The sequence below is a fragment of the Opisthocomus hoazin genome, unplaced genomic scaffold (genome assembly GCF_030867145.1).
Source record: "Opisthocomus hoazin isolate bOpiHoa1 unplaced genomic scaffold, bOpiHoa1.hap1 HAP1_SCAFFOLD_162, whole genome shotgun sequence".
Classification (NCBI taxonomy): Eukaryota; Metazoa; Chordata; class Aves; order Opisthocomiformes; family Opisthocomidae; genus Opisthocomus; species Opisthocomus hoazin.
The window spans coordinates 34,719-105,951 of record NW_027448724.1 but is presented as its reverse complement, the minus strand read 5'-3'; the positions used below and the strand labels follow the sequence as shown (position 1 = coordinate 105,951).

The following is a 71,233-nucleotide window of genomic DNA, read 5'->3' as shown; positions in this document are numbered from 1 at the left end:
TACCCTGCATTGCAAATATCAGTATTTTCCCAAAATCCACTGATTTTCCCCAAATCCTTGCCCCAAGCACCAGCATCCTTACCCTGCATGCCCAAATTTCCAGCATTTTCCCCAAATCCCAGCATCTTCCCCAAATCCCATTTTCTTCCCTCAAAATCCTTGCCCCAAGAATCAACTTCCCTGCCCTGCATCCCCATTTCCCACCATTTTCCCAAAATTTCCATTATCTTCCCTAAAATCTTTGCTTTCAGCCCAGACATCCCTACCCTGCATCCCAAAATTGAAGCATTTTCCCAAATCCACTGATTTTGCCCAAATCTTCCCCAAGTACCGGTATTTTGGGGTGCAAGGTGAAGATGCTGGTGCTTGGGGCAAGGTTTTTGGGATCACACCGGGTTCTGGGAAGCTGCTGGGATTTTGGGGTGCGCGGTGAGGGCTCTGGTGCTGGGGGCGAGGATCTGGGGAAGGGGAGGGGATCTGGGAGGAGGCTCCTGGCTGAGCGCCGGGGTCTGTGGGGAGATGGTGGGATGTGGGGACACAGAGCAGGGACCCTGGGGACATGGGGAGGGGGTCGGGGCCACCACCATAACCACCAGCATGTCGGGCGCAGCAGTGGGTGGCCGTGTGGTGGGCGCTGAGGCCGTTCATCTGCAGCGTCACTGTGCCCTGGGAGGCGTCCCTGGAGATGGTGGAGAGGCCTTTGACCGCCGACCCGTAGCCTGTCCAGCCACCACTGCTGCTGATACCCGCGACGAACTCGAGCCCCTTCCCGGGCGCCTGTCGCACCCACTCCATGCCGTAGCTGCTGAAGGTGAAGCCGGAGGTCCTGCAGACGAGGGTCATGGAGCCACCAGGCGTCTGGAGGCCACCTCCGGACTCGACCAGCTGCACGGCCGCCCGCAGCCCTGGGGACACAGAAAGTCCACGGTGGAGTCGCCCGGTGGCGGCGTCGCCCCCCGGATCTGCGCCCGGGGCGGGGGTCGGCCGGGCCGGGGGTCGGCCGGGCCGGGTCCTACCTGGCAGGGCGGCGAGGAGGAGGAGGAGGATGGAGGCCAAGCGGGCGCCCATGGTGGAGGAGAAGGTTGGGAGGGGAAGAGCGGGGATGTGGCACCATGGAGCGGCCGGCAGGGTTGGGTTGCGTTGGGTTGGGATGGGTTGGGTTGGGTGGGTTGGGTTGGGTTGGAGTTGGGTGGCCAGGGTCAGGTACAGAGGGGCTTCCAGACGCCTGGTGGGTCCATGACCTCCTCTGCACGGTCTCCACCTTGACCGCCAGCAGCTACGCCATGGTCTGGGTGCGTTTGCCTTAGGCCTCAATCATTTTCACCAAATCTTTACCATTTTTGCCCCAAATCTTGACCATTTTTGCCCCATATTTCCCCCATATCTGGACTGTTTGCCCTCACCCTCAGTCGTTATTACCCCAAAAATTGACAGTTTTTGCCCCAAACCTCAGCTGTGTTTGCCCCGAGCCGTGACCGTTTGCCTTCAGGCCCCAAATCTGGACCGTTTGCCCTCGGCCTCAGTTGGTTTTGCACCAAATCTTGACTGTCTTTGCCCCAAACCACAACCTTTTTTTTCCCCAGACCTTGACTGTTGGCCCTAGGCCTCAACCATTTTTACCCCAAATCTTGACCTTTTTGCCCCAAATCTTGACTGTTGGCCCTAGGCCTCAACCATTTTTACCCCAAATCTTGACTGGTTTTGCCCCAAATCTTGGCTGTTTGCCCTAGGCCTCAACCATTTTTACCCCAAATCTTGACCTTTTTTGCCCTGAGTCTTCACTCTTTGCCCTTGGCCTCAACCATTTTTGACCCAGATCTTGACCATTTTGACCCAAATCTTCACTCTTTGCCTTAGGCCTCAATTTTTCTTGCCCCAAATCCAGCACCACCACCACCAGCCGACGTGAAGTACGTCCAGCCCTCGGTCCTGATACCCGCGACGAACTCGAGCCCCTTCCCGGGCGCCTGTCGCACCCAGCTCATGGCGTAGCTGCTGGGGGTGAAGGTGGAGACCCTGCAGAGGAGGTCATGGACCCACCAGGCATCCGGAGGCCCCTCTGTACCTGACCCTGGACACCCAACCCAACCCAACCCAACCCAACCCAACCCAACCCAACCCCGCCCACCCAACACAACTCCACCCCCCAGCACGCAACTCAACCCACCGGGCGACTCCACCGTGGACTTTCTGTGTCCCCAGGGCTGCGGGCGGCCGTGCAGCTGGTCGAGTCCGGAGGTGGCCTCCAGACGCCTGGTGGCTCCATGACCCTCATCTGCAGGACCTCCGGCTTCACCCTCAGCAGCTACAGCATGCACTGGGTGCGACAGGCGCCCGGGAAGGGGCTTGAGTTCGTCGCACTTATTAGCAGTGGTGGTTACACAGAGTATGGGTCGGCGGTCAAAGGCCGCTCCACCATCTCCAGGGACACCTCCCAGGGCACGGTGACGCTGCAGATGAACGGCCTGAGCGCTGATGACACGGCCACCCACTGCTGCGCCAAAAGTGCTTATGGTGGTGGTGGCCCCAACCCCGTCCCCGTGTCCCCACATCCCAGCATCTTCCCAAAGTCCTTGCCCCAAGCATCACCACCCCTGCTCTGCATCCCAAATCCCAGCATCATCCAAAAACCCCACTATAATCCCAAAATCCTTGCCCCAAGCACCAGCATCCTCACCGTGCACCCCAACATCCCAGCTTCTTCCCAAATCCCATTTTCTTCCCTCAAAAGCCTTGCCCCAAACATCAGCTTCCCTACCCTGCAACCTAAAATCCCAGCATTTTCCCAAAAATTCTGTTATCTTCCCCAAATCCTTGCCCAAAGCAGCAGCATCCTCACCCCGCATCCCCCAAATCCCACTATTTTCCCAAATTCCCACCATCTTTCACAATTTCCTTGCCCCAAGCACCGGCATCCCTGCCCAACATCCCCATTTCCTATCATTTTCCCCAAATTTCCATTATCTTCCCAAAAATCTGTGCTCTGAGCACAGACATCCCTACCCTGCATTGCAAATATCAGTATTTTCCCAAAATCCACCGATTTTCCCCAAATCCTTGCCCCAAGCACCAGCATCCTTACCCTGCATGCCCAAATTTCCACCATTTTCCCCAAATCCCAGCATCTTCCCCAAATCCCATTTTCTTCCCTCAAAATCCTTGCCCCAAGAATCAACTTCCCTGCCCTGCATCCCCATTTCCCACCATTTTCCCAAAATTTCCATTATCTTCCCTAAAATCTTTGCTCTCAGCCCAGACATCCCTACCCTGCATCCCAAAATTGAAGCATTTTCCCAAATCCACTGATTTTGCCCAAATCTCCCCAAAATACCGGTATTTTGGGGTGCAAGGTGAAGATGCTGGTGCTTGGGGCAAGGATTTTGGGATCACACCGGGTTCTGGGAAGCTGCTGGGATTTTGGGGTGCGCGGTGAGGGCTCTGGTGCTGGGGGCGAGGATCTGGGGAAGGGGAGGGGATCTGGGAGGAGGCTCCTGGCTGAGCGCCGGGGTCTGTGGGGAGATGGTGGGATGTGGGGACACAGAGCAGGGACCTTGGGGACACGGGGACGGGGTCGGGGCCACCACCATAACCACCAGCAGCTCGGGCGCAGAAGTAGGTGGCCGTGTGGTGGGCGCTGAGGCCGTTCATCTGCAGCGTCACCGTGCCCTGGGAGTCGTCCCTGGAGATGGTGGAGAAACCTTCCACCACCGACCCATAGTACGTCCAACCCTCGGTCCTGATACTCCCGACCCACTCGAGCCCCTTCCCGGGCGCCTGTCGCACCCAGAACATGGCGTAGCTGCTGGGGGTGAAGCTGGAGGTCCTGCAGATGAGGGTCATGGACCCACCAGGCATCCGGAGGCCCCTCTGTACCTGACCCTGGACACCCAACCCAACCCAACCCAACCCAACCCAACTCAACCCAACTCAAACCAACTCAAACCAACTCAAACCAACTCAAACCAACCCACCTGAACCCAATCCACTTCCACCCAACCCAACCCAACCCAACCCAACCCAACCCAACCCAATCCCGCCCACCCAACACAACTCCACCCCCCAGCACCCAACTCAACCCACTGGGCAACTCCACCGTGGACTTTCTGTGTCCCCAGGGCTGCGGGCGGCCGTGCAGCTGGGCGAGTCCGGAGGTGGCCTCCAGACGCCTGGTGGCTCCATGACCCTCGTCTGCAGGACCTCCGGCTTCACCTTCAGCAGCTACGGCATGTTCTGGGTGCGACAGGCGCCCGGGAAGGGGCTCGAATACGTCGCGGGTATTGACTACGATGATGACACCTACTACGGGTCGGCGGTGGAAGGCCGCTCCACCATCTCCAGGGACACCTCCCAGGGCACGGTGACGCTGCAGATGAACGGCCTCAGCGCCCACCACACGGCCACCTACTGCTGTGCCAAAAGTGCTGGTGGTGCTGGTGGTGGCCCCGACCCCGTCCCCGTGTCCACACATCCCAGCGTCTCCCCACAATCCCAGAATCTTCTCAAAATCCTTGCTCCGATCCCAGACCCCCCTGCCCTGCAGCCCCGAATCCCCGGGATTTTGGGACGATGCTGGGACGTGGGGTGCAGGGCGGGGTCGTTGGGGCTCAGGGCAAAGATTTTGGGAGAAATGGTGGGATTTTGGGGTGTGGGGTGAGGGCTCTGGTGCTGGGGGCGAGGATCTGGGGAAGGGGAGGGGATCTGGGAGGAGGCTCCTGGCTGAGTGCCGGGGTGTTTGGGGAGATGGTGGGATGTGGGGACACAGAGCAGGGACCCTGGGGACACGGGGACGGGGTCGGGGCCACCACCATAACCACCAGCAGCTCGGGCGCAGAAGTAGGTGGCCGTGTGGTGGGCGCTGAGGCCGTTCATCTGCAGCGTCACCGTGCCCTGGGACGTGTCCCTGGAGATGGTGGAGAAACCTTCCACCACCGACCCATAGTACGTCCAACCCTCGGTCCTGATACTCCCGACCCACTCGAGCCCCTTCCCGGGCGCCTGTCGCACCCAGAACATGGCGTAGCTGCTGGGGGTGAAGCTGGAGGTCCTGCAGATGAGGGTCATGGACCCACCAGGCATCCGGAGGTCCCTCTGTACCTGACCCTGGACACCCAACCCAACCCAACCCAACCCAACTCAACCCAACTCAACCCAACTCAACCCAACTCAAACCAACCCACCTCAACCCAACCAAATCCACCCAACCCAACCCAACTCAACCCAACTCAACCCAACTCAAACCAACTCAAACCAACTCAAACCAACCCACCTGAACCCAATCCACTTCCACCCAACCCAATCCAACCCAACCCAACCCAACCCAATCCCGCCCACCCAACACAACTCCACCCCCCAGCACCCAACTCAACCCACCGGGCGACTCCACCGTGGACTTTCTGTGTCCCCAGGGCTGCGGGCGGCCGTGCAGCTGCTCGAGTCCAGAGGTGGCCTCCAGACGCCTGGTGGCTCCATGACCCTCGTCTGCAGGACCTCCGGCTTCACCCTCAGCAGCCACGCCATGAACTGGGTGCGACAGGCGCCCGGGAAGGGGCTCGAGTTCGTCGCACTTATTAGCAGTGGTGGTAGCACATGGTACGGGTCGGCGGTGGAAGGTCGCTCCACCATCTCCAGGGACACCTCCCAGGGCACGGTGACGCTGCAGATGAACGGCCTGAGCGCTGATGACACGGCCACCTACTGCTGCGCCAAAAGTGCTTATGGTGGTGGTGCCCCCAACCCCGTCCCCGTGTCCCCACATCCCAGCATCTTCCCAAAGTCCTTGCCCCAAGCATCACCACCCCTGCTCTGCATCCCAAATCCCAGCATCATCCAAAAACCCCACTATAATCCCAAAATCCTCGCCCCAAGCACCAGCATCCTCACCGTGCACCCCAACATCCCAGCTTCTTCCCCAAATCCCATTTTCTTCCCTCAAAAGCCTTGCCCCAAACATCAGCTTCCCTACCCTGCAACCTAAAATCCCAGCATTTTCCCAAAAATTCTGTTATCTTCCCCAAATCCTTGCCCAAAGCAGCAGCATCCTCACCCCGCATCCCCCAAATCCCACTATTTTCCCAAATTCCCACCATCTTTCACAATTTCCTTGCCCCAAGCACCGGCATCCCTGCCCAACATCCCCATTTCCTATCATTTTCCCCGAATTTCCATTGTCTTCCCAAAAATCCGTGCTCTGAGCCCAGACATCCCTACCCTGCATTGCAAATATCAGTATTTTCCCAAAATCCACTGGTTTTCCCCAAATCTTTGCCCCAAGCACCAGCATCCTTACCTTGCATGCCCAAATTTCCAGCATTTTCCCCAAATCCCAGCATCTTCCCCAAATCCCATTTTCTTCCCTCAAAATCCATGCCTCAAGAATCAACTTCCCTGCCCTGCATCCCCATTTCCCACCATTTTCCCAAAATTTCCATTATCTTCCCTAAAATCTGGGCTCTGCGCCCAGACATCCCTACCCTGCATCCCAAAATTGAAGCATTTTCCCAAATCCACTGATTTTGCCCAAATCTTCCCCAAGTACCGGTATTTTGGGGTGCAAGGTGAAGATGCTGGTGCTTGGGGCAAGGTTTTTGGGATCACACCGGGTTCTGGGAAGCTGCTGGGATTTTGGGGTGCGGGGTGAGGGCTCTGGTGCTGGGGGCGAGGATCTGGGGAAGGGGAGGGGATCTGGGAGGAGGCTCCTGGCTGAGCGCCGGGGTCTGTGGGGAGATGGTGGGATGTGGGGACACAGAGCAGGGACCTTGGGGACACGGGGACGGGGTCGGGGCCACCACCATAACCACCAGCAGCTCGGGCGCAGAAGTAGGTGGCCGTGTGGTGGGCGCTGAGGCCGTTCATCTGCAGCGTCACCGTGCCCTGGGAGTCGTCCCTGGAGATGGTGGAGAAACCTTCCACCACCGACCCATAGTACGTCCAACCCTCGGTCCTGATACTCCCGACCCACTCGAGCCCCTTCCCGGGCGCCTGTCGCACCCAGAACATGGCGTAGCTGCTGGGGGTGAAGCTGGAGGTCCTGCAGATGAGGGTCATGGACCCACCAGGCATCCGGAGGCCCCTCTGTACCTGACCCTGGACACCCAACCCAAACCAACCCAACTCAACCCGACTCAACCCAACTCAACCCAACTCAACCCAACTCAACCCAACTCAAACCAACTCAAACCAACTCAAACCAACCCACCTGAACCCAATCCACTTCCACCCAACCCAACCCAACCCAACCCAACCCAACCCAACCCAACCCAACCCCGCCCACCCAACACAACTCCACCCCCCAGCACCCAACTCAACCCACCGGGCGACTCCACCGTGGACTTTCTGTGTCCCCAGGGCTGCGGGCGGCCGTGCAGCTGGTCGAGTCCGGAGGTGGCCTCCAGACGCCTGGTGGCTCCATGACCCTCATCTGCAGGACCTCCGGCTTCACCCTCAGCAGCTACAGCATGGAGTGGGTGCGACAGGCGCCCGGGAAGGGGCTCGAGTTCGTCGCACTTATTAGCAGTGGTGGTTACACAGAGTATGGGTCGGCGGTCAAAGGCCGCTCCACCATCTCCAGGGACACCTCCCAGGGCACGGTGACGCTGCAGATGAACGGCCTCAGCGCCGACGACACGGCCACCTACTTCTGCGCCCGAGCTGCTGGTGGTGGTGGTGCTGGTGGCCCCGACCCCGTCCCCGTGTCCCCACATCCCGGCGTCTTCCCAAAGTCCTCACCCCAAGCACCACCACCCCTGCCCTGCATCCCAAAATCCCAGCATCAACCCAAATCCCCCAGTATAATCCCAAAATCCTCGCCCCAGGTACTGGCATCCTCACCTTGCACCCCAAAATCCCGGGGTCTGTCCCCAAATCCCACCATCTTCCCCAATTTCCTTGCCCCAAGCACTACCATCCCTGCCCGACATCCCCAATCCCCACCATTTCCCCAAAATTTCCATCATTTTCCCTAAAATCTGTGCTCTGAGCCCACACATCCCTACCCTGCACCCCCAAAATCCCAGCATTTTCCCAAAATCCCATTATTTTCCCTCAAACCCTTCCCCCAAACATCCCCATCCCAACCCGACGAGCCCCCAGATCCTGGCATTTTCCCAAAATCCCAGTATTTTCCCCAAAATCCTTCCCCCAAGCATCAGTTTTCCTGCCCTGTATCCCAAAATCCCAGCATTTTCCCAAAATCCCACTATTTTTCCCCAAATCCTTGCCCCAAACATCCCCATCCCAACCCAACCAGCCCCCAGATCCCAGCATTTTCCGAAAATCCCAGCATTTTCCCCTAAATCTCTGCCCCAAGCATCAGTTTCCCTGCCCTGCATGCCAAAATTTCAACATTTTCTCAAAATCCCAACATTTTCCCCCAAATCCTTGTCCCAAACATCCCCATCCTGACCCAAGCAGCCTCCAAATCCCGGCATTTTCCCAAAATCCCATTATTTTCCCCCAAAACCTCGCCCCCAGCTTCAGTTTCCCTGCCTTGCATCCCAAAATCCCAGCATTTTCCCAAAATCCCAACATTTTCCCCCGAATTCTGGCTCCAAACACCCCCATCCCGACCCAACCAGCCTCCATATCCCGGCATTTTCCCAAAATCTCGATATTTTCCCCCAAAATCCCGGCATTTTCCCAAAATCTCGGCATTTTCCCCAAAATCCCGCGAGAAAAAGGGGCTCCAGCAGTGGGGGAGTGACCCCGCCCACTAAACAAAACCGATGACGTCAGAGACGAGGGTGGGGAGATCGCAATTAAAGACCTCGACCCTAACGAGCCAGGGGAGCCGGGCGATTAAGTAATTAAGCTAATTAGTAAGTAATTAAGCTAATTAGTGCTGGGAAGCACCTGCAATTAATCCATAGGAAGGAATTAGAAGAGCCCTGCAAGGCTTGCAATTAATTAATTAACCCTGTCTAATTAAATCACAAGGGCTCCCAATTAAACAAGTGCCTCTGATTAAGCCTTAAGGGCCCTGCAATTAATTAATCCTGTGTAATTAAATCACACGGGCTTGCAATTAATTTATTTCCTGTAATTAAACATTAAGGAATCTGCAAGGCTTGCAATTAATTAATTAATCCTGTGTAATTAAATCACAGGGGCTTGCAATTAATTAATTTCCTGTAATTAAACATTCAGGGATCTGCAAGGCTGGCAAATAATTAATTAATCCTGTGTAATTAAATCACACGGGCTTGCAATTAATTTATTTCCTGTAATTAAACATTAAGGAATCTGCAAGGCTTGCAATTAATTAATTAACCCTGTCTAATTAAATCACAAGGGCTGGCAATTAAACAACTTACTGTAATTAAGCCTTAAGGGCCCTGCAATTAATTAACCCTGTGTAATTAAATCACAAGGGCTTGTAATTAAATACTTCCCTGTAATTAAACTTTAGGGACCCTGCAAGGCTTGCAATTAATTAATTAACCCTGTGTAATTAAATCACAAGGGCTCCCAATTCAACAACTCCCTCTAATTAAGCCTTAAGGGACCTGCAATTAATTAATCCTGAGTAATTAAATCACAAGGGCTTGCAATTAATTTTTTTCCTGTAATTAAACATTAAGGAATCTGCAAGGTTTGCAATTAATTAATTAATCCTGTGTAATTAAATCACAAGGGCTTGCAATTAATTTATTTCTGTAATTAAATATTCAGGGGTCTGCAAGACTTGCAAATAATTAATTAATCCTGTGTAATTAAATCACAAGGGCTTCACAATTAATTAATTCCCTGTAATTAAACATTAAGGTATCTGCTAGGCTTGCTATCAATTAATTAACCCTGTGTAATTAAATCACAAGGGCTCCCAATTAAACAATTCCCTGTAATTAAACATTAAGGAATCTGCAAGATTTGCGATTAATTAATCCTGTGTAATTAAATCACAAGGGCTTGCAATTAATTAATTCCCTGTAATTAAACATTAAGGAATCTGCAAGACTTGCGATTAATTAATCCTGTGTAATTAAATCACAAGGGCTCGCAATTCATTAATTCCCTGTAATTAAACCTGAAGGGCTCCGTGGATATTGCAATTAATTAATCCCTGTTAATTAAACCTTAACGGCTCCGATTGCAATTAAAGAATTCAACCCAAGGGCGCGCTGCAGGGCCTGCAATTAATTAATTAAGCCTAAAGAAGATATAAAAGCTCACTGCCGGGCTTCTAATTAATTAATTAAGGATTAAAAAATAGATCATGGTGAACTGCAGGGCCTGCAATTAATTAATTAAGTATTAAAAATAGGTAAGGGTGCACTGCAGGGCTTGTAATTAAATAATTAAGTATAATAAAAGATATAAAAGTTCACTGCTGGGCTTGTAATTAATTAATTAAGGATTAAAAAACAGATAAGGGCTCAGGGCAGGGCTTGTAATTAATTAATTCCCCATTAATTCAACAAAAAGGCTTGCAATTAATTAATTCTGCATAAATTCGATGTAAGGGTGCACTGCATGGCTTGTAATTAATTAACTGAACGCCAAGAGTGCTGTTAATTAACTTGACCTGCGTCTGTGATTAATTACCCAGAGGCTTCCCAATTAATTAATTTGTGTCTACATCTGCAATTAATTACCCAGAGGCTTCCCAATTAATGAATTCGGGTGCAGATCTGCAATTAATTAACTACCCAGAGGCTTCGCAATTAATTAATTCTTGTTTACATCTGCAATTAATTACCCGGAGGCTTCCCAATTAATTAATTCGGGTGTACATCTGCAATTAATTACCCAGAGGCTTCCCAATTAATGAATTCGGGTGCAGATCTGCAATTAATTAACTACCCAGAGGCTTCGCAATTAATTAATTCTTGTTTACATCTGCAATTAATTACCCGGAGGCTTCCCAATTAATTAATTCGGGTGTACATCTGCAATTAATTAATTCCTCAGAGACTTCCCAATTAATTAATTTGTGTCTACATCTGCAATTAATTCCCCGGAGTCTTCCCAATTAATTATTTCGGGTGTACATCTGCAATTAATTAATGACCCAGAGGCTTCCCAATTAATTAATTTGTGTCTACATCTGCAATTAATTCCACGAAGGCTTCCCAATTAAGTAATTAAGGTCTACATCTGCAATTAATTACCCGGAGGCTTCCCAATTAATTAATTCGGGTGTACATCTGCAATTAATTAATTCCTCAGAGACTTCCCAATTAATTAATTTGTGTCTACATCTGCAATTAATTCCCCGGAGTCTTCCCAATTAATTATTTCGGGTGTACATCTGCAATTAATTAATGACCCAGAGACTTCGCAATTAATTAATTCTTGTTTACATCTGCAATTAATTCCACGAAGGCTTCCCAATTAAGTAATTAAGGTCTACATCTGCAATTAATTACCCGGAGGCTTCCCAATTAATTATTTCGGGTGTACATCTGCAATTAATTAATTCCTCAGAGACTTCCCAATTAATTAATTTGTGTCTACATCTGCAATTAATTCCCCGGAGTCTTCCCAATTAATTAATTCGGGTGTACATCTGCAATTAATTAATTCCTCAGAGACTTCCCAATTAATTAATTTGTGTCTACATCTGCAATTAATTCCACGAAGGCTTCCCAATTAAGTAATTAAGGTCTACATCTGCAATTAATTACCCGGAGGCTTCCCAATTAATTAATTCGGGTGTACATCTGCAATTAATTAATTCCTCAGAGACTTCCCAATTAATTAATTTGTGTCTACATCTGCAATTAATTCCCCGGAGTCTTCCCAATTAATTATTTCGGGTGTACATCTGCAATTAATTAATGACCCAGAGACTTCGCAATTAATTAATTCTTGTTTACATCTGCAATTAATTCCACGAAGGCTTCCCAATTAAGTAATTAAGGTCTACATCTGCAATTAATTACCCGGAGGCTTCCCAATTAATTATTTCGGGTGTACATCTGCAATTAATTAATTCCTCAGAAACTTCCCAATTAATTAATTTGTGTCTACATCTGCAATTAATTAATTACCCAGAGGGTTCGCAATTAAAGAAATCGTGTTTACATCTGCAATTAATTCCCTGGAGTCTTCCCAATTAATTAATTCGGGTGTACATCTGCAATTAATTAATTACCCAGCGGCATCACAATTAATTAATTCGTGTTTACGTCTGCTATTAATTAAGTAATTAAGGTCTACCTCTGCAATTAATCACCCAGAGGCTTCCCAATTAATGAATTCGGGTGCACATCTGCAATTAATTAATTCCCCAGAGGCTTCCCAATTAATGAATTCGTGTTTATGTCTGCAATTAATTCCCCAGAGGCTTCTTAATTAAAGAATTCGTGTTTACATCGGCAATTAATTCCCCAGGGGCTTCCTAATTAAGTAATTGGGGCCTACACCTGCAATTAATTCCCCCGAGGCTTCTTAATTAAAGAACTCGGCGCAAACAAGCCACCCTAATTAAGGCCACCAAGCCATTAAAGCCGCTAACGAGCGCCCGGGCCTTGATTTGCATTGGAAACACCGGGCGGGGTGAGGAGGGCGGGGCCTTCCCATGCAAATCAGACCCCGCCCCCCAACGCAACTCAGCCCCGCCCACCCCAACCCACCCAACTCAACACAACCCCCGACCAAACCACGCCCCCCAGCACCCAACCCCGCCCCCCGGCGCACAACCCCGCCCACCAGCACCAAACCACGCCCCTGGCACCAAACCCCGCCCCCCGGCGCCCAACCCCGCCCACCCAGCTCAACCCCGCCCACCCCAACCCAACTCAACCCAGCCCAACTCAACTCCACCCCCAACCCAACTCAACCCCGCCCACCGGCGCCCAACCCCGCCCCCCGGCACCCAATCCCATCCGCCCAGCTCAACCCCGCCCCCTAGCACCCAACCACGCCCCCCGGCACCAAACCACGCCCACCCAACTCAACCCCGCCCACCCCAACCCAACTCAACCCAACTCAACTCCACCTCCGATCCAACCCCCGCCCACCCAACCCAACCCCGCCCACCCAACCCAACCCCACCCACCCAACCCAACCCCGCCCCCCGGCACCCAACCAAGCCCCCCGGCACCAAACCACGCCCACCCAACTCAACCCCACCCACCCCAACTCAACCCCGCCCACCCCAACTCAACCCAACCCAACTCAACTCCACCTCCGATCCAACCCCCGGCACCCAATCCAACCCCTCCCACCCAACTCAGCCCCGCCCACCCAACCCGACCCCACCCCCTCAACTCAACCCCGCCCACCCAGCTCAACCCCGCCCCCCAGCACCCCCCCAGGCCCCGCCCCCCGGCACCCATCGCCTTTATAACCCCGCCGGCCGCTCCATGGTGCCACATCCCCGCTCTTCCCCTCCCAACCTTCTCCTCCACCATGGGCGCCCGCTTGGCCTCCATCTTCCTCCTCCTCCTCGCCGCCCTGCCAGGTAGGACCCGGCCCGGCCGACCCCCACCCCGGGCGCGGACCCGGGGGGCGACGCCGCCACCGGGCGACTCCACCGTGGACTTTCTGTGTCCCCAGGGCTGCGGGCGGCCGTGCAGCTGGTCGAGTCCGGAGGTGGCCTCCAGACGCCTGGTGGCTCCATGACCCTCATCTGCAGGACCTCCGGCTTCATCCTCACCAGCTACGCCATGGAGTGGGTGCGACAGGCGCCCGGGACGGCACCCGAGTGGGTCGCGGGTATCACCAGCGGTGGTGGCACCTACTACGGGTCGGCGGTCAAAGGCCGCTCCACCATCTCCAGGGACAACTCGCAGGGCACGGTGACGCTGCAGATGAACGGCCTCAGCGCCGACGACACGGCCACCTACTTCTGCGCCCGAGGTGCTCACGGTGGCGCCCACCCGGTGGGTGGCTGGTGGAAAAACCTTCTCCTCGCCCTCACGTGGACGGGTTGTCCCATGGGAGGTGGAGGGCGGTGGTGCTTGATGCTTCGGCGCGCTTGGGTGGTGGTGCGACCGGGCGCGTCGTGGAGAACGGGGCGTTGCGAGGCGCCCAAGAGCCTTCGGAGGGTGCCCAGAGAGCCTTGGGTGGAGAAGGAGAACCTTGGGGTGGAGCTCAAACCCTTTGAAGACCACCTAAGCACACTTTGATGGAGGAGGAGACACTTGGGATGGAGCCCAGACCCCTTGAAGGGCACCCAAAGACCCATGTATGGAGGAGGAGACCCTTCAAAGGGCACCCAAAGACCCTTAGATGGAGGAGGAGACACCTGGGATGGAGCCCAGACCCCTTGAAGGGCACCCAAAGACCCATGTATGGAGGAGGAGACCCTTCAAAGGGCACCCAAAGACCCTTAGATGGAGGAGGAGACACTTGGGATGGAGCCCAGACCCTTCGGAGGGCACCCAAAGACCCTTCTATGGAGGAGGAGAACCTTTGGGTGAAGCCCAGACCCCTTGAAGGGCACCTAAAGAGCCTTTTATGAAGGAGGAGACCCTCTGGAGGCCACCTAAGCACCCTTAGATGGAGGAGGAGACCCTTTGAAGGCCATCTCAGCACCCTTGCAAGGAGGTTGAGACCCTTTGGGTGGAGCTCAAACACTTTGAAGGCCACCTAAGCACTCTTACATGGAGGAGGAGACTCTTCAAAGGGCACCCAAAGACCCTTAGATGGAGGAGGAGACACTTGGGATGGAGCTCAGACCCTTCGGAGGGCACCCAAAGACCCTTCTATGGAGGAGGAGAACCTTTGGGTGGAGCCCACTCCCCTTGAAGGGCACCTAAAGAGCCTTTTATGAAGGAGGAGACCCTCTGGAGGCCACCTAAGCACCCTTAGATGGAGGAGGAGACCCTTTGAAGGCCATCTCAGCACCCTTGCAGGGAGGTTGAGACCCTTTGGGTGGAGCTCAAACACTTTGAAGGCCACCTAAGCACTCTTGCATGGAGGAGGAGACTCTTCAAAGGGCACCCAAAGACCCTTAGATGGAGGAGGAGACACTTGGGATGGAGCTCAGACCGTTCGGAGGGCACCCAAAGACCCTTCTATGGAGGAGGAGAACCTTTGGGTGGAGCCCAGACCCCTTGAAGGGCACCCAAAGAGCCTTGTATGAAGGAGGAGACCCTCTAGAGGCCACCTAAGCACCCTTAGATGAAGGAGCAGACCCTTCGAAGGCCATCTCAGCACCCTTGCAGGGAGGTTGAGACCCTTTGGGTGGAGCTCAAACACTTTGAAGGCCACCTAAGCACTCTTGCATGGAGGAGGAGACCCTTCGAAGGGCACCCAAAGCCCCTTAGATGGAGGAGGAGACACTTGGGATGGAGCTCAGACCGTTCGGAGGGCACTCAAAGACCCTTCTATGGAGGAGGAGAACCTTTGGGTGGAGCCCACTCCCCTTGAAGGGCACCCAAAGACCTTTAGATGGAGGAGGAGACCCTCTGGAGGCCACCTAAGCACCCTTAGATGGAGGAGGAGACCCTTTGAAGGCCATCTCAGCACCCTTGCAGGGAGGTTGAGACCCTTTGGGTGGAGCTCAAAGACTTTGAAGGCCACCTAAGCACTCTTGCATGGAGGAGGAGACCCTTTGAAGGGCACCCAAAGCCCCTTAGATGGAGGAGGAGACACCTGGGATGGAGCCCAGACCCCTTGAAGGGCACCCAAAGACCCATGTATGGAGGAGGAGAACCTTTGGGTGAAGCCCAGACCCTTCGAAGGGCACCCAAAGACCCTTAGATGGAGGAGGAGACCCTATGGATGGAGCTCAGACCCTTTGAAGGGCACCCAAAGACCCTTACATGGAGGAGGAGACCCTTTGGGTGAAGACCAGACACTTTGATTGACACCTAAGCACCCTTGTATGATGCCCAAGAACCTTTGGAGACCACCCAAGCCCACCTATATGGAGGAAGAGACCCTTGTATGGTGCCCAAGACCCTTTGGAGGCCACCTAAGCACCCTTGTAAAGAGGAGAAGACCCTCTGAAGGCCACCCAAGCCCCTTGTGAGGAGGTTGAGACCTTTAGGACGGAGGCCGGACCCTCACGGGGCACCCAAGTGTCCTTGGTGGAGACCAGAACCTGGAGATCCACCAGTGGACGCAGATCTGGCCACGCTTGGCCTCCTGGACCACGGTTGACCCCAACCTGGAGATGCTTTGGGTCTTTGGGCGACTCTTGACCCACATCTGGGCGTGGCTGGGGTCTTCTGGCCAAGTTTTGACCCATCCCAAGGGACACTTTGGGTCTTGGGGATGTTTTGGCCCCAAAATCAGGATATTTTGCCCCAAAATTGGGACATTTTGCCCCCAGAATTGGAGAATTTTTGCCCCAAAATTGGGATGTTTTGCCCCCCAAATTGGGTTATTTTGCCCTCAAAATTGGGACATTTTACCCCCAAAATTGGGATATTTTGCCCCCAGAATTGGGATATTTGACTCTCAAAATTGGGGATATTTTGCCCTCAGAATTAGGATATTTCAACCCCAAAATTTGGATATTTTGCCCCAAAATTTGGATATTTTGCCCCAAAATTTATATATTTTATCCCCAAAATTGTGGTTGTTTTGCCTCCAGAATTATGGATATTTTGCCCCAGAACTGGGATATTTTGCCACCAAAATTGGGATATTTTGTCCCCAAAATTTGGATAATTTGCCCCCAAAATTGTGATATTGCAGCCCCAAAATTGGGATATTTTGCCACAAAATTTGGGTTATTTTGCCGCCAAAAGTGGGATATTTCGCTCCCAAAATTTGGATAATTTGGCCCCCCAAATTTGCATAATTTGCCCCCCCAAATTTGGATATTTTACCCCATGTTTGGATATTTTCCCCCCCATATGTGGATATTTTTCCCCCAAATGTGGATATTTTCCCCCTAAAACTGGGATATTTTCCCCCTAAAATTGGGATATTTTACCCCCAAAATTTGGATAATTCACCCCCCAAATTAGGATAGTTTGCCACAAAATTTGGGTTATTTTGCCCCAAAATTGGGATATTTTGCCCTCAAAATTTGGATAATTTGCCCCCAAAATTTGGGATATTTTGCTCCCAGATATGGGATATTTGGTCCTCAAAATTGGAGATATTTTGACTCCAAAATTGGGATATTCTGCCCCCAGAAGTGGGGATAATTTGCCCTGAAAATTGGGGATATTTTGCTCCCAAATTTGGGGATATTTTGCCCAGAAAGTTGGGGACAATTTACCCCAAAATTGGGATATTATGCCCCCAAAGTTAAGATATTTTGACCCCAAAATTGGGATATTCTGCTTCCAAAACTGGGGATATTTTGCCCCTCAAAATCTGGATAATTTGCCCCCAAAATTTGGGATATTTTGCCCCCCAAAATTGGGATATTTTGCCCCCAGAACTGAGATATTTTGCCCCCAAAATTGGGATATTTTGCCCTCAAAAATGGGAATATTCTGCCTCAAAACTGGGATAATTTGCCTCCAAAACTGGGATAATTTGCTGTCAAAATTGGGATATTTTGCCCCCCAAATTGGAATATTTTGTCCCCAAAATTGGATATTTTGCCCCAGAATTGGGGAGATTTTGTCCCAAAATTGGGATATTTTCCCTAAAATTGGGATAATTTTCCCCCAGAATTGGGATATTTTGCCCTCAAAATTTTGACAGTTTGCCCCCAGATTTGGGATATTTTGCCTCCAAAATTGGGATATTTTTCCCCCAAAATTGGGATATTTTCCCTAAAATTGGGATAATTTGCCCCCAGAATTGGGATATTTTGCCCTCAAAATTTTGACAATTTGCCCCCAGATTTGGGATATTTTGCCTCCAAAATTGGGATATTTTTCCCCCAAAATTGGGATATTTTCCCTAAAATTGGGATAATTTGCCACCAGAATTGGGATATTTTGCCCTCAAAATTTTGACAATTTGCCCCCAGATTTGGGATTTTTTGCCTCCAAAATTGGGATATTTTTCCCCCAAAATTGGGATATTTTCCCTAAAATTGGGATAATTTGCCACCAGAATTGGGATATTTTGCCCTCAAAATTTTGACAATTTGCCCCCAGATTTGGGATATTTTTCCCCCAAATTTGGGATATTTTTCCCCCCAAATGGGGATATTTTTCCCTCAAATTTGGCATATTTTGCCCCCAAATTTGGGATACTTTGCCGTCAAAATTTGAAATATTTTGCCCCCATTTCTCCGCCTTTCCCGGTCGCTTTTCCGCCTCTCCGGGGGTCTCCGGGGTCATTTTTCCGGCGGGGGGCGGGGTTTCCTCCCCGGGGGCTTCCTGGGGCACGGGCGGGCGGAGCCGAGGCCGCGGGCGCTGGGGCGCGCGTCCCCGTGGGGGAGGGGCTGCGCGGGGGGTTTTTGTGCCGCCCCGCGTCACCGTGGGTACTGGTTATACTGGTTGGGGTTATTATTATCATCACAGTGACGCGGGCGGTGACAAAAACGCCGGCGGGGGCTCCGCCCCCTCCCGGGGGACCAACCCCCAGCTGCGCCCTCTGCCCCTCCCCGCCCCCTCCCGCACCAAATCACAATTTTCCGAATTAGTGCCATTTTTTCCCCTTTCTTCTCAATTTTTTCCCCTTTCTTATCGATTTTTTCCTCCTTCTCAATTTTTTACCCCTTTCTCGCCAATTTTTTCAACCGTCTGGCCAATTTTTTCCCCTTTCTCCTCAATCTTTTACCCTTTCTTGTCAATTTCTTCCCCTTTCTCCTCAAATTTTTACCTTTTATCGTCAATTTTTCCCCTTTTGTCATCAATTGTTCCCCCCTTTCTCCTCAATTTTTCCCCCTTCTCCTCAATTTTTTACCCCTTCTCATCAATTTTTTCCACCTTTTCCACAATTTTTTACCCCTTCTCGTCAATTTTTTACACCTTTTCCTCAATTTTTTACCCTCTCACCAATTTTTTACCCCTTTACATCAATTTTTTCCCCTTTCTCATCAATTTTTCCCCCTTCTCCTCATTTTTTCCCTCTTCTATTTGATTTTTCCCCTTCTTGTCCATTTTTCCCCCTTCTCCTCAATTTTTTCCCCTTTCTTATCAATTTTCCCCCTTCTTCTCAATTTTTTACCCTTTCTCATTGATTTTTTCCCCTTCTCCTCAATTTTTTACCCTTTCTCCTCAATTTTTTCCCCTTTCTCCTAAATTTTCCCCCTTCTCCTCAATTTTTCCCCCTTCTCATCAATTTTTTACCCCTTCTCAGCCAATTTTTCCACCTTTTCCTCAATTTTTTACCCTTTCTCATCAATTTTTTACCCCTTTCTCACCAATTTTTTCCCTTTTCTCGTCAATTTTTCCCCCTCGTAATTTTTTCCCTCTTCTATTCGATTTTTCCCCTTTCTCCTCAATTATTTCCCCTTCTCATCAATTTTTCCCCCTTCTCCTCAATTTTTTTCCCTTTCTTGTAAATTTTTTGCCCTTTCTCATCATTTTTTCCCTTTTTCACTGAATTTTTCCCCTTCTCGTCAATTTTTCCCTTCTCCTGAATTTTTTTCTTCTTCCTCATCAATTTTGTACCCTTTCTCCTCAATTTTTTCCTCCTTCTTGTCCATTTTTTCCTTCTTCTCGTCGATTTTTTCCCCTTGCTCCTCAATTTTCCCCTTTCTCGTTGACGTTTCTCCCTTCTCCTCACTTTTTCCCACATTCTCCTCAATTTTTTACCCCTTCTCCTCAATTTTTTCCTCCTTCTTGTCAATTTTTTCATTCTTCTTATCGATTTTTTCCCCTTTCTCATCAATTTTTTCCCCTTTCTCCTCAATTTTCCCCCTTCTTGTCAATTTTTTCTCATTTCTCAAGTTTTTCCCCCTTCTTGTCAATTTTTTCTTCCTTCTCGACAATTTTTTACCCCTTCTCCTCAATTTTTTCCTCCTCCTCGTCAATTTTTTCATTCTTCTTATCGATTTTTTCCCCCTTCTCATCAATTTTTTCCCCTTTCTCCTCAATTTTTCCCCCTTCTCACCGATTTTTCCCCCTTCTCGTGAATATTTTTCCCATTTCTCTTCAATTTTTCCCCCCTTCTCGTCGATTTTCCTCCCTTCTCATCGATTTTTTCCCCTCTCCTCAATTTTTTCCCCCTTTTCATCGATTTTTTACCCCCTTCTCCTCAATTTTTTTCCTTTTCTTGTCAAAAAGCGTTCGCGCTTTCCGCTTGGGTTCCCCGGTCAATCTGGGGGGGACGGGGTTTCCTCCCCGGGGGCTTCCTGGGGTGCGGGCGGGCGGAGCCGAGGCCGCGGGCGCTGGGGCGCGCGTCCCCGTGGGGGAGGGGCTGCGTGGGGGGTTTTTGTGCCGCCCCGCGTCACCGTGGGTACTGGTTATACTGGTTGGGGTTATTATTATCATCACGGTGACGCGGGCGGTGACAAAAACGCTGGCGGGGGCTCCGCCCCCTCCCGGGGGGCCCTTTCCCGGGGGACGGGAATTTTTTTCCCCTTGCTCCTCAATTTTTTCCCTTCTCATCATTTTTTCCCCTTTCTCCTCAATTTTTTGCCCTTTCTCGACAATTTTTTCCCCCTTCTCCTCGATTTTTTCCCATTTCTCCTCAATTTTTCCCCCTTCTCCTCAATTTTTTTCCTTTTCTCATCAATTTCTTCCCTTTCTCATTGATTTTTCCCCCTTGTCCTAAATTTTTCCCCCCTTCTCCTCAATTTTTTCCCCTTCTCGTCAATTTTTTCCCACTTCTCCTCGATTTTTCCAATTTCTCCTCGATTTTTCCAATTTCTCCTCAATTTTTCCCCCTTCTCCTCAATTTTTTTCCTTTTCTCATCAATTTCTTCCCTTTCTCATTGATTTTTCCCCCTTGTCCTAAATTTTTTCCCCTTTCTCCTCAATTTTTTCCCCTTATCGTGAATTTTTTCCCCCTTCTCGTCGATTTTTTCCCATTTCTCCTCATTTTTTCCCATTTCTCCTCAATTATTTCCCCTTATCGTGAATTTTTTCCCCCTTCTCGTCGATTTTTTCCCATTTCTCCTCATTTTTTCCCATTTCTCCTCAATTTTTTCTCCCTTCCCATCAATTTTTTTCCCCTTCTCCTCAATTTTTTTCCTTTTCTCATCAATATTTTTCTCTTTCTCATTGATTTTTCCCCCTTGTCCTAATTTTTTTCCCCTTTCTCATCAATTTTTCCTCCTTTTCATCAATTTTTCCCCCTTCTCATCAATTTTTTTCCCTTCTCGTCATATTTTCCCCTTTCTTCTCAATTTTTTCTGTTTTCCGATTAATTCCCGAGGACGCGTTCGCTCTTTCCGCTTGGGTTCCCCGGTCAATCTGGGGGGGACGGGGTTTCCTCCCCGGGGGCTTCCTGGGGCGCGGGCGGGCGGAGCCGAGGCCGCGGGCGCTGGGGCGCGCGTCCCCGTGGGGAAGGGGCTGCGTGGGGGGTTTTTGTGCCGCCCCGCGTCACCGTGGTGCTGCTGGTGGTTACGCTGCTGACACGGTGACGCGGGCGGTGACAAAAACGCCGGCGGGGGCTCCGCCCCCTCCCGGGGGGCCCTTTCCCGGGGGACGGGAATTTTTTTCCCCTTGCTCCTCAATTTTTTCCCTTCTCGTCATTTTTTCCCCTTTCTCCTCAATTTTTTGCCCTTTCTCGACAATTTTTTCCCCCTTCTCCTCGATTTTTTCCCCCTTCTCCTCGATTTTTTCCCCCTTCTCCTCAATTTTTGCCCCTTCTCAATTTTTTTCCTTTTCTCATCAATTTTTTCCCTTTCTCATTGATTTTTCCCCCTTGTCCTAAATTTTTTCCCCTTTCTCCTCAATTTTTTCCCCCTTCTCCTCGATTTTTCCCCCCTTCTCCTCAATTTTTTCCCATTTCTCCTCAATTTTTCCCCCTTCTCCTCAATTTTTTTCCTTTTCTCATCAATTTTTTCCCTTTCTCATTGATTTTTCCCCCTTGTCCTAAATTTTTTCACCCTTCTCATCAATTTTTCCTCTTCTCCTGAATTTTTTCCCTTCTCCTCAATTTTTTCCCCTTCTCCTCAATTTTTTCCCCTTGTCCTCAATTTTTTTCCTTTTCTCATCAATTTTTTCCCCTTCTCATTGATTTTTCCCCCTTATCCTAATTTTTTTCCCTTTCTCCTCAATTTTTTCCCCTTCTCGTCAATTTTTTCCCCTTCTCGTCGATTTTTTCCCATTTCTCCTCATTTTTTTCCCATTTCTCCTCAACTTTTTCTCCCTTCCCGTCAATTTTTTTCCCCTTCTCCTCAATTTTTTTCCTTTTCTCATCAATTTTTTCCCTTTCTCATTTATTTTCCCCCTTCTCATAAATTTTTCCCCTTATCCTAAATTTTTCCCCTTCTCGTCAATTTTTTCCCCCTTCTCGTCGATTTTTTCCCATTTCTCCTCATTTTTTCCCCTTTCTCCTCAATTTTTTCCCTTTTTCATGAATATTTTCCCATTTCTCCTCAATTTTTTCTCCCTTCCCGTCAATTTTTCCCCCTTCTCCTCAATTTTTTTCCTTTTCTCATCAATCTTTTTTCCATTTCTCACTGATTTTTCCCCTTGTCCTAAATTTTTTCCCCTTCTCATCAAGTTTTCCCCTTATCCTAAAATTTCCCCTTTCTCCTCAATTTTTTCCCCTTCTCGTGAATATTTTCCCGTTTCTCATCAATTTTTCTCCCTTCTCGTAGATTTTTTCCCCCTTCTCATCTACTTTTTCCCCTTCTCGTCAGTTTTTTGACCTGCTCCTCAATTTTTTCCCCTTCTCGTGAATTTTTTCCCCCTTCTCATCAATTTTTTCCTGCTTCTCGTCGATTTTTTCCCATTTCTCCTCATTTTTTTCCCCTTTCTTCTCAATTTTTTCCCCTTTTCATGAATGTTTTCCCATTTCTCCTCAATTTTTTCTCCCTTCCCGTCAATTTTTCCCCCTTCTCCTCAATTTTTTTCCTTTTCTCATCAATCTTTTTCTCTTTCTCATTGATTTTTCCCCCTTCTCATCAATTTTTCCCCTTATCCTAAAATTTCCCCTATCTCATCAATTTTTTCCCCTTCTCGTGAATATTTTCCCGTTTCTCATCAATTTTTTCTCCCTTCTCGTAGATTTTTTCCCCCTTCTCATCTACTTTTTCCCCTTCTCGTCAGTTTTTTGACCTGCTCCTCAATTTTTTCCCCTTCTCGTGAATTTTTTCCCCCTTCTCATCAATTTTTTCCCCCTTCTCGTCGATTTTTTCCCATTTCTCCTCATTTTTTTCCCATTTCTCCTCATTTTTTCCCCTTTCTTCTCAATTTTTTCCCCTTTTCATGAATGTTTTCCCATTTCTCCTCAATTTTTTCTCCCTTCCCGTCAATTTTTCCCCCTTCTCCTCTATTTTTTCCTTTTCTCCTCAATTTTTTCCCTTTCTCATTGATTTTCCCCCCTTGTCCTAATTTTTTCCCCTTTCTCATCAATTTTTCCTCCTTTTCATCAATTTTTCCCCCTTCTCATCAATTTTTTTTCTCTTCTCGTCACATTTTCCCCTTTCTTCTCAATTTTTTCTCTTTTCTGATTAATTCCCGAGGACGCTTTCATGCTTTCCACTTGGGGTCCCCGGTCAATCTGGGGGGGACGGGGTTTCCTCCCTGGGGGCTTTCTGGGGCGCGGGCGGGCGGAGCAGAGGCCGCGGGCGCTGGGGCGCGCGTCCCCGCGGGGGAGGGGCTGCGCGGGGGGTTTTTGTCCCCCCCCGTCTCACCGTGGGTACTGGTTATACTGGTTGGGCTGACACGGCGCTGCGAGCGGTGACAAAAACGTCGCCGGGGGCTCCGCTCCGCTCCCGGGGGGGCCAAATCCTGGGAAAAAATTTCGACCCAAATCTGGGGATAATTTGACTTTCCCAGCCAATTTCAACCCAATCTGGTGACGTTTTGGCCCTTTTTGGCCAGTTTTGACCCAAATCTGACATGCTTTGACTTTTCCAGCCACTTTCGACTGAAATCTGGGGAGGTTTTGACCCTTTCTGGCCAGTTTTGACCCAAATTTGGGCATATTATGACTTTTCAGGCCAATTTTGACCCAAATCTGGGGATGTTTTTGCCCTTTTTGGCCATTTTCGACCCCAAAATGGCGATATTTTGAGTTTAGCAACATTTTTTACCCGAATTTGGGGACACTTTCGCTGTTTATGGACATTTCTGTACCGAGTTTTACTCTGAATTTGGGGATTATTTTCCTTTTCTAATCATTTTTACCCCAATAAAGCGATATTTGCTCATGTCGGGCTGGTTTTACCCCAAATCCGCAGCGGTTTTGTATTTTAGGTCCAGTTTACCCTAAAAAATGTCATTTTTTGGCAATTCTGTTCAGTTTTTTCGCAAATATGTGGTTGCTTTTACCCTAAATACCCATTTTTACCCCCAAATATTTGGAAGCTTTTGCCTATTTATTACACTTTTGCCTTTTCATGGCCATTTTTGTCCCAAATCTGGGCGTTTCTCTGCCGTATACAGACACAGTGATCCCAAATCTGGGGCATTTTCCTCTTTTTTGACGTTTTTTGCCACAAAAATTTGAGTACTTTCACCTCTTTCGGCAGTTTTTCCCAAAAAATATTCAAATTCTTTTACCTTTTTATCCCCTTTTTCAGACTCAAAACTGGATTGTTTTCTGCTTATATGGGCGTCGCGGTCCCAAATCTGCGTTTTCCCCTCTTTTTGTCCGCTTTCACCCCAAATCTTTGGGCGCTTTTTCCTTTTGCAGCTCCTTTTTATCTTTTTTCTCCCTTTTTTACCCATTTTTTGTGCGATCTCTAAGCCCCCGACGGACAAATTCCGCGCGCCGCACCCACGGAGGAGGCGAAAAACCCCCAAAATTTAAGCCCGTGGGACGCGAGAAAAATCAACGAAAAATCCATATTTTTTACTGATTTTGGACGTTTTTACGCCGAAAATGGTTCAAAACGGGTTTTGGCGCCCAAAACGAAGCGGGGGAGGGGTTTTTGTGCAGCGGGACGTGGGGGTCGCCGCACCGTGGTCCTCCTGGTCGTATAGACTTCTGGGGCACGGGAGTCATCGTCACCATCTCCTCCGGTGAGTCCTCGTCCTCAACATCTCGCCGGGACTAATTTCGGGCTTTTTCACCCCAAAATTTGGGCCAGGGCGTGGCGGGGGGCGGGATAGACCGCCCTTTCGGGGGGCGAAACGGCGGTCGGTGGGGCAAAACGTGGGATTTGGGGCATTTTCTGCAGGGAAAATGGGCGTTTTGAGGCGATTTGAGGTGAAAAATTGAAATTTTGGGGTTTTTTGGGGGGCGGGGGAGTTGGCCGGCGACGATTTTCTTGGCAAAAATCAGTCAAAAAGTCAATTTTTAGGGTTTTTTCCGTGGGAAAAAATCCCCCTGAGGTCATCTGATGGCAGTTTTGGGCAAAGAAAGGTGATATTTGGGTGTTTACAACCCAAATCTGGGGATGGTTTGGCCCTTTTATGGACAGTTTTGACCCGAATCTGAGCATATTTTGGCCCATTTTGTCCAATTTTGACCCAAATCTGCGGATAATTTGACTTTTCCGGTCAGTTTCAACCCAAATCTGGGGCTGTTTTGGCCCTTTTCTGGCCAGTTTTGACCCAAATCTGGGAATGTTTTGGCCCATTTTGGCCAATTTTGACCCAAATCTGAGGATAATTTGACTTTTCCAGGCAGTTTTCCGTAAATATGTGGTTGTTTTCACTCTAAATGTCCATTTTTGCCCCAAATATTTGGAAGTTCTGCCTTTTTATGGCCGTTTTTGCCCCAAATCTGGGTGTTTCTCTGCCGTATATGGACACGGTGATCCCAAATTGGGGGCATTTTCCTCGTTTTTGATGTTTCTATGTCAAATATTTTGGTACTTTCACCTCTTCTGGCATTTTTTCCCCCAAATATTCAACTGCTTTTCCCTTTTTCTGGCCATTTTCGGACTCAAAAATGGCTATTTTTGTGCTTATATGGGCATCACGCTCCCAAATCTGGGTTTTCTCCTCTTTTCGTCCGCTTTCACCCCAAATCTTCGGGCAGTTTTTCCTTTCGCGGCTCCTTTTTCCCTTTTCTCTCCGTTTTTTGCCCAATTTTGGTACAATCTCCAAATTCCCAAGGGGCGAATTCTGCCCCCACGGAGGAGGAGAAAAAAGCCAAATTTTAAGCCTGAGAGACGCGTGCGTGAAAAAAATCGACAAAAATCCACGTTTTTAACTGATTTTGGACGTTTTTACGGCAAAAATGGTTCAAAATGGGTTTTGGCACCCAAAACGAAGCGGGGGAGGGGTTTTTGCGCGGCGGGACTTGGGGGTCGCCGCACCGTGGTCCTCCTGGTGGTATAGACGTCTGGGGCACGGGAACCATCGTCACCGTCTCCTCCGGTGAGTCCTCGTCCTCAACATCTCGCCGGGACTAATTTCGGGCTTTTTCGCCCCAAAATTTGGGCCGGGGTGGGGCGGGGGGGGGCTCGGGGGCGGGAGACCCCCCCTTTCGGGGGGCGAAACGGCGGTCGGTGGGGGAAAATGTCGGTTTTGGGGCGTTTTTTTGCGGGAAAATGGGCGTTTTGAGGCAATTTGAGGTGAAAATTTGAATTTTCGGGGTTCTTTTGGGGGGGCGGGGACTTGGCCGGCGATGATTTGGTGGGGAAAAATCGGTCAAAAAGTCAATTTTTAGGGTTTTTTCCTTCGGAAAAATTCCCCCTGAGGTCATCTGACGGCAGATTTGGGCAAAAAAAGGCGATATTGGGGTCTTTAAGGGGGAAAAATGTTGATTTTTAGGGGGGTTTTCTCGAGAAAAATTAATCCGTAGGCGAAATACTGGCAAATTTCGGCAAAAAATGGTGATTTTTAGGGTGATTTTTCCTGAGAATAATGAATCCGTAGGCGAAATATAGGCAGATTTGGGCAAAAATGTTGAATTTAAGGTGATTTATGCCAAGAAAAACGAATCCGTAGGGGAAATATTGGCAATTTAGGCAAAAATGTTGAATTTAGAATGTTTTTCCTGTGAAAAATTATTCCGTAGGCGAAATATTGGCAAATTTGGGCAAAAAAATGGTGATTTTTAGGGTGTTTTGCTGAGTAAAACTAATCCGTAGGCAAAATATTGGCAATTTTGGGCAAAAAATGGTGATTTTTAGGGTGGTTTTCATAAGAAAGATTAATCCGTAGGTGAAATATTGGCAGATTTGGGCAAAAATGTGAATTTTTAGGGTGTTTTCCCTGATAAAATGAATCCGCAGTTGAAATATTGGCAAATATGGGCAAAAATGGTGATTTTTAGAATGATTTTCCTAAGAAAAAAATAATTTGGAGGAGATACGATGGTCAAAATGGGTCAAAAAGTCAAATTTTTGGGGCCTTTTTCTGTGGGAAAAAATGAGTCCGGGGAGAAAAGGAGTCAAAAAAGTCCAAATTTTGGAGTTTTGGGGTAAAAATATGAATTTTGGGGGGAAAAAATGAATTTTTGGGGGAAAAATGAATTTTTGGGGGAAAAATATGAATTTTTGGGGCTCAACCCGTGGATTTTTTGCGCCAGGAAATGATTTATTTGGTGCCGAAAATGATGTTTTCCTCCGAGGTAAAATACTGAATTCAGGCTGTTTTGGGGCGAGTAGAAATAGTGATTTTTTGATTTTCCTCCCCTGAATATGATATTAAAAATAAAAATATGGATTTTTTTTTTTTCCAGGCGAAAAATTGGGCAAAAAGGGGGAGAAAAACCAAAAAAGGGCTTTTATGGGCAAAAGAAGGCGCAAAAAGGGATTTGGTAGATAAAAGCGGAGCAGATTTAGAAAATATTTATATTTTTTTGTGGTTTTTGTGGTTTTTGAAGTGTTTGGCAGTTGGAGCTTTGAAAAATCACAGATTTTTCTAAAAACACAGGTGTAGTGCTGGTTATACAGAAAAACAGAAATGGCTGTTTTCTATATTTTAGTAGGATTTCGACATAAAATGCATAAATATATATTAAAATGTATATTTTCTACATCAATATAAATATGTGTTTTCTATATAAATATCTATTTTCTATATCAATATACTTTTTCTATAGAAAACCAGAAATTGTATATAAAATCATGCAGTTTCTACATATACATATATATCTATTTTCTATATAAATATATTTTTTCTGTAGAAAAATAGGAATTCAATATAAAAAATATATTTTCTATATAAATATCTATTTTCTACATAAATATATTTTTCTGTATAAATATATAAAGTCTACATAAAAATATATATTTTCTATATAAAAATATAAATTCTATATAAAAATATTTTTCTATATAAAAATAATTTTTTGATACAATTTCTATATAAAAATATATAAATTCTATATAAAAATGTATTTTCTATATAAATATATATTTCTACATAAAAATTTATAAATTCTATATAAATTCTACATTAAAATATTTTTTCTATATAGAAATATATTTTTCTATAGAAAGCCTATATAAAAATAAATAAATTCCATATAAAAATATATATTTCTATATAAAAATATAAATTATATATGAAAATCTTTATTTTTCTACATAAATATTAATCTATATTACACTATTAAATATTAAATGTCTATTATTTAATTAAATAGAAAGATAGATTATAAAATTTTTCCATTTTATGTCTAAATATATATTTATGTTTTTATCGAAATCTAGGAATTGCTAATTTTGAATTAATTTATAGACAAATAGATTTTTTTAGAATTAATTTATAGATTTATAGATTTTTAAATCAAACAATTCGAATCTCAAATCTTCTGCCCGAGCCCTAAAAGTGACTTTTTTTAGACCCTTTTTTGGGGGGAAAAAGCACCAAAAAAATCCATTTTTTTGGAGAAAATGTTAAATTTTATTTTTTGGGGGGGGGCTCTTTCGGTGGCGTTTGACTCATTCCAGCCCCTCAAATTTGTTTTAAAAACCCTTAAATAGGAAATTTAATTTTTTGTTAAGTATGAAATTTAGGAACTCCAAGAGATATAATTATTTTTGCCCCCCCATTATTTTTTATAATAATTAAGAAAATATTAAATTATTAAAATCGAGAAAATATAACATCGTGCCTCCAGATATCTTCTAAAATCCCTCTTTTTTTATTTAAAGAATGAAGATTTTTTTCCCAGCTCAGGGCTCGAAATTTCCCCGCAGCTCCAAGAGGCACCGAATTCTTCAGAAATTCACCGAAAATTTAAAATTTCTTAAAATATTACAAGCTCTTCAAATATTAGAATTTATTAAAAGAGCAGAATTAATTAAAACTATTAGAATTTTTTAAATGTTAAAATTTATTAAAAATATTAAAACTAATTAAAACTATTAGAATTTTTTAAATGTTAAAATTTATTAAAAATATTAAAACTAATTAAAACTATTAGAATTTATTAAATGTTAAAATTTATTAAAATATTAAAATTAATTAAAAATATTAGAATTTATTAAATTTTAAAATTTATTAAATATATTAAAATTGATTAAAAATCTTAGAATTTATTAAATGTTAAAATTTATTAAAAATATTAAAATTGATTAAAACATTAAATTATTAATTTTCCGGCCAGAGGGGGGTGGCTCAGCCCCTCCCCCCCGCAGCTGCTCGTTGTTTTTCAGCCCAAAATTGCCCAAACCGGCCCTGTTTCGCTTTCAAAAACAGCAAGAAAAGGAGAAGTGGTTTTGGGGTGGGTTTTTTTATTTCCCAGTTCCCCTTTTTTTTTGGGTTATTTCGGGTGAAAACTGCGGCTGAAAACAGCACCTGGTTTTGGGGCAAAACCGGCCCTTTTCGGGCCGCTTTGGGCAAAGCCACGTCCAAAAATGAGGGGTTTGGGGGAAGGGGAACCTGCTCCCAATATGCCAAAATTTAATATTTTCCTATTTTTATGAATTTTAATAGCGATTCAATTTTTATTTCGGAGGGAGGAGGTGGATGAAGTGAATGCGGAGGTTGTAAAATAGATTTTTATTTAGAAAATAGAAAAATATAGATTATATTTATATAAAAATCGATATTTCTCAATACAAAATCTATTAAAAATATGAATTTTTAGGATTTAGAGATATTTTGCCCCAATTTGCGAAATTTCGGTGCAGTCCTGTGCGGGGGGGGAGGGGTGGGAGGCACCTCAGAATATTTGATTTATAATATAGATATAATATAGAAATCTTGGGGTAATAAATCGCGTAAAATGGGATTTATCGTCTGGGAGAGAATTTAAAGAATTAAATTTCAGATATGAAATTTTAGATCTGAAATTTCAGATATGAAATTTAAGACGTGAAATTTAAGGTACAAAATTTAAGATACAAAATTTAACATCGGAACTCCAAGGTATGAAATTTAGGTATGAAATTTAATAGAGATATGAAATTTCAGGTATGAAATGTACTTATGGAATTAATTTGGGTACGAAATTTAGTTTAGATATGAAATTTATTTAGGTGTGAAATTTAATTTAGGTGTGAAACATAGGTATGAAATTTAAGGGAATAAATTTATTTAAGGTATGAAAATCAAGGTATGAAATTTATTTAGGTACGAAATTTATTAAGGTATGAAAATTAGGTATGAAATTTAAGATATGGAATTTATTTAGGTATTAATTTTGAGGTATGAAATTTGAGGTATGAAATTTAATTTAGATATGAACTTTATTTGGGTATGAAATTTAATTTAGGTATGAAATTTAGGTATGAAATTTAAGGTATGGAATTTGTTTAGATATGAAATTAAGGAATGAAATGAAATTTAAAGTATGAAATTTATTTAGATATGAAATTTATTTAAGATATGAAATTTAAGGTATTAAAATTAATTTAGATATGGAATTTATTTAGGTATGAAATTTAAGGTATCAAATTGAATTTCAGGTATGAAATTTACGGTATCAAATTTAGGACACGAAATTAATTTAGATATGAAGTTAATTGAGGTATGAAATTGAATTTAAGGCATGAAATTAATTGAGGTGAGAAATTTATGGTTTGGAAATTATGGTATGGATTTTATTTAGATATGAAATTTAAGGTATGAAATTTAGGTATGAAATTTAATTTAGGTACGAAATTTATTTAGGTATGAAATTTAATTTAGGTACGAAATTTAGGTATGAAATTTAAGACGTGGAATTTATTTAGGTATGAAATTTAAGGTATTAAAATTAATTGAGATCTGAAATTTATTTAAGTGTGAAATTTAGGTATGAAATTTAATTTGTGAAATTTAGGGATGAAATTTAGGTATGAAATATTACTACTGGTGTGAGGCAGCCGGTACTGGTTCGGTACTGGTATGGGTCAGCCGATACTGGTCCAGTACTGGTACCAGCTGGTACTGGTCCGGTACTGGTACAGGGCAGCCGGTACTGGTCCGGTACTGGTACCAGCTGGTACTGGTTCAGTACTGGTACGGGGCAGCCGGTACTGGTTAGCTACTGGTGTGAGGCAGCCGGTACTGGTCCGGTACTGGTATGGGGCAGCTGGTACTGGTTCAGTACTGGTATGGGGCAGCCGGTACTGGTCCGGTACTGGTACCAGCTGGTACTGGTTCAGTACTGGTATGGGGCAGCCGGTACTGGTTAGCTACTGGTGTGAGGCAGCCGGTACTGGTCCGGTACTGGTATGGGGCAGCCGGTACTGGTTCAGTACTGGTATGGGGCAGCCGGTACTGGTTAGCTACTGGTGTGAGGCAGCCGGTACTGGTCCAGTACTGGTACCAGCTGGTACTGGTTCAGTACTGGTATGGGACAGCCAGTACTGGTTAGCTACTGGTGAGGGGCAGCTGGTACTGGTCTGGTACTGGTATGGGGCAGCCGGTACTGGTCCGGTACTGGTATGGGGCAGCCGGTACTGGTCCAGTACTGGTATGGGGCAGCCAGTACTGGTTAGTTACTGGTATAGGGCAGCCGGTACTGGTCCGGTACTGGTATGGGGCAGCTGGCACTGGTCCGGTACTGGTACCAGCTGGTACTGGTCCAGTACTGGTATGGGTCAGCCGGTACTGGTTCGGTACTGGTATGGGGCAGCCGGTACTGGTCCAGTACTGGTACCAGCTGGTACTGGTCCAGTACTGGTATGGGTCAGCCGGTACTGGTTCGGTACTGGTACCAGCTGGTACTGGTCTGGTACTGGTAGCAGGGCAGCCGGTACTGGTCCAGTACTGGTATGGGGCAGCTAGTACTGGTCCGGTACTGGTATTGGTCAGCCGGTACTGGTCCGGTACTGGTACCAGCTGCTACTGGTTCAGTACTGGTATGAGGCAGCCAGTACTGGTTAGCTACTGGTGAGGGGCAGCCGGTACTGGTCTGGTACTGGTACCAGCTGGTACTGGTCCGGCACTGGTATGGGGCAGACGGTACTGGTTAGCTACTGGTGTGAGGCAGCCGGTACTGGTCCGGTGCTGGTCCGGTACTGGTATGGGGCAGCTGGTACTGGTCTGGTACTGGTGAGGGGCAGCCGGTACTGGTCCAATACTGGTACGGGGCAGCTGGTACTGGTCCGGTACTGGTACCAGCCGGTACTGATCCGGTACTGGTATGGGGCAGCCAGTACTGGTCTGGTACTGGTATTGGTCAGCGGTACTGGTTAGCTACTGGTGAGGGGCAGCTGGTACTGGTCCGGTACTGGTACCAGACACTACTGGTCAGGTACTGGTGAGGGGCAGCGGTTACTGGTCAGGTACTGGTATAAGCCAGCTGGTACTGGTTGGGTACTGGTCCAGTGGGTACTGGTTGGGTACTGGTATGGGGCAGTCGGTACTGGTACCAGTTGGTACTGGTCCCAAACTGGTCCTGCAGAAGTGGCTATGGGGTGGCTGTGGGGTGCCGGTACTGGTACCAGTACTGGTACTGGTCCCAAACTGGTCCTGCAGAAGCAGCTATGGGGGGCTGGGACTGGTCCCGTACTGGTCCCAGTTGGTACTGGTTCGGTACTGGTCTGGTACTGGTCCAGCAGAAGCAGCTATGGGGTGGCTGTGGGGTGCAGTACTGGTCCCAAACTGGTCTGCTACTGGTCCTGTACTGGTCCTGGAGAAGCCGCTATAGGGTGGCTGTGGGGTGCTGGTACTGGTCCTGTACTGGTCCCATACTGGTACTGGTCTCATACTGGTCCCATACTGGTCCCATACTGGTACTGGCCCTGCAGAAGTGGCTACAGGGTGGCTGTGGGGTGCTGGTACTGGTCCCAAACTGGTCCGGTACTGGTCCTGTACTGGTCCTGCAGAAGGAGCTATGGGGTGGCTGTGGGGTGCAGCACTGGTCCCAAACTGGTCTGGTACTGGTCCTGTACTGGTCCTGCAGAAGCGGCTATGGGGTGGCTGTGGGGTGCTGGTACTGGTCTCATATTGGTACTGGTCTGTACTGGTCCTGTACTGGTCCTGGAGAAGCTGCTGTGGGGTGGCTGTGGGGTGCTGGTACCATCCCAGTATGGGGCAGCTCATACTGGTCCTGTACTGGTCCTGCAGAAGCAGCTATGGGGGGCCAGTACTGGTCCCATACTGGTACCAGTTGGTACTGGTCCAGTACTGGTCCAGTAGAAGCAGCTATGGGGTGGCTGTGGGGGGCCAGTACGGGTTTGGTACTGGTACCAGTTGGTACTGGTCTCATACTGGTACTGGTCCTGGAGAAGCTGCTATGGGGTGGCTGTGGGGTGCTGGTACTGGTCTGGTACTGGTACCAGTATGTACTGGTCCTGTACTGGTCTGGAGAAGCTGCTATAGGGTGGCTGTGGGGTGTTGGTACTGGTCCTGTACTGGTCCCATACTGGTACTGGTCCCATACTGGTACTGGTCGTGCAGAAGCAGCTATGGGGTGGCTGTGGGGTGCTGGTACCGTCCCAGTATGGGGCAGCTCGTACTGGTCCTGTACTGGTCCTGCAGAAAGAGCTATGGGGTGCTGGTACTGGTCCCTTACTGGTACCAGTTGGTACTGGTCCTGTACTGGTCCGGTAGAAGCAGCTATGGGGTGGCTGTGGGGTGCTGGTACTGGTCCCAAACTGGTCTGGTACTGGTCCCGTACTGGTCCTGCAGAAGCGGCTATGGGGTGGCTGTGGGGTGCAGCACTGGTCCCATACTGGTCTGGTACTGGTCCTGTACTGGTCCTGCAGAAGCAGCTATGGGGTGGCTGTGGGGTGCTGGTACTGGTCCCATACTGGTCTGGTACTGGTCCCATACTGGTCCTGCAGAAGCGGCTATGGGGTGTCTGTGGGGTGCAGTACTGGTCCCAAACTGGTCTGGTACTGGTCCTGTACTGGTCCCGTACTGGTACTGGTCCAGTAGAAGCCGCTATGGGGTGGCAGTGGGGTGCTGGTACTGGTCCCAGTAAAGGGCAGCTGGGGGGTCTGATACTGGTACCAGTCAGTATTGTTACTGGGGGTGTTTTGCACCCAAATTTGGGTGATTTTGTGGAAAAATTGGGATTTTCTATAAAAATTCTGGAATTTTGCATGTGCCCGGGTGATTTTCGCGCCCAAATTTGGGTGATTTTTGAGAAAAATGGAGGTTTTGTATAAAAATTGTGAAATTTTGCCCAAACTCAGGTGATTTTCGTGTCCAGATTTGGCTGATTTTACAGAAAAATGGGAGTTCTATGAAAATTATGGAATTTTGCATGCGCAGGGGATTTTCGCGTCCAAATTTGGGTGATTTTATGGAAAAATGGGGGATTTTCTGTAAAAATTCTGGAATTTTGCACGTGCACAGGTGGGTTTCGCATCCAGATTTGGGCGATTTTGAAAAAAAATTTGGGTTTTGTATGAAAATTAGTGAATTTTTGCAGATGTACAGGCGATTTTTGCATCCAAATCTGGGTGATTTTACAGAAAAATGGGGATTTTGCTCAAAATTATAGAATTTTGCACACACAGAGGCAATTTTTGCGTCCAAATTTGGCTGATTTTACAGAAAAATGGGGATTTTCTATTAAAATTCTGGAATTCTGCATGTGTAGGTTGATTTTCATGTCCAAATTGTGTGATTTTGGTGAAAAATGGGGAGTTTCCTATAAAAATTCTGGAATTTTGCACTCACAGGTGGTTTTCATGTTCAAATTTTGACAAATTTGTGGAAAAATGGGGATTTTGCACAAAAATACAGAGTTTTGCACGCACGCAGGCAATTTTCACGTCCAAATTCGGGCGATTTTGCGGAAAAATGGGAATTTTCTATATAAATTCTGGAATTTTGCACGCGCAGGTGTTTTTCATGTCCAAATTCGTGTCTTTTTGTGGAAAAATGAGGAGTTTGCTCAAAAATTATGGAATTTCGCACTCAATGGTGATTTTCGTGTCCAAATTCGGGCGATTTCCCCAAAAACTGGGAATTTTGCTCAAAAATTATGGAATTTTGCACGCACAGGTGATTTTCGTGTCCAAATTTGGGCGATCTGCAGAAAAATGGGGATTTCCTATATAAATTCTGGAATTTTGCATGCACACAGGTGATTTTCACATCCAAATTCGGGCAATTTTGCAGAAGAACGGGGATTTTCTATATAAATTCTGGAATTTTGCACACACAGGTGATTTTTGCGTCCAAATTCGGGTGACTTTGCGGAAAAATGGGGACTTTCTATATAAATTCTGGAATTTTGCACGCGCAGGTGATTTTCATGTCCAAATTTTGGTGATTTTATCGCAAAGTGGGGATTTTGTATGCAAATTCTGGAATTTCGCACCCGCACCGGCGATTTTCGCGTCCAAATTTGGGCGATTTTCCAAAAAAATGGGGATTTCGCTCGAAAATTCCGGAATTTCGCACGCGCAGGCCGTTTCCGCGCCCAAATTCGGGCGATTTTCCGGAAAAAAGGGGAATTTGCTCAGAACCGACGGAATTTCCCGCGCATGGCGGCTGTCCCCGGCGCCGCCCTCCCCTCCCCCCCGCTAACGCCTCTTCTCTCCCCGCCCCCCGCCAGCCACGCCCCGCCCCCCCAGCCTCTTCCCGCTGGTCCCCTGCGGGCCGCCCGCCTCCGAGCCGCCGTTGCGCTACGCCATTGGCTGCGTGGCGCTGGGCTTCCTCCCCGACGACCTCGCCTTCTCCTGGAGCGACGCGGCCAATCGCAGCGCGGAGGGGGCGGTGCTCTTCCCGTCGGTCCCCGCCCCCGCTGGGCTCTACGCCGCCGCCAGCCGCCTCGGCCTGCCCTGGTTGGACGGGAAGAGCCGGCAGCCGTTCCGCTGCCGCGCCCGCCACCCCCGCGGGACGCGCGACGCCGAGGTGGCCAATCCCGGTGAGTCGCCGCCTCCCCCGCGCGCCCCGCCCCCCACCGTCCTCCCCCAGGGCCTCCCAGTATCCCTGTGTGCTCCCCCAGTGCATCCCAGTGTCGCTGTGTCCTCCCCCAGTGCATCCCAGTGCATCCCAGTGCCTCCCAGTATGGCTCTGTCCTCCCCCAGTGCGTCCCAGTATCCCTGTGTCCTCCCCCAGTGCGTCCCAGTATGGCTCTGTCCTCCCCCAGTGCATCCCAGTGCATCCCAGTTCATCCCAGTATGGCTTCGTCCTCCCCCAGTGCGTCCCAGTATGGCTCTGTCCTCCCCCAGTGCATCCCAGTATGGCTCTGTCCTCCCCCAGTGCGTCCCAGTATCCCTGTGTCCTCCCCCAGTGCGTCCCAGTATCCCCACGTCCTCCCCCAGTGCCTCCCAGTATGGCTGTGTGCTCCCCCAGTGCCTCCCAGTATGGCTGTGTCCTCCCCCAGTGCATCCCAGTGCATCCCAGTATGGCTTCGTCCTCCCCCAGTGCATCCCAGTGTCGCTGTGTCCTCCCCCAGTGCCTCCCAGTATGGCTGTGTGCTCCCCCAGTGCCTCCCAGTATGGCTGTGTGTTCTCCCAGTGCGTCCCAGTATGACTGTGTGCTCTCCCAGTGCGTCCCAGTATGACTGTGTGCTCTCCCAGTGCGTCCCAGTATGGCTCTGTCCTCCCCCAGTGCCTCCCAGTATCGCTGTGTGCTCTCCCAGTATGTCCCAGTATCCCCACGTCCTCCCCCAGTGCCTCCCAGTATGGCTGTGTGCTCCCCCAGTGCCTCCCAGTATCGCTGTGTCCTCCCCCAGTGCATCCCAGTCCATCCCAGTTCATCCCAGTGTCACACCCCAGTATCCCTGTGTCCTCCCCCAGCACGTCCCAGTGCATCCCAGTGCCTTCCAGTGTCCCCATGTCCTCCCCCAGTGCGTCCCAGTACCCCCATGTCCTCCCCCAGTGCCTCCCAGTTCTCCCACCTCCTCCCCAGTCCCCCCCCCCCCGGGTACCACTCGTCCCCTCCCTCACCCTCCTCTCCCCCCCCCCCAGGCACCTCCCCCGCCCCCCTGGCCCCTCCCACCCTGGAGCTCCGCCCCCCGTCCCGCGAGGACTTCGAGGGCCCCTTCCGCAACTCCACCGTCCTCTGCCGCCTGCGCCACGCCCGCCGCCCCGCCCCGGCCCTCGATTGGCTGAAGAACGGCGCCCCGCTGGGCGAGGGCGTGGCCACCGAGACCGCGGCCGACGGCGCCGGCGGTTACGTCACCCGCAGCCGGGCGGGCGTCACCGAGGCCGAGTGGGACGCCGGCGCCGTCTTCACCTGCCGGGCGGGCGACCAGTTGAGGAACACCAGTAAAGCGCTGGAGTGCGGCTGTAAGTTGGGGGGGGGGACGTGGTTATGGGGGGCGACCACCAGGAAGATCTCAAAGCTCAGAAATTGGGGTCTGGGGGGACGTGGTTATGGAGGGCAACCACCCCGAGGATCTCAAAGTTCTTAACTTTGGGGTGAGGGACGTCATTATGGAGGGTGACCACCCCAAAGATCTCAAAACTCATAAGTTGGGGGACGTGGTTATGGAGGGTGACCACCCCGAGGATCTCAAAGCTCAGAAATTGGGGTCTGGGGGGACGTGGTTATGGAGGGCGACCACCCCAAAGATCTCAAAACTCATAAGTTGGGGGACGTGGTTATGGAGGGCAACCACCCCAAAGATCTCAAAACTCATAAGTTGGGTGCAGGGGAACGTCATTATGGAGGGCAACCACCCCGAGGATCTCAAAGCTCAGAAATTGGGGTCTGGGGGGACGTGGTTATGGAGGGCGACCACCCCAAAGATCTCAAAACTCATAAGTTGGGGGACGTGGTTATGGAGGGCAACCACCCCAAAGATCTCAAAACTCATAAGTTGGGCGCAGGGGAAGGTCATTATGGAGGGCAACCACCCCGAGGATCTCAAAGCTCAGAAATTGGGGTCTGGGGGGACGTGGTTATGGAGGGCGACCACCCCAAAGATCTCAAAACTCATAAGTTGGGTGCAGGGGAACGTCATTATGGAGGGCGACCACCCCGAGGATCTCAAAGCTCATCCTGGATCTTTCCAGATGACAACGGCGGCGGTGAGGAGGAGATCGCGGTGGAGGGCGTGGCGCCGGCCTTCGCCGAGATCTTCCGGGAGAAGACGGCCATCTTGAGGTGCCGCGTCAGCAACCTGCCCGGCGTGGAGGGGCTGGCGGTCTCCTGGCGGAAGGAGACGGGGGAGGAGCTGGAGACGGAGGCGTCGCCCCGCGTCCTCCAACCCAACGGGCTCTTCCGGGTGGAGGGCGTGGCCAAGGTCTGCGCCGACGAATGGGAGAAGGGCGGGGGCTACGCCTGCCGCGTCAGCCACCCCGAGCTGCTCTTCCCCAAGGAGGTCACGCTGCGGAGGACGCCCGGTGGGTGCTGGGGGGCGGGGCTTGGGGGTGGGGGTGGGCGGGGCCAGGGCGGGGGGTGGGCGGGGCCAGGGCGGGGGGCGGGGGCAGGCGCCGCGCGGATTTGGGGGGAATTTGAGGAAAAACGGGGGAAATCGCATCAAATTTTTCTAAATTTTGGGGGAAAATGAGTGAAATCGCATCACAAAATTTTTAAAAATTTGGGGGGAAAGGGGTGAAATCACGTCACAAATTTTTTGAAATTTGGGGGGAAATGCATGAAATTGCATCACAGGTTTTTTTGAAAATTGGGGGAAATGGGTGAAATCGCATCACAAATTTTTTTTTTGAAATTTGGGGGGAAATGGGTGCGATCACACCACAAATTTTTTTAAAAATTAGGGGAAAATGGGTGAAATCGAATCACAAAATTTTAAAAAATTTGGGGGGAAAGGGGTGAAATCACGTCACAAATTTTTTGAAATTTGGGGGAAATGGGTGAAATCACGTCACAAATTTTTTGAAATTTGGGGGGAAATGCATGAAATTGCATCACAGGTTTTTTTGAAAATTGGGGGAAATGGGTGAAATCGCATTACAAATTTTTTTTTTGAAATTTGGGGGGAAATGGGTGTGATCACACCACAAATTTTTTTAAAAATTGGGGAAAAATGGGTGAAATCGAATCACAAAATTTTAAAAAATTTGGGAGGAAAGGGGGGAAATCATTACACAATTTTTTTGAAATTTGGTGGAAAATGGGTGAAATTTTATCAAAAATTTTTTGAAAATTGGGGGAAATGGGTGAAATCACGTCACAATTTTTTTTTTGAAATTTGAGGGAAAATGGGTGCGATCACAACACAGATTTTTTTGAAATTTGAGGGAAAATGGGTGAAATCGCATCACAAATTTTTTGGAAATTTGGGGGAAATGGGTGAAGTCCAGAATTTTTGCCAAATCGAGGGGAAAAAAGGATAAAATTTCCCCAAATTTTGGAAAATCAAGGGAAAAGAGGATAAAATCACCCCAATTTTTGGAAAATGAAGGGAAAGGATGGTAAAATCGCCCTAATTTTTGGAAAATCACGGGAAAGAAGGACAAAATTTCCCCAAATTTTTGCCAAATCGAGGGAAAGGAGGATACAATTTCCCCAAATTTTTGCCAAATCAAGGGAAAAGAGGATAAAATTTCCCCAATTTTGGGAAATGAAAGGAAAAGAGGATAAAATCACCCCAATTTTTGGAAAATCAAGGGAAAAGAAGGATAAAACGTCCCCACATTTTTGCCAAATCAAGGGAAAAGACGATAAAATCGCCCCAAATTTTTGCCAAGTAGAGGGAAAGGAGGATAAAATCGCCCCAATTTTTGGGAAATCGAGGGAAAAGAGGATAAAATTTCCCCAAATTTTGGAAAATCACGGGAAAAGAGGTTAAAATCCCCCCAATTTTTGGAAAATCAAGGGAAAAGAGGCTGAAATCGCCCCAATTTTTGGAAAATCGAGGGAAAGGAGGATGAAATTTCCCCAATTTTTGCCAAATCGAGGGAAAAGAGGACATAATTTTCCCAAATTTTTGCCAAATCGAGGTAAAGGAGGATAAAATTTCCCCAAATTTTTGCCAAGTAGAGGGAAAAGAGGATAAAATTGCCCCAATTTTGGGTAAATCGAGGGAAAAGAGGATATAATTTTCCCAAATTTTGGAAAATCACGGGAAAAGAGGTTAAAATCGCCCCAATTTTTGGAAAACCAAGGGAAAGGAGGATAAAATTTCCCCAAATTTTTGCCAAATAGAGGGAAAGCGGATGTGATCACCCCAATCTGTTGCCAAATCGAGGAAAAGGAGGATAAAATTTCCCCAAATTTTGGAAAATGAAGGGAAAATCGGATAAAATTTCCCCAATTTTTGCAAAATCAAGGGAAAAGAAGACATGATTGTCCAAAATTCTTGCCAAATCGAGGGAAAGGAGGATAAAATTTCCTCAAATTTTTGCCAAATCGAGGGAAAGGAGGATGAAATTTCCCCAATTTTTGCCAAATCGAGGGAAAAGAGGATAAAATCGCCCCAAATTTTGGAAAATCAAGGGGAAATCAGATAAAATTTCCCCAATTTTTGCAAAATCAAGGGAAAAGAAGACACGATTGTCCAAAATTTTTGCCAAATCGAGGGAAAGGAGGATAAAATTTCCCCAATTTTTGGAAAATCATGGGAAAAGAGGATGCGACTGCCCCAAATTTCTCCCAAATTGAGGGAAAGGAGGATAAAATTTCCCCAATTTTTGGAAAACCAAGGGAAAGGAGGATAAAATTTCCCCAAATTTTGCCAAATCGAGGGAAAGCGGATGTGATCACCCCAATTTGTTGCCAAATCGAGGAAAAGGAGGATAAAATTTCCCCAAATTTTGGAAAATCAAGGGAAAATAGGATAAAATTTCCCCAATTTTTGCAAAATCAAGGGAAAAGAACACACGATTGTCCGAAATTCTTGCCAAATCGAGGGAAAGGAGGATGAAATTTCCCCAATTTTTGCCAAATCGAGGGAAAAGAGGATAAAATCGCCCCAAATTTTGGAAAATCAAGGGAAAATCAGATAAAATTTCCCCAATTTTTGCAAAATCAAGGGAAAAGAAGACACGATTGTCCAAAATTCTTGCCAAATCGAGGGAAAGGAGGATAAAATTTCCCCAATTTTTGGAAAATCACGGGAAAAGAGGATGCGACTGCCCCAAATTTCTCCCAAATTGAGGGAAAGGAGGATAAAATTTCCCCAATTTTTGGAAAACCAAGGGAAAGGAGGATAAAATTTCCCCCAATTTTTGCCAAATCGAGGGAAAGCGGATGTGATCACCCCAATTTGTTGCCAAATCAAGGAAAAGGAGGATAAAATTTCCCCAAATTTTGGAAAATCAAGGGAAAATAGGATAAAATTTCCCCAATTTTTGAAAAATCAAGGGAAAAGAACACACGATTGTCCAAAATTTTTGCCAAATGGAGGGAAAGGAGGATAAAATTTCCCCAAATTTTGGAAAATCACGGGAAAAGAGGATAAAATTTCCCCAATTTTTGCAAAATCAAAGGAAAGGAGGATAAAATTTCCCCAATTTTTGGAAAATGAAGGGAAAGAAGGATAAAACGTCCCCACATTTTTGCCAAATCGAGGGAAAGGAGGATATATTTTCCCCAAATTTTGGAAAATCACGGGAAAAGAGGTTAAAATCGCCCCGATTTTTGGAAAATCGAGGGAAAGGAGGATGAAATTTCCCCAATTTTTGCCAAATCGAGGGAAAAGAGGACATAATTTCCCCAAATTTTTGCCAAATCGAGGGAAAGAAGTATAAAATTTCCCCAAATTTTGGAAAATCAAGGGAAAATCAGATAAAATTTCCCCAGTTTTTGCAAAATCAAGGGAAAAGAACACACGATTGTCCAAAATTTTTGCCAAATGGAGGGAAAGGAGGATAAAATTTCCCCAAATTTTGGAAAATCACGGGAAAAGAGGATAAAATTTCCCCAATTTTTTCAAAATCAAAGGAAAGGAGGATAAAATTTCCCCAATTTTTGGAAAATGAAGGGAAAGAAGGATAAAACGTCCCCACATTTTTGCCAAATCGAGGGAAAGGAGGATATATTTTCCCCAAATTTTGGAAAATCACGGGAAAAGAGGTTAAAATCGCCCCGATTTTTGGAAAATCGAGGGAAAGGAGGATGAAATTTCCCCTTTTTTTGCCAAATCGAGGGAAAAGAGGACATAATTTCCCCAAATTTTTGCCAAATCGAGGGAAAGAAGTATAAAATTTCCCCAAATTTTGGAAAATCAAGGGAAAATCGGATAAAATTTCCCCAATTTTTGCAAAATCAAGGGAAAAGAAGACACGATTGTCCAAAATTCTTGCCAAATCGAGGGAAAGGAGGCTAAAATTTCCCCAATTTCCGCCAAACCGTGGGAAAAGAGGCTAAAATTCCCCCAAATTCTGGAAAACCGAGGGAAAAGGGGACGCGCCGGCGCCCTCCCTCCCTCCCGCCCCCCGCCGACCCCTCTCTCTCCCCTCCCCCGCAGCCCGCGACGCCAAGGCCCCCTCCATCTACGTCTTCCCGCCGCCCGTCGAGCAGCTGGCCGCCCGCGAGACCGCCACCGTCACCTGCCTGGTCAAGGGCTTCAACCCCCCCGACCTCTTCGTCCGGTGGCTGCGCAACGGCGAGCCCCTGCCCGACGCCGACTACGTCACGGCCCCGCCCCTCCCCGAGGCGCGGGCGCCCGCCTCCTACTTCACCCACAGCGCCCTGACGGTGGCCGGCGAGGACTGGGCGGCCGGCAACGTCTTCACCTGCCTGGTGGGCCACGAGCAGCTCCCCCTGCAGGTGGCGCAGAAATCCGTCGACAGGGCTTCCGGTAAACCCACCGCCGTCAACGTCTCCCTGGTGCTCGCCGACGCCGCCAACGCCTGCTACTAAATCCCGCTTTTTTCCCCAAAAAATTTTAATTTTTTTTTTTTGACCGTGTACATAACGCCCCCCCCCAGAGGAGGTTTTTGGAGAGCAAAAAAAAAAACCCGAAAAACACCAAAAAAACCACAAAAATTTGAATAAAATTCAGATTTGACGGAAAAGACGCGCCGCCGCGCCCGGTTTTTGCCGTTCTTCGTCTTCTTTGCCGCGTGCTCTTGGTGTCTTCTTGGTTGAGTCCTCTTGATCTTCCTTGTTGTGTCCTCTTGGTCTTCTTTGTTGGGTCCTCTTGGTCTTCTTTGTTGGGTCCTCTTGGTCTTCTTCGTTGTGTCCTCTTGGTCTTCTTTGTTGTGTCCTCTTGGTCTTCCCTGTTGAGTCCTCTTGGTCTTCCTTGTTGTGTCCTCTTGGTCTTCTTTGTAGAGTCCTCTTGGTCTTCCTTGTTGAGTCCTCTTGGTCTTCTTTGTTGGGTCCTCTTGGTCTTCCTTGTTGTGTCCTCTTGATCTTCTTTGCCGTGTCCTCTTGGTCTTCTTTGTTGGGTCCTCTTGGTCTTCTTCGTTGTGTCCTCTTGGTCTTCTTTGTTGTGTCCTCTTGGTCTTCCCTGTTGAGTCCTCTTGGTCTTCCTTGTTGTGTCCTCTTGGTCTTCCTTGTTGTGTCCTCTTGGTCTTCTTCGTTGTGTCCTCTTGGTCTTCTTTGTGGAGTCCTCTTGGTCTTCCTTGTTGAGTCCTCTTGGTCTTCCTTGTCGAGTCCTCTTGGTCTTCCTTGTCACTTTCTCTTGGTCTTCTGTGTGGAGTCCTCTTGGTCTTCTTTCTTGAGTCCTCTTGGTCTTCCTTGTTGTGTCCTCTTGGTCTTCTTGCCATGTCCTCATGGTCTTTCTTGCCACATCCTCTTGGTGTCTTCTTTGTTGAGTCTTCTTGGTCTTCTTGCCACGTCCTCTTGGTCTTCCCTGTTGAGTCCTCTTGGTCTTCTTTGTTGTGTCCTCTTGGTCTTCCATGTTTTGTCCTCTTGGTCTTCTTTGTGGAGTCCTCTTGGTCTTCCTTGCCGCTTTCTCTTGGTCTTCTTGGTTGACTCCTCTTGGTCTTCTTGCCGTGTCCTCTTGGTCTTCCTTGTTGAGTCCTCTTGGTGTCTTCCATGTTGAGTCCTCCTGGTCTTCCACATTGAGTCCTCTTGGTCTTCTTTGCCACGTTCTCTTGGTGTTCCAAGGCGCTGACCCCCCTTTTTTTGGGGGGGCGAGGAAGGGAAGTGCGCCCCCTGTAGGTGAGCCCACCAGCGTTTCGGGTCGAAAAGCGGTGATTTAGGGGCGGAAGTGGAGAAATAGGGGGGCGGGGCTGGACGCTATGGGGATGACCCCTTGCTTTCGGGGGCCGCGGGCCCCAGATTTTGGGGTGCAGACCCTGGATTTTGGGGCACAAACCCCACGTTCAGGGCAAAGATCCCAAATTTTGGGGGGCGCAACTCAGATTTGGGGGCAAAAATCCCCAATTTTGGGGCGTGGATCCAAGATTTTGGGGCAAAAATTCCGCATTTGGGGGGATGCGCCCCAGATTTGGGGGCACAAACCCCACGTTTGGGGCAAAAATGCCAATTTTGGGGACAAAAATCCCAGATTTTGGGGTGAAGTCTACAGATCTTGGGCCAAAAATCCTCAATTTTGGGGTGCGCGTCCCAGATCTTGGGACAAAAATCTCAGATTTTGGGGTCCAGACTTCAGATTTTGGGGTCTGCATCCCAGATTTTGAGGTCCAGACTCCTGATTTTGGGGTCCAAACTCCCAATTTTGGAGTCCACATCCCAAATTTTGGGGTCCATCTCCCAGATTTTGGAGTCCGCATCCCAGATTCTGGGGTCTGCTTCCCAGATTTGGGGTCCAAATTCCCAATTTTGGAGTCCCCCCCAGATTTTGGGGTCCAAATTCCCGATTTGGAGGACTGCATTGCAGATTTTGGGGTCCAAACTCCAGATTTTGGGGTCCACATCCAGATTTTGGGGTCCAGATTTCGAATTTTGAGAATCGCCTCCCAGATTTTGGAGTCCAAACTCCCGATTTTGGACTCCCCCTCGAGATTTTGGGGTCCAGACTCCCAATTTTGGGGTCCAGAATCCTGATTTGGGGGCACACACCCCAGATTTTGGGGTCCACCTCCCAGATTTGGGGTCCAAACTCCCAATTTTGGGGTCCCCCCCAGATTATGGGGTCCAGATTTCAGATTTTGGGGTCCAAACTCCCAGATTTTGGGGTTAGCTCTCAGATTTGGGGTCGAAATTCCCAATTTTGGGGTCCCCCCCCAGATTTTGGTGTCCAAACTCCTGATTTTGGGGTCTAGATTTCAAATTTTTGCGGTCCAAACTCCCGATTTTGGGGTCCAGACTCCTGATTTTGGGGTCCAGTCTTCAAATTTTGGGTTCAATCCCCCAGATTTTGGGGTCCAAACTCCCAATTTTGGGGTCCCCCCCAAATTTTGGGGTCCAGATTTCAAATTTTGGGTTCCAAACTCCCGATTTTGGGGTCCAGACTTCAGATTTTGGGGTCCAGTCTTCAAATTTTGGGTTCAATCCCCCAGATTTTGGGGTCCAAACTCCCAGATTTTGGGGCAAGCTCTCAGATTTGGGGTCCAAATTCCCAATTTTGGGGTCCCCCCCAGATTTTGGGGTCCAGATTTCAAATTTTGGGGTCCAAACTCCCGATTTTGGGGTCCCCCACCTATTTCGGGGCGCACTCACCCTGACTCCCCCCCGCCCCCGCTATGCACTGCCCTCCGCACCCCAAACCCCCCTAAATCGACCCAAAACCGCGTGCCCCCCCCTCCCCTCCCCCTCGCACCCCGGGGCGCGGCACCCATGGGTGCTCCCCTCCGGCGGGCGACGGCGCTGACCCCCCCACCCCCCCTTTTTTTTGTGCCCCCCGAAGCCTTCCTGGACGGCCTGACGGAGGCGGAGGAGCAGGACCTGAACAACCTCTGGGCGACGGCCTCGACCTTCATCGTCCTCTTCATCCTCAGCCTCTTCTACAGCGCCACCGTCACCCTCATCAAGGTACGGGGGGGGGCGGAGCCCCCCAACCCCCCGGGTCCCCCCGCTTCGCTTTCCAAAATCCTGATTTTCCAAAAAAAATCATTGGTTTTGCCCCCGGTTACGAAAAAATCCCTGATTTTCCCCCAGATTTACAAAAAAAAAAATCTCATTTTTACCTCTTATTCCTCAAAAAATCCCTTTTTTCCCCACTCTTATACAAAAAAAATCTCAATTTTTCCTCTCATCAACAAAATATACCCGTTTTTCCCCCATATTTACCAACAAAAATCCCTTTTTTCCCCCAAATTTACCCAAAAAATTCCATTTTTCCACCAAATTTACTTAAAAAAATCCGTTTTTCCCCCCTTATTTACAAAAAAACTCTCTTTTTTCCCACTCATTTACAGAAAAATACATTTTTTCCCCCGAATTTACCAAAAAAATCCCTTTTCCCCCTCTCATTTACAAAAAAATCCTCTTTTTTCCCACTCATTTACAGAAAAAATCCATTTTTTCCCCCATATTTACCTCTTATTCCCCCAAAAATTCCTTTTTTCCCCACTCTTTTACAAAAAAAACCCCTCTATTTTTCCCCTCATCTACAAAAAAATCCGGTTTTCCCCCCTATTTACCAACAAAAATCCCTTTTTTCCCCCAAATTTACCCCAAAAATCCCCTTATTTACAAAAAACCCCACTTTTTTCCCACTCATTTACAGAAAACTCCCTTTTTACCCCAAATTTACCCAAAAATCACTTTTTTCCCACTCATTTACTCAAAAAATCCCTATTTTCCCACTCATTTACAAAAAAAATCTTTTTTCTGTCAAATTTACCAAAAAAATCCATTTTTTCCCCATATTTACCAACAAAAATCCATTTTTCCCCCTAAATTTACCCCAAAAATCCCCTTTTTCCCCTCATTTACAAAAAAACCTCTTTTCCCCCAAATTTACCGTAAAGAAACCCTCTGTTTTTCCCCAATTTACAAAAAAAAATCTAGTTTTCCACCATTTACAAAAAAAAATTCCTGTTCTCCCACTCATTTAGAAAAAAATCCCGATTTTTCCCCAATTTACAAAAAAAATCCGTTTTCCCACTCATTTACCAAAAAAATCTGTTTCCCCCCAGTTTTGAAAAAAATCTCTATTTTCCCACCATTTTTGGTGAAAATCTTTCTTTTTCCCCCCAGTTACTCAAAAAAATCTCAATTTTCCCCCATTTTGGGAGAAAATCTGTATTTTTCCCACAGATTTTGCAAAAAATCTCTATTTTCCTCCTTTTTTTGCCAAAAAATCTCTATTATCCCTCATTTTTTTGCAAAAAAATCTCAATTTTCCCCCATTTTTGGAAAAATTCTGTATTTTTCCTCCCTGTTCTTGAAAAAAATCTCTATTTCCCCCCCAGTTTTTGCAAAAAATCTCTATTTTCCCCATTTATGCAAAAAACCTCTACCTCCGTTTTTGTTAAAAATCTTTATTTTTCACCCAGATTTTGCAAAAAAATCTATTTTCCCCCTTTTTTTTTGCAAAATATCTCTATTTCCCTTTTTCCCCCAAAACTCTGTTTTCTTCCTTTTTTGCAAAAAATCCCTATTTTCCCCACCCGTTTTTGCAAAAAATCTCTCTTTTCCCCCCTTTTGTGCAAGAAATCTCTATTTCCCCATCATTTTTTTCAAATAATCTGTATTTTTCCCCAATTTTTTTTTTAAAAAATCCCTATTATCCCCCATTTTTTTCAAAAAAGTCTCAATTTTTCCCCATTTTTGGAAAAATTCTGTATTTTTCCTCCCAGTTCTTGAAAAAATTTTGATTTTCCCCCTTCTTTTTGCATAAAATCTCTATTTTCCACCATTTTTGCAAGAAATCTTTCTTTTCCCCGTCTTTTTTTGCAAAAAATCCCTATTTTTCCACCATTTTTTTTCAAAAAATCTCTATTTCCCCCCGTTTTTGCGAAAAATCTCCATTCCCCCCTCCATTTTTACCAAAATCCCTATTTTTCCCCCCATCCCCACACCCTTTCCCCCCCATCCCGCCTCCCCGCCCCCTTTTCCCTCGCCTCCGCCGGGATTCGCCGCCTCCCTTCCCCCTCCCCCACCCCCAAAATCCCACGAATTCCCCCATTTTTATTTTCCCCTCCCCCCAGGTGAAGTAACGCAGCGCCGACGCCTTTTCTCCCCTCCCCCGCCGGACGCAGCCAATGGGATTTTTCGGGACCCCCCCCCCCCGTTGTACCACCCTTCCCCTCCCTCACTCCTTGTAAATATTCCCTGTCCGAAAAATAAAGAATTTTCCATTTTCCCTCCATTTTCCGCGTGCTTTACTCCGGGTTTACACCGCCCGCGGGGGGGCACCCCTGGGGGTCATTTATTGGGGGGGGGTTGGGCTGGGGGGGGAGGAATTTGGGGGTTGGGTTGGGTGGGTGTCACCTCGGGGACCTGGTTTCGGGGGTCTCTCGACGGGGTGGTTTACTCCTAGGAGTAGATTTGGGGGTCTCTTAATGAGGTGGTTGCTCCTAGGAGTAGTTTTGGGGGCTGCGTGCTCCTAGGAGTAGTTTTGGGGGTCTCTTAATGAGGTGGTTGCTCCTAGGAGTAGTTTTGGGGGCTGCGTGCTCCTAGGAGTAGTTTTGGGGGTCTCTCGATGGGGTGGTTGCTCCTAGGAGTAGTTTTTGGGGGTCTCTTCAAGGGTTGGATGCTCCTAGGAGTAGTTTTGGGGGCTGCTTGCTCCTAGGAGTAGTTTGGGGGGTCTCTTCAAGGGTCGGATGCTCCTAGGAGTAGTTTTGGGGGCTGCGTGCTCCTAGGAGTAGTTTGGGGGGGTCTCTTCAAGGGTTGGATGCTCCTAGGAGTAGTTTTGGGGGCTGCGTGCTCCTAGGAGTAGTTTTGGAGGGGTTGCAATGATGTGGTTGCTCCTAGGAGTAGTTTTGGGGGGTCTCTCAATGATGTGGTTCCTCCTAGGAGTAGTTTTGGGGAGCTGCGTGCTCCTAGGAGTAGTTTTGGGGGGTCTCTTCAAGGGTTGGATGCTCCTAGGAGTAGTTTTGGGGGCTGCTTGCTCCTAGGAGTAGTTTGGGGGGGTCTCTTCAAGGGTTGGGTGCTCCTAGGAGTAGTTTTGGGGGCTGCGTGCTCCTAGGAGTAGTTTTGGGGGGTCTCTTCAAGGGTTGGATGCTCCTAGGAGTAGTTTTGGGGGGTTCTCTCGATGATGTGGTTGCTCCTAGGAGTAGTTTTGGGGGCTGCTTGCTCCTAGGAGTAGTTTGGGGGGGTCTCTTCAAGGGTTGGATGCTCCTAGGAGTAGTTTTGGGGGGTTCTCTCGATGATGTGGTTGCTCCTAGGAGTAGTTTTGGGGGCTGCTTGCTCCTAGGAGTAGTTTGGGGGGGTCTCTTCAAGGGTTGGATGCTCCTAGGAGTAGTTTTGGGGGGGTCTCTCAATGATGTGGTTGCTCCTAGGAGGTGTTTTGGGGGTCTACCAATGGAGTAGTTACTCCTAAGAGTTATTTTGATGGGGGTCTCTCCATGGGGTAGTTATTTTAGAGGTCTCTCAGTGGTGCTGATGCTCCTCGGTGGTGTTTTGGAGGTCTACCAGTGGAGTAGCTACTCCTAGGAGGTATTTTTGGGGTCTCTGAAGGACTGCTTACTCCTAGGAGTTGTTTTGGTGGAGGTCTATCAATGGAGTAGATGTTCCTAGGAGGTCTTATGGAGGTCTGTCACCGGAGTAGATGCTCCTAGGAGGTATTTTGAGGTCTACCAATGGAGTAGCTACTCCGAGGAGGTATTTTGGGTTCTCTCAAGGAGTGCTTACTCTTAGGAGTTGTTTTGGTGGAGGTCTATCAATGGAGTAGATGTTCCTAGGAGGTGTTTTGGAGGTCTTTCAAAGGAGTAGATGCTCCTAGGAGCTGTTTTGGAGGTCTACCAAAGGAGTAGATGCTCCTAGGAGGTATTTTTGAGGTCTACCAATGGAGTAGCTACTCCTAGGAGGTATTTTTGGGTTCTCTCAAGGAGTGCTTACTCCTAGGAGTTGTTTTGATGGAGGTCTATCAATGGAGTAGATGTTCCTAGGAGGTGTTTTGGAGGTCTATCAAAGGAGTAGATGTTCCTAGGAGGTGTTTTGGAGGTCTATCAAAGGAGTAGATGTTCCTAGGAGGTGTTTTGGAGGTCTATCAAAGGAGTAGATGTTCCTAGGAGGTGTTTTGGAGGTCTATCAAAGGAGTAGATGTTCCTAGGAGGTATTTTGAGGTCTACCAATGGAGTAGATGCTCCTAGGAGGTGCTTTGGAGGTCTCTCCGTGGGGTGGCTACTCCTAGGAGTAGCCACGCCCTCACCCCCCGTCCCTTCCCCCCCCCCCAGCCAAAGTCCAGCCTCCCACCGTCTACCCCTTGACCCCGTGCTGCCCGGCCACCGACGTCATCTTCGCCTGCCTGCTGACCGACTTCCACCCCGAGGACCTGACCGTCCAATGGGAGGGCGGCGCGCCCGCCCCGCCCCTCGGCGCCGTCCGCGGCCCCGCCCGCGCCAGCAGCTTCTACAAAGCCCCCGGCGGCGCCGCGGCCGTGAGCTGCCACGTCCGGCACCCGGCCTCCTCCACCGAGGTCACCAAGGACTTCTCCAACCAGGGTAGGAGGCGGGGCGGGAGGTGGGAGATGATTGGGTGGCGGGGCGGGCGGGTGACGACGCGGTGACGGAGGTCCCACCTCTCATCCGTAGCGTGCTCGGCGGCGGCGCCACCACCGAGGGTCTACCTGGTGGAACCGAGGTGCGGGGAAGATCTGGAGAAGATGGAGGTGGAGCTGGGCTGCGTGGTCCGGAGCTCCAAGGCGGAGAGGAACGCGGTGGCCTGGTTGAAGAACGGGCAGGAGATGGGGCGCCCCCTAGGGGCGGATGGAGGGATGGAGTGGTTGGAGGTCAGGAGGAGCAGTTGGGACAAAGGGGATGTCTACACCTGCAAGGTGACCTCGGCGGTGGGAGGAGGAGTGGTGATGAGGAACGCCAGCAAGTGCGCGGGTAAGGGGGCGGGGCGGGGCGGGGTGGGGTGGGGTCATGGGGGGGGAGGGGGATGAGACACCAGACGTGATGGATGGAGGGATGGATGGATGGATGGATGGATGGATGGATGGATGGATGGATGGATGGACACCAGACGTGATGGGTGGCTGGATGAACGGATGGATGGAGAGACACCAGACGTGATGGGTGGATGGATGGATGGACAACAACCATCATGGATGGATGGATGGATGGATGGACACCAGACATGATGTATGGGTGGGTGGATGGATGGATGGATGGATGGATGGATGGATGGATGGATGGATGGATGGATGGAGAGACACCAGACATGATGGGTGGATGGATGGATGGACAACAATGATCATGGATGGATGGATGGACACCAGACATGATGGATGGACAGATGGATGGATGGATGGATGGATGGATGGATGGATGGATGGATGGATGGATGGATGGATGGATGGAGAGACACCAGACGTGATGGGTGGATGGATGGATGGACAACAACCATCATGGATGGATGGATGGATGGATGGACACCAGACATGATGTATGGGTGGGTGGGTGGATGGATGGATGGATGGATGGATGGATGGATGGATGGATGGATGGATGGATGGAGAGACACCAGACATGATGGGTGGATGGATGGATGGACAGATGGATGAATGCAGAGACACCAGACATGATGGGTGGATGGATGGATGGACAGATGGATGGATGGATGGACAACAATGATCATGGATGGATGGATGGACACCAGACATGATGGATGGACGGACGGACGGACGGACGGATGGATGGATGGATGGATGGATGGATGGATGGATGGATGGGTGGGTGGGTGGATGGATGGATGGATGGGTGGATGGATGGATGGATGGATGGATGGATGGATGGATGGACATTGGCCATCATGGATGGATGGATGGATGGACACCAGACATGATGGATGGATGAATGGATGGAGGGATGGACACCAAACATGATGGGTGGATGGATGGATGGATGGACACCAAACGTGATGGATGGATGGATGGATGGATGGATGGATGGATGGATGGATGGATGGATGGATGGATGGACATCAGACATGATGGAGTGATGGATGGATGGAGGGATGGACACCAGATATGATGGAGTGATGGATGGATGGATAGAGTGAGGGAGGGAGGGATGGATGGATGGATGGACACCAGACATGATGGATGGGTGGGTGGATGGATGGATGGATGGGGAGATACCAGATGTGTTGGGTGGGGAGACCTCAGATTGGATGGATGGATGGATGGATGGATGGATGGACACCAGACATGATGGATGGATGGATGGATGGACACCAAACAGAATGCATGGATGGATGGATGGATGGATGGATGGATGGATGGATGGATGAGGAGACCCCAGACGCGACACATGGACGCCCACCACCAGCCACCGTGACCCAGGCTGGACCTTCTCATCCTCTCCACCCTCGCAGCCTGCCTCAGAACCTCGGTCCAACCGCAGCTCTACGCCACCCAACCCTCCTACGCCGAGGTCCTGGCCGGCTCCGCCGTGGCCTCCTGTCTTCTCCTGGGATGGCATCTGGAAGGCTCCGCCCTCCGCTGGCGTGGGGAGTGGCAGGGGGTGGTGACCAAGCTCACCCGCCACCCCAACGGCACCCAGAGCCTTCTCCTCGCCCACCCCGTCTCCGCCCAGCAGTGGAAGGACCGCCTCCAGGTGGGCTGCGAGGCCACCGGTCCCTGCCACCGCGACGTCTCCGTGGAGATCCACCTGGGGCCCGCCCGTGAGTCGGGGTTGGGTGGGACCTCTCAGGGCTCGATGGGGTTGGTGGGACCCTATAGGGTTGACCAGGGCCTTATGGGGTCACCAGGACCCTATGGGGTTGACCAGGGCCATGTAAGGTCAGCAGGACCCTGTAGAGTTGAAGAAGGTCCTATGTGGTCACCAGGACCATATGGGGTTGACCATGGCCATACGGGGTCACCAGGACCCTATAGGGTTGACCAGGACCATATGGGGTTGACCATGACCCTACATGGTCACCAGGACCCTGTGGAGTCATCAGGACCCTATAGGGTCACCAGGACCATATGGGGTTGACCATGGACCTCTGGGGTCATCAGGACCCTATAGGGTCACCAGGACCATACGGGGTTGTCCATGACCCTACATGGTCACCAGGACCATATGAGGTTGACCATGGACCTATGGGGCCACCAGGACCATATGAGATTGACCATGGCCATATGGGGCCACCAGGACCTTATGAGGTTCACCATGGCCATATGGGGCCACCAGGACCTTATGAGGTTCACCATGGCCATATGGGGCCACCAGGATCTTATGAGGTTCACCATGGCCATATGGGGCCACCAGGACCTTATGAGGTTCACCATGGCCATATGGGGCCACCAGGACCTTATGAGGTTCACCATGGCCATATGGGGCCACCAGGACCTTATGAGGTTCACCATGGCCATAAGGGACCACCAGGACCATGGCCCTATAGGGTCCCACCCAGGCCTGGACCTCAAGTTGTCCCCCCCACCCCAGCCGGCCCGAAGAAGACACCAACGGTGAAGGTCACCCGCGTCCCCCCCGGAGCCACCGGAAAAGGTCTTCTCCTCTGCCACGTCGATGCCTTCTCCCCCCGCGACGTGGACATCCAGTGGATGGGAGGGCCGGACCTCCAGGCCCGCGCTGAGACGGGACCCGTCACCGGGCGGGAGGTCTTCTCCATCCTCAGCGTCCTCCGATTGGTGGACGGCGAGGAGGGGAGGGGCTACGCTTGTGTGGTGAGACATCCCGCCCTGGATGGTCCCATGGTGGCCACCGAGGAGGCCGGTAAGGAAGGTTCTTGGGGTGGGACTTGGTGGAGGAGGGGGGGACAGAGGTGATGACCACCATGAACCCCACCACTGGTGGGTGGCTTGCTTGGTTTTGGGGTGCTGGTCTTGTCCTACGTTGGTTGGCATCTCCAAGGGGTTGAGGATCTCCATGCCAAGCCCACCAGCACCACCTGGTGGACCAAGCAAACCCATCTCGACGTAGTTTTGGGGCGCTGGTCTTGTCCTCCATGGGTTGGCATCTCCAAGGGGTTGAGGACCTCCATAGTGAGCCCACCAGCACCAGGATCTCTTCTCTGGTGGAGCAAGGGAACCCATCTCGACGTAGTTTTGGGGTGCTGCTCATGTCCTCCATGGGTTGGCATCTCCAAGGGGTTGAGGACCACCTTGCCAAGCCCACCAGCACCACCTGGTGGACCAAGCAAACCCCTCTCGACGTAGTTTTGGGGTTCTGCTCATGCCCTCCATGGGTTGGCATCTCCAAGGGGTTGAGGACCACCTTGCCACGCCCACCACGGCCACCACCCACGTGGCCTGAAGCCCCTCCTCCTCTTTCCATCCCTCCTCTCACCACCGCCCCCCATCTTTTGCAGAGCCCCCCAAGGTGTCCCCAACGCCCGAGATGCCGGAGAAGTCCTCGTCCCACCACGGTGAGCTCCACGCCTGTCCCCTCCCCACCCATTTCAAACTGGTTTTGAGGTCACGAGAAGGTTCCTCAAGTCCACATCCCACCATGGTGAGGTCCTTGCCCATCCCCACCCATTTCAAACTGGTTTTGGGGTCACCAGAAGGTTCCTCAGGTCCTCATCCCACCACGGTGACCTCCTTGCCCATCCCCACCCATTTCAAACTGGTTTTGAGGTCACGAGAAGGTTCCTCAAGTCCACATCCCACCATGGTGAGGTCCTTGCCCATCCCCACCCATTTCAAACTGGTTTTGGGGTCACCAGAAGGTTCCTCAAGTCCTCATCCCACCACGGTGACCTCCTTGCCCATCCCCTCCCATTTCCAACTGGTTTTGGAATCTCCAGGGGGTTCCTCAGGTCCTCATCCCACCACGGTGACCTCCTTGCCTGTCCCCTCCCATTTCCAACTGGTTTTGGGGTCACCACAAGCTTCCTCGTGTCCTCATCCCACCACGGTGACCTCCATGCCCGTCCCCTCCCATTTCCAACTGGTTTTGGGGTCACCACAAGGTTCCTCATGTCCTCATCCCACCATGGTGACCTCCTTGCCCGTCCCCTCCCATTTCAAACTGGTTTTGAGGTCTGGAGAAGGTTCCTCAAGTCCTCATCCCACCACGGTGAGGTCCTGGCCTGTCCCCTCCCATTTCCAACTGGTTTTGAGGTCACCAGAAGGTTCCTCATGTCCTCATCCCACCACGGTGACCTCCTTGCCTGTCCCCTCCCATTTCCAACTGGTTTTGGGGTCACCAGAAGGTTCCTGATGTCCCCACGCCCCCCAACCACCTTCTCCACCCCCCGTTTTCAGGTTGCCCCACATCTCCACCACCTTCCCTGGAGCTCCCGTCCTTCCAGGAGCTCTTCCGACACCGGGCGGCCAACGTCACCTGCTCCGCCCCCTTGGCCAACGCCACCGTGGAGTGGGCGGTGGGTGGCCGCCCGGTGGACCCCGGCGCGGTGAGGACCTTCTCCGGCGGCGCGGTCACGTGGAGCCGGTTGAGGGTGGACCTCCAGGATTGGAACGGGACGGCCAACTTCTCCTGCCTGGTGCGGGGTGGTGGTGAGGAGACGCGGGCGGACATCAGCAGGAGGACGGGTGAGGAGGTGGTGGTGGTGGTGAGGATCTACTGGTGGGGCGAGGCCGTGGTGGACCTCACGACATCATGGTGGACCTCACGACGTCGTGGTGGACCTCATGATGTCGTGGTGGACCTCATGATGTCGTGGTGGATCTCACGATGTTGTGGTGGATCTGACAAGGCCATGGTGGACCTCATGACATAGTGGTGGTCCTCGCTACACCATGGTGGACCTCACAGTGCCGTGGTGGACCTCACAAGGCCGTGGTGGACCTCATGACATCATGGTGGACCTCATGATGTCGTGGTGGATCTCACGAGGCCATGGTGGACCTCACAAGGCCATAGTGGACCTCATGACATCATGGTGGACCTCATGACACTGTGGTGGACCTCACGACGTCATGGTGGAACTCATGATGTCGTGGTAGATCTCACGATGTTGTGGTGGATCTGACAAGGCCCTGGTGGACCTCATGACATCATGGTGGTCCTCACAAGGCCGTGGTGGACCTCATGACATCATGGTGGGCCTCACGACATCATGGTGAACCTCATGATGTTGTGGTGGATCTCATGATTTTGTGGTGGACCTCATGATTTTGTGGTGGACCTCATGACGCCGTGGTGGACCTCACGGTGTTATGGTGGTCCTCACAACGTCGTGGTGCATCTCACGATGTCATGGTGGTCCTCGTGATGTCGTGGTGGACCTCACGAGGCCGTGGTGGACCTCACAAGGCCGTAGTGGACCTCATGACATCATGGTGGTCCTCGCTACACCATGGTGGACCTCATGATGTTGTGGTGGACCTCATGGTGCCATGGTGGGCCTCATGACGTCATTGTGGACCTCACGATGTTGTGGTGGATCTCACGATGTTGTGGTGGATCTCACGATGTTGTGGTGGATCTCAGGATGTTGTAGTGGACCTCACGACATCATGGTGGATCTCACGATGTTGTGGTGGATCTCACGACATTGTGGTGGACCTCACGATGTCATGGTGGTCCTCATGACGTCGTGGTGGATCTCATGATGTTGTAGTGGACCTCACGATGTCCTGGTGAACCTCATGAGGTCATGGTGGAACTCACGATGTTGTGGTGGATCTCATAACGTCATGGTGGACCTCACGATGTCGTGGTGGACCTCATGACATCATGGTGGATCTCACGATGTCGTGGTGGACCTCATGACATCATGGTGGATCTCACGATGTCGTGGTGGACCTCACGACGTCATGGTGGACCTCACGACGTCATGGTGGACCTCACGACGTTGTGGTGAACCTCACAATGTCATGGTGGATCTCACGATGTTGTGGTGGACCTCACGACGTCACGGTGGCCCTTGCTTTGCCGTGACGGGCCTCCCCGCGTCCCACAGGTCCCCTGAAGCCACCGAGCGTCCACCTCCTGCCGTCCTCCCCCGCCGAGGCCTGCGCCGGCCGCGCCTTCACCCTCTTCTGCCTGGTGGAGGACTTCTACCCACCGGAGGTCGCCGTCTGGTGGCGGCGCGGCGCTAACGAGGGCCCGGCCGACGAAGGTCCCACCTGCGACCACCAAACCCACCGGTGCTCCATGGTGGTCGGCTTGGAGGTGGCCGGGGCCGAGTGGGCGGAGGGTGCCTCCTACGGCTGCTTGGTGGCCCACATCTCCTCCAGCGAGGTCACGGAGAAGACCATCGACGCCCGGGCCGGTAGGGTTGGGTCGTTATGGGTGGGCGTGGCTAATTAATGGTGGCTTTGATGGCCCCGCCCCCTCCCACCACCCTGCAGACCCCTGGGACTGCACCGGGCCACGCTTGGTGCCGTGTGGCCTCCTGGGCGATGGAGAAGACCTGGAGCCGGAGGAGGACGGGAGCGCCTGGACCACCGTCTCCACCTTCGTGGTGCTCTTCCTCCTCCTCGTCTTCTACAGCGGCTTCGTCACCTTCATCAAGGTCGGGCAGGGGGGCGGGGCTTGGTCTTGGGTTGGGTTGGTTGGTCATGGTTGGGTTGGTTGGTCATGGGTTGGTTGGTCTTGGGTTGGTTGGTCATGGGTTGGTTGATCTTGGGTTGGTTGGTCATGGGTTGGTTGGTCGAGTTGGGTTGGTTGGTCTTGGTCTTGGGTTGGTTGGTCTTGGGTTGGTTGGTCGAGTTGGGTTGGTTGGCCATGGGTTGGGTTGGTTGGTCTTGGTTGGGTTGGTCATGGGTTGGGTTGGTTGGTCATGGGTTGGGTTGGTTGGTCTTGGGTTGGGCTGGTTGGTCATGGTTGGGTTGGTTGGTCTTGGGTTGGTTGGTCTTGTGGTTGGTTGGTCTTGGGTTGGGTTGGTTGGCCATGGGTTGGGTTGACCTTCCTGGCCTTGAGTTGACCTCTCGGCCTTGGGTTGACCTTCTCGACCTTGGGTTGACCTTCCCAGCTTTGGGTTGGATTGCCCATCCTTGGGTTGACCATCCTAGCCTTCAATTGACCTTCTCGGCCTTGGGTTGGGTTGCCCAAAGTTGGGTTGACCTCCCCGGCCTTGGGTTGTCCAACCTTGGGTTGACCTTCCCAAACTTGAGTTGACCTTCTCAAGCTTGGGTTGGAGTGTCCATCCTTTGGCTGATCTTCTCGGCCTTGGGTTGTCTAACCTTGAGTTGACCTTCTCAAGCTTGGGTTGGAGCGTCCATCCTTGGGTTGACCTTCTCAGCCTTGGGTTGACCTTCTCGGCCTTGGGTTGACCACCTCGACCTTGGGTTGACCATCTCGACCTTGGGTTGACCATCTCGGCCTTGGGTTGACCACCTCGACCTTGGGTTGACCTTCTCGGCCTTGGGTTGACCATCTCGGCCTTGGGTTGACCATCTCGGCCTTGGGTTGACTACCTCAACCTTGGGTTGACCATCTCGGCCTTGGGTTGACCTTCTCGGCCTTGGGTTGACCACCTTGACCTTGGGTTGACCATCTCGACCTTGGGTTGACCATCTTGGCCTTGGGTTGACCATCTCGACCTTGGGTTGACCATCCTAGCCTTGGGTTGACCTTCTCAAGCTTGGGTTGGAGCGTCCATCCTTGGGTTGACCTTCTCAGCCTTGGGTTGACCTTCTCGGCCTTGGGTTGACCACCTCGACCTTGGGTTGACCATCTCGACCTTGGGTTGACCATCTCGGCCTTGGGTTGACCACCTCGACCTTGGGTTGACCTTCTCGGCCTTGGGTTGACCATCTCGGCCTTGGGTTGACCATCTCGGCCTTGGGTTGACTACCTCAACCTTGGGTTGACCATCTCGGCCTTGGGTTGACCTTCTCGGCCTTGGGTTGACCACCTTGACCTTGGGTTGACCATCTCGACCTTGGGTTGACCATCTTGGCCTTGGGTTGACCATCTCGACCTTGGGTTGACCATCCTAGCCTTGGGTTGACCTTCTCAAGCTTGGGTTGGAGCGTCCATCCTTGGGTTGACCTTCTCAGCCTTGGGTTGACCTTCTCGGCCTTGGGTTGACCACCTCGACCTTGGGTTGACCATCTCGACCTTGGGTTGACCATCTCGACCTTGGGTTGACCTTCTCGGCCTTGGGTTGACCTTCTCGACCTTGGGTTGACGCCCCCACCCCCCCCCACCCCCCTTCCCCCCTGCCCCTCCCCCCAGGTGAAATAACGACCCCGCGCCGGCGCCCCCAGAAGAACCTCCGCAAAACGGGGAGAAAAACTCCAAAATCGGGTCTCGACGCCGAATTTTTTTCCCGAATCCAAAAATCGCCAATAAACGACCCCAATTTTCCCCGTTTTCGCCTCGTTTCTTTCTCACGGGAACGAGGCTGGGGGTTTTGGGGCGGAAAAGGGCGATTTTGGGTGCGGTTGGGTCCCCCCCGGCGTAAACAGGACGCACCTGGCCCGCCCCTCCCCCGACAAGCGGGCCCAGGTGCCGGCGGTCGCCAAAATGACTCAAAACGCCCCAAAAAAACACCCTAAAAAAACATTCGGTCGGAAAAAAAAAGGAGAAGCGAAACCGATTTTTACGGTAAAACAGAAGCGGGGTTTTGGGGGCGGAAAGCGAAGATTTGGGTCGCGGCGGCGGCGCGGCGGGGGATGGGGAGGGGGGGTTGGGCGCGCGACGGGGATTTGGGGTGAAAAACGGGCGAAAAAGGGGTCGTTTGGGGGGAAAATGGGGGTTTTTGGTAGCGTGAGGGGGGTTTGGGGGGAAAATGGCGTTTTTTGGTAGCGTGAGGGGGTTTTGGGGGGAAAATGGGGGTTTTTGGTAGCGTGAGGGGGGTTTGGGGGGAAAATGGGCGTTTTTGGTAGCTTAAGGGTCTCATTTTGGGGGGAAAATGGCGTTTTTTGGTAGCGTGAGGGGGGTTTGGAGGGAAAATGGGGATTTTTTGTAGCTTGAGACGATTTCAGGGGAAAAAATGGCGTTTTTTGGTAGCTTAAGGGGCTCATTTTGGGGGAGGAAATGGGGTTTTTTGGTAGCGTGAGGGGGTTTTGGGGTGAAAATGGGGGTTTTTGGTAGTGTGAGGGGGGTTTGGGGTGAAAATGGGGGTTTTTGGTAGCGTGAGGGGCTCGTTTTGGGGGGAAAATGGGGGTTTTTGGTAGCGTGAGGGGGTTTTGGGGGGAAAATGGGGGTTTTTGGTAGGGTGAGGGGGTTTTAGGGGGAAAAATGGGGGGTTTTGGTAGCGCAAGGGACTCGTTTTGGGGGGAAAATGGGGGTTTTTGGTAGCGTGAGGGGATTTTGGGGGGAAATGGGGGTTTTTGGTAACTTGAGGGGGTTTTGGGAGGAAAATGGGGGTTTTTGGTAGCGTGAGGGGGGTTTGGGGGGAAAATGGGGGTTTTTGGTAGCATGAGGGGGGGTTGGGGGGAAAATGGGCGTTTTTGGTAGCTTAAGGGTCTCATTTTGGGGGGAAAATGGCGTTTTTTGGTAGCGTGAGGGGGGTTTGGGGGGAAAATGGGGATTTTTTGTAGCTTGAGACGATTTCAGGGGAAAAAATGGCGTTTTTTGGTAGCTTAAGGGGCTCATTTTGGGGGAGGAAATGGGGTTTTTTGGTAGCGTGAGGGGGGTTTGGGGTGAAAATGGGGGTTTTTGGTAGCTGGAGGGGCTCGTTTTGGGGGAAAATGGCATTTTTTGGTAACTTGAGGGGGTTTTGGGGGGAAAATGGGGGGTTTTTTGTAGCTTAAGGGGCTTGTTTTGGGGGGAAAATGGCATTTTTTGGTAGCGTGAGGGGATTTTTGGGGGAAAATAGGGATTTTTGGTAGCTGGAGGGGGTTTGGGGGGAAAATGGGGGGTTTTGGTAGCGTGAGGGGGGTTTGGGGGGAAAAAGGGGGGTTTTTGGTAGCTTAAGGGGCTTGTTTTGGGGGAAAAATGGCATTTTTTGGTAGCGTGAGGGGGTTTTGGGGGGAAAATGGGGTTTTTTTGGTAGTGTGAGGGGGCTTTTGGGGGAAAATGGGGGTTTTTGGTAGGGTGGGGGGCTTTTGGGGGGAAAATGGGGGTTTTGGTAACTTGAGGGGCTCGTTTTGGGAGGAAAATGGAGGTTTTTGGTAGCGTGAGGGGGGGTTGGGGGGAAAATGGGGGTTTTTGGTAGTGTGAGGGGCTTGTTTTGGGGGGAAAATGGGGGTTTTTGGTAGCGTGAGGGGGTTTTGGGGGGAAAATGGGGGTTTTTGGTAACGTGAGGGGGTTTTGGGGGGAAAAAGGGGGGTTTTGGTAGCGTGAGGGGGGTTTGGGGGGAAAATGGGGGTTTTTGGTAGGGTGAGGGGGTTTTAGGGGGAAAAATGGGGGTTTTTGGTAGCGCAAGGGACTCGTTTTGGGGGGAAAATGGGGAGTTTTGGTAGCGTGAGGGGATTTTGGGGGGAAAATGGGGGTTTTTGGTAACTTGAGGGGGTTTTGGGAGAAAAATGGGGGTTTTTGGTAGCGTGAGGGGCTCGTTTGGGGGGAAAATGACGTTTTTTGGTAGCGTGAGGGGGTTTTTGGGGGAAAATGGGGGTTTTGGTCATTTGACAGAAGTTGGAGCACCAGAAATCGGTGCAAAATGGGCTGATTTTGGGGGAAAATGGGGGTTTTGGGGGCAATCTGATGGAGATCGCGGTGACATGTCCTTCTGTAAAATGGGCTCATTTTTGGGGAAAATGGGGTTTTTTGGTAGCTTGAGGGGATTTTGGGGGAAAATGGCATTTTTTGGTAGCTTGAGGGGTTTTGGGGGGAAAATGGCGTTTTTTGGTAGCTTGAGGGCAATCGGAGTGCCAGGAATTGGTGCAAAATGGGCTGATTTTGGGGGAAAAATGGGTTTTTTTGGGCAACCTGATGGGAATCGTGGTGATGTTCTGCTGTAAAATGGGCTCATTTTGGGGGAAAATGGGATTTTTTGGTAGCTTGAGGGGATTTTGGGGGAAAATGGCGTTTTTGGTAGCTTGAGGGCAATCGGAGTGCCAGGAATTAGTGCAAAATGGGCTCATTTTGGGGGGAAAATGGGGTTTTTTGGGCAATCTGATGGGAATCGGGGTGACATGTCCTTCTGTAAAATGGGCGCATTTTGGGGGGAAAATGGCGGTTTTTGGTAGCTGGAGGGGATTTGGGTGGAAAATGGGGGGTTTTTGTAGCTTGAGGAGAACCGGAGTGCAAGGAATTGGTACAAAATGGTCTCATTTTGCGGGAAAAATGGGGTTTTTTGGGCAATCTGATGGGAATCGGGGTGACATGTCCTGCTGTAAAATGGGTGCATTTTGGGGGGAAAATGGGGGTTTTTTAGTAGTTTGAGGGGATTTTGGGGGAAAATGGGGTTTTTTGGTGGTTTGACAGAAGTCAGAGCACCAGGAATCAGTGCAAAATGGGCTGATTTTGGGGGAAAATCGGGTTTTTTTGGGCAATCTGATGGAGATCGCGGTGACATGTCCTTCTGTAAAATGGGCGCATTTTGGGGGAAAATGAAATTTTTTGGTAGCTGGAGGGGATTTTTGGGGAAAATGGTGTTTTTTGGTAGCTGGAGGGGATTTGGGTGGAAAATGGGGGTTTTTTGTAGCTTGAGGAGAACCGGAGTGCCAGGAATTGGTGCAAAATGGGCTCATTTTGGGGGAAAAATGGGGTTTTTTGGGCAATCTGATGGGAATCGTGGTGATGTTCTGCTGTAAAATGGGCTCATTTTGGGGGGAAAACGGGGTTTTTTGGGCAATCTGATGGGAATCGGGGTGACATGTCCTGCTGTAAAATGGGTGCATTTTGGGGGGAAAATGGGGGTTTTTTAGTAGCTTGAGGGCATTTTGGGGGAAAATGGGGTTTTTTGGTGGTTTGACAGAAGTCGGAGCACCAGGAATCAGTGCAAAATGGGCTGATTTTGGGGGAAAATCTGGTTTTTTTGGGCAATCTGATGGAGATCGCGGTGACATGTCCTTCTGTAAAATGGGCGCATTTTGGGGGGAAAATGGCATTTTTTGGCGTTTTATCCCTCGAACCTCCAAGAAAAAGCCGCTCACTGGACCTGGGGGGGAGAGGGGGACTTAATTAATTGGCCTTAATTAACCCCGCCCCCGCGCCCCGCCCGCCGTTACCTTGAAGACGGTGACGCCGGCGCCGTAGCCGAGGCTGAGGAGGAAGAGGGTGACGAAGGTGGCGGCCGTCCAGAGGTCGGCGGCGTCTTCCCCCACCTCGGCCGTGTCCTCGCCCACCGCCACCAGGAGGAGGTCTGGGGGGGAGGGGCGAGAAGGGGGGGGTCAGGGGTGGGGGGTGGGGCGGCCGAGGACACCCCCCCCCCCGGGCGAGAGAGGGGGCGCGCGGCCGAAAAAGCCCATTTTCATCATTTTTTGACCCAATTCTCACCCTAAACCTCACGATTTTGGGGGGCAAGAAGGAAAATCCCATTTTTCACCCTTTTCCACCCATTTTTCAACCCAATTCCTGCCCAAAACCTCACGATTTGGGGGCAAGAAAGAAAATGCCCATTTTAACCCATTTCCACCCATTTTTCAACCCAATTCCTGCTCAAAACCTCACGATTTTGGGGGGTGAGAAGAAAAATCCCCATTTTTGCCCATTTCCACCCATTTTTTGACCCAATTCCTGCCCTAAACCTCACGATTTTGGGGACAAGAAGGAAAATCCCATTTTCCCCACTTTTCCACCCATTTTTGGACCCAATTCTCACCCAAAACCTCACAGTTTTGGGGGGCGAGAAGGAAAATCCCCATTTTCTACCATTTCCACCCATTTTTTGACCCAATTCCTGCCCAAAACCTCACGATTTGGGGGGCGAGAAGGAAAATCCCATTTTCCCCACTTTTCCACCCATTTTTCGACCCAATTCCTGCCCAAAACCTCACGATTTGGGGGGACGAGAAGGAAAATCCCCATTTTTGCCCATTTTCAAACATTTTTTGACCCAATTCCTGCCCAAAACCTCACGATTTTGGGGGGTGAGAAAGAAAAATCCCCATTTTTGCCCATTTTCACCCATTTTTTGACCCAATTCCTGCCCAAAACCTCACGATTTTGGGAGGCAAGAAGGAAAATCCCATTTTCCCCACTTTTCCACCCATTTTTTGTCCCAATTCCTGCTCAAAACCTCACGATTTTGGGGACAAGAAGGAAAAATACCCATTTTTGCCCATTTTCACCCATTTTTTTACCCAATTCCTGCCCAAAACCTCACGATTTTGGGGGGCAAGAAAAAAAATCCCCATTTTCAACCATTTCCACCCATTTTTCGACCCAATTCCTGCCCAATTCCTCACGATTTTGGGTGATGAGAAGGAAAAAATCCCCATTTTTGCCCATTTTCACCCATTTTTGGACCCAACTCTCACCCTAAACCTCACGATTTTGGAGGTCAAGAAGGAAAAATCCCATTTTTCACCCTTTTCCACCCATTTTTGGACCCAATTCCTGCCCAAAACCTCACGATTTTGGGGACAAGAAGGAAAAATCCCGATTTTTGCCCATTTTTGCCCATTTTTTGACCCAATTCCTGCCCAAAACCTCACGATTTTTGGAGGCGAGAAGGAAAATCCCATTTTTCCCACATTTCCGCCCATTTTTTTTTCCCAATTCCTGCCCAAAACCTCATGATTTTGGGGGGCGAGAAGGAAAATCCCCATTTTCAACCATTTCCACCCATTTTTTGTCCCAATTCCTGCCCAAAACCTCACGATTTTTGGAGGCAAGTAGGAAAATCCCCATTTTCACCCATTTTTGACCCAATTCCTGCTCAAAACCTCACGATTTTGGGGGGCAAGAAGGAAAATCCCCATTTTTGCCCATTTTTGCCCATTTTTGGACCCAATTCCTGCCCAAAACCTCACGATTTTGGGGACAAGAAGGAAAAATCCCGATTTTTGCCCATTTCCACCCATTTTTTGACCCAATTCCTGCCCAAAACCTCACGATTTTTGGAGGCAAGAAGGAAAATCCCCATTTTTGCCCATTTTCACCCATTTTTTGACCCAATTCTCACCCTAAACCTCACGATTTTGGGGACAAGAAGGAAAATCCCATTTTTCCCACATTTCCACCCATTTTTTGTCCCATTTCCTGCCCAAAACCTCACAATTTTGGGGACAAGAAGGAAAAATCCCGATTTTTGCCCATTTTCACCCATTTTTTGACCCAATTCCTGCCCAAAACCTCACGATTTTGGGGACAAGAAGGAAAATCCCCATTTTTGCCCATTTCCACCCATTTTTGACCCAATTTTGACCCAAAATCCCCCCACGCCGCTGCCAAAAACCCCAAATTTCGGCAAAACCGCGGCCCGGCTCTTCCCGCCTCTTCGCTGGGTGGGGTGGGGTGGGGTTTTGGGGTGAAAAACCCCATTTTTGGGGGTTTTTGATCTTCTCGAGGTGGGGGTGGGCGTGGCTTGTGAGGTCCCGCCTCCTCCCCGCCCCTTTGCCCCTCCCCGCGGTTCCCCACCCCCCATCCTTGACCTTCTCCAGATGAAGCCACCTCCACCCTTGACCTTCCCCAACCAAAGCCACCTCCAACCTTGACCTTCTCCAGATGAAGCCACCTCAAACCCTGACCTTCCCCAACCTCGACCCTCCAACCTTGATGTTCCTCAACCAAAGCCACCTCCAACCTTGACCTTCCCCAACCTTGACCCTCCAACCTTGACCTTCCTCAACCGAAGCCACCTCCAACCTTGACCCTCCCCAACCTCGACCCTCCAACCTTGACGTTCCTCAACCAAAGCCACCTCCAACCTTGACCTTCCCCAACCTTGACCCTCCAACCTTGACCTTCCTCAACCGAAGCCACCTCCAACCTTGACCCTCCCCAACCTTGACCCTCCAACCTTGATGTTCCTCAACCAAAGCCACCTCCACCCTTGACCTTCCCCAGTGAAGCCACCTCCAACCTTGATGTTCCCCAACCTTGACCCTCCAACCTTGATGTTCCTCAACCGAAGCCACCTCCAATCTTGACGTTCCCCAACCTTGACCCTCCAACCTTGACCTTCCCCAACTTTGACCCTCCAACCTTGATGTTCCTCAACCGAAGCCATCTCCAGGCTTGATGGTTCCCAACTGAACCCACCTCCAACCTTGACCTTCTCCAGATGAAGCCATCTCCAACCTTGACCTTCCCCAACCGAAGCCACCTCCAACCTTGACTCTCCCCAACCTCGACCGTCCAACGTTGATGTTCCTCAACCGAAGCCACCTCCAGGCTTGATGGTTCCCAACTGAACCCACCTCCAACCTTGACTTTCTCCAGATGAAGCCACCTCCAACCTTGACGTTCCCCAACCTCGACCCTCCAACCTTGATGTTCCTCAACCAAAGCCACCTCCAACCTTGACCTCCCCCAACTGAACCCACCTCCAACCTTGACCTTCTCCAGATGAAGCCACCTCCAACCTTGACCTTCCCCAACCTTGACCCTTCAACCTTGTGTTCCTCAACCGAAGCCACCTCCAACCTTAACCTTCTCCAGATGAAGCCACCTCCAACCTTGACCTTCCCCAACCTCGACCCTCCAACCTTGACGTTCCTCAACCGAAGCCACCTCCAATCTTGACGTTCCCCAACCTCGACCCTCCAACCTTGACCTTCTCCAGATGAAGCCACCTCCAATCTTGACGTTCCCCAACCTCAACCGTCCAACCTTGATGTTCCTCAACCAAAGCCACCTCCACCCTTGACCTTCCCCAATGAAGACACCTCCAACCTTGACCTTCTCCAGATGAAGCCACCTCCCCAACCTTGACCCTCCCCAACCTCAACCCTCCAACCTTGACGTTCCTCAACCAAAGCCACCTCCAATCTTGACCTTCTTGGGTGAAGCCACCTCCAACCTTGACCTTCCCCAACTGAAGCCACCTCCAACCTTGACGTTCCCCAACCTCGACCCTCCAACCTTGACCTTCTCCAGATGAAGCCACCTCCAACCTTGACTTTCCCCAACCATGACCCTTCAACCTTGACCTTCCCCAACTGAACCCACCTCCAACCTTGACCTTCTCCAGATGAAGCCACCTCCAACCTTGACGTTCCCCAACCTCGACCCTCCAACCTTGATGTTCCTCAACTGAAGCCACCTCCACCCTTGACCCTCCCCAACCAAAGCCACCTCCAACCTTGACCTCCCCCAACTGAACCCACCTCCAACCTTGACCTTCTCCAGATGAAGCCACCTCCCACCTTGATGCTCCCCAACTGAAGCTACCTCCAACCTTGATGTTCCTCAACCAAAGCCACCTCCACCCTTGACCTTCCCCAATGAAGCCACCTCCAACCTTGACCTTCTCCAGATGAAGCCACCTCCAACCTTGACGTTCCCCAACCTCGACCCTCCAGCCTTGCCGTTCCTCAACCGAAGCCACCTCCAACCTTGACCTTCCCCAACCTTGACCCTCCAACCTTGACCTTCCCCAACTTTGACCGTCCAACCTTGATGTTCCTCAACCGAAGCCACCTCCAGGCTTGATGGTTCCCAACTGAACCCACCTCCAACCTTGACCTTCTCCAGATGAAGCCATCTCCAACCTTGACCTTCCCCAACCGAAGCCACCTCCAGCCTTGACCTTCCCCAACCTTGACCGTCCAACCTTGATGTTCCTCAACCGAAGCCACCTCCAGGCTTGATGGTTCCCAACTGAACCCACCTCCAACCTTGACCTTCCCCAATGAAGCCACCTCCAACCTTGACGTTCCCCAACCTCGACCCTTCAACCTTGTGTTCCTCAACCGAAGCACCTCCAACCTTGACGTTCCTCAACCGAAGCCACCTTCAACCTTGACCTTCCCCAACTGAACCCACCTCCAACCTTGACCTTCTCCAGATGAAGCCACCTCCAACCTTGACCTTCCCCAACCTTGACCCTCCAACCTTGACCTTCCCCAACTTTGACCCTCCAACCTTGATGCTCCCCAACTGAAGCCACCTCCAACCTTGACGTTCCTCAACCAAAGCCACTTCCAACCTTGACCTTCTTGGGTGAAGCCACCTTCATCCTTGACCTTCCCCAACTGAACCCACCTCCAACCTTGACCTTCTCCAGATGAAGCCACCTCCAATCTTGATGTTCCCCAACCTCGCCCCTCCAACCTTGATGTTCCTCAACCGAAGCCACCTCCAATCTTGACCTTCCCCAATGAAGCCACCTCCAACCTTAACCTTCCCCAGATGAAGCCACCTCCAATCTTGACCTTCTTGGGTGAAGCCACCTCCAACCTTGACCTCCCCCAGCTGAACCCACCTCCAACCTTGACCTTCTCCAGATGAAGCCACCTCCAACCTTGACGTTCCCCAACCTCGACCCTCCAGCCTTGACGTTCCTCAACCGAAGCCACCTCCAACCTTGACCTTCCCCAACCTTGACCCTCCAACCTTGACCTTCCCCAACTTTGACCCTCCAACCTTGATGTTCCTCAACCGAAGCCACCTCCAGGCTTGATGGTTCCCAACTGAACCCACCTCCAACCTTGACCTTCTCCAGATGAAGCCACCTCCAACCTTGATGCTCCCCAACTGAAGCCACCTCCAACCTTGACGTTCCTCAACCGAAGCCACCTTCAACCTTGACCTTCCCCAACTGAACCCACCTCCAACCTTGACCTTCTCCAGATGAAGCCACCTCCAACCTTGATGTTCCCCAACCTCCACCCTCCAACCTTGACCTTCCCCAACTTTGACCCTCCAACCTTGATGCTCCCCAACTGAAGCCACCTCCAACCTTGACGTTCCTCAACCAAAGCCACTTCCAACCTTGACCATCTTGGGTGAAGCCACCTTCATCCTTGACCTTCCCCAACTGAACCCACCTCCAACCTTGACCTTCTCCAGATGAAGCCACCTCCAATCTTGATGTTCCCCAACCTCGCCCCTCCAACCTTGATGTTCCTCAACCGAAGCCACCTCCAATCTTGACCTTCCCCAATGAAGCCACCTCCAACCTTAACCTTCCCCAGATGAAGCCACCTCCAATCTTGACCTTCTTGGGTGAAGCCACCTCCAACCTTGACCTCCCCCAGCTGAACCCACCTCCAACCTTGACCTTCTCCAGATGAAGCCACCTCCAACCTTGACGTTCCCCAACCTCGACCCTCCAGCCTTGACGTTCCTCAACCGAAGCCACCTCCAACCTTGACCTTCCCCAACCTTGACCCTCCAACCTTGACCTTCCCCAACTTTGACCCTCCAACCTTGATGTTCCTCAACCGAAGCCACCTCCAGGCTTGATGGTTCCCAACTGAACCCACCTCCAACCTTGACCTTCTCCAGATGAAGCCACCTCCAACCTTGGTGCTCCCCAACTGAAGCCACCTCCAACCTTGATGTTCCTCAACCAAAGCCACCTCCACCCTTGACCTTCCCCAATGAAGCCACCTCCAACCTTGACCCTCCCCAACCTCGACCCTTCAACCTTGATGTTCCCCAACCTCCACCCTCCAACCTTGACGTTCCTCAACCAAAGCCACCTCCACCCTTGACCTTCCCCAACCTCACCCCTCCAACCTTGACCAACACCGGCTTTTTTGGGGCGATTTGAGGGGTTTTTGGAGGTTTTATTGGGGTGAGGAACCCCACCGCCCGCGCTCAGTAGCAGCCCACGTCGGCGTCGTCCAGGACCACCGAGACGTTGACGGCGGTGGGTTTACCGACGCTCTTGTCCAGGTTCTTCTGCACGAAGCGCATGGGGAGCCCGTCGTGGCCGACCACGCAGGAGAAGACCTCTCCCCGTAGCCAATCGGTGGCCGGCACGCTCATGGCGCTGAAGACCGCGTAGGCGTCGCCGTGGCGTTGGGGGCCAAAGATGGAGAAGGCGTCGCGGGCCACGGGTTGGTCGCCCTTGGTCCAGGTCACCAAGATGGCGGCGGGGGTGAAGGCCGTGGCCAAGCAGGTCAAGGTGACCTTCTCCCGGAGGGCCACCTCCTCGGCGGGTGGTGGGAAGACGTGGACGGCCGGTGGTTGGACGGCGGCGGCTGCGGGGGGGGCGGGCGCAAGAGAAGGTCAAGGGCGGTGGGAGGGGCAGAGCCGGCTTCTTCTGGTTGGCCGGCTCAACTGGGCCTCTCCCAGTAAGGTAGACCCTTCCAGTAGGGTGGTTGACTTGGTAGAACTTCCCAGTTGGCCAGACCCTTCCAGTTGGCCAGACCCTTCCAGTAGACTGGCCTCTCCCAGTAAGGTAGACCTTCCCAGTTGGCCAGACCCTTCCAGTAGACCGGTTTCCTCCAGTAGACCATCTCAGTAGGTTCTCCCAGTAAGGCTAGACCTCACCAGTAGGCTCTCCCAGTAAGATAGACCTCTCCAGTTGGCCAGACCCTTCCAGTTGGCCAGACCCTTCCAGTAGACTGGCCTCTCCCAGTAAGGTAGACCTTCCCAGTAGGGTAGATCCTTCCAGTAGACTGGTTTCCTCCTGTAGACCATCTCAGTAGGTTCTCCCAGTAAGGCTAGACCTCACCAGTAGGCTCTCCCAGTAAGCTAGACCTCTCCAGTTGGCCAGACCCTTCCAGTAGACTGGCCTCTCCCAGTAAGGTAGACCTTCCCAGTTGGCCAACTCCACCAAGACCCTTCCAGTAGACCAACCTCTTCCAGTAGACCAGTCGACCAACCTCTTCCAGTAGACCCTCCCACTTGACCCCTCCAGTCAAGAAGACCCTTCCAACTGGAGAAGACCCTTCCAGTTGACCAACCTCTTCCAGTAGACCCCTCCCAGTTGACCAACCCAGTCAAGAACATCCTGCCAACTGGAGAAGACCCTTCCAGTTGACCAACCTCTCCCAGTTGCCTCTCCCAGTGGCCCCAGGCTCTCCACCAAGACCCTTCCAGTTGACCAACCTCTTCCAGTAGACTCCTCCCAGTAGCCCCAGGCTCTCCACCTAGACCCTTCCAGTTGACCAACCTCTTCCAGTAGACCCTCCCACTTGACCCCTCCAGTCAAGAAGACCCTTCCAACTGGAGAAGACCCTTCCAGTTGACCAACCTCTTCCAGTAGGCCCCTCCCAGTTGACCAACCCAGTCAAAAAGACCCTTCCAAGTGGAGAAGACCCTTCCAGTTGACCAACCTCTTCCAGTAGACCAGTTGACCAACCTCTTCCAGTCGACCCTTCCACTTGACCCCTCCGGTCAAGAAGACCCTTCCAACTGGAGAAGACCCTTCCAGTTGACCAACCTCTTCCAGTAGGCCCCTCCCAGTTGACCAACCCAGTCAAGAAGACCCTTCCAAGTGGAGAAGACCCTTCCAGTTGACCAACCTCTTCCAGTAGGCCCCTCCCAGTTGACCAACCCAGTCAAGAAGACCCTTCCAAGTGGAGAAGACCCTTCCAGTTGACCAACCTCTTCCAGTAGGCCCCTCCC

The 71,233-nt window shown here is 50.2% G+C and overlaps 3 gene segments (V, D, J or C); 2 read left to right on the top strand and 1 right to left on the bottom strand.

Moving 5' to 3' along the window:
* Nucleotides 1–13,328: 13,328 nt before the first annotated feature.
* LOC142359079 (immunoglobulin heavy variable 3-23-like) lies at nt 13,329–14,069 on the top strand. The segment is given in 2 exon segments: nt 13,329–13,402; nt 13,498–14,069. Coding segments are annotated over 2 exon segments (624 nt in total).
* Nucleotides 14,070–24,753: 10,684 nt separating this feature from the next.
* LOC142359078 (Ig mu chain C region-like) lies at nt 24,754–43,044 on the top strand. The segment is given in 6 exon segments: nt 24,754–24,767; nt 24,811–24,893; nt 35,722–36,033; nt 37,082–37,402; nt 38,132–38,461; nt 42,493–43,044. Coding segments are annotated over 6 exon segments (1,455 nt in total).
* Nucleotides 43,045–69,436: 26,392 nt separating this feature from the next.
* Nucleotides 69,437–71,233, bottom strand: part of LOC104330957 (Ig alpha-1 chain C region-like) — a 5,963-nt gene continuing 4,166 nt past the window's right edge. Inside the window, 1 exon segment of the C gene segment in view lies at nt 69,437–69,861. Within this exon segment, the coding sequence occupies nt 69,476–69,861 (386 nt within the window).